The following is a 72,089-nucleotide window of genomic DNA, read 5'->3' as shown; positions in this document are numbered from 1 at the left end:
TTAAGGGCTGAATATTGCACTTAACCACATGAGTTTTAATGACCAACATACACCTGGATATTCAATGTCAGTGTCCAGACTCCGTCAGAAAACAGAAAGAGGGAGTTCAACAGTCCAACCAAAAGCAATGACACCAACAAAGGTGAAACTGTCTCCAGAACTGGAATCAAAATCATACTTTATTGCATGAAAATTGAACAAGATGAATGACCCGACACCGACATGATTCAAAAAGATCAGTATCAATGAAGGGATTTAATTCATAAAGACTTGTATTAATCATCAATACACATAAATCTAAAGTATAATTTGGGTTACTGTGATTTTAATAAAATTCATTTTTGATAGTTTACATTTTTTTAACATTTAAATCACATTTTTAATAGCTCCTATCGCATGTAATTATGATCATTTTTTGTAATTATATTTTGACAATTACATTTTGATAACCACAGTTACAATCACAATTCATGATTCATTGATGAAAATGTTGCATTGAAGATTTAAATAGATGTGCACAAAATAAATGATTTGATTTCATTGTTTTTATTTTAGATGTTTTATTACATTTGGATTCATTATTTTAAAGAAAGCAAAGGTATATATTTTTACTAATATTCTTAAATGAATTATATATACATGTGTTAAAATATTTTATAGAAGTTGATGTGTTTAAATCAAAGGACATAAAATTTGTGTGAAGATGTTTCTTAGGGCTCCTTTTACAAAGGTGCGTTAGGGCACGCTAAAATGCCGCATGCGCTAGCTGCTACCGCCTCCTCTTGAGCAGGCGGTAGTTTTTCGGCTAGCGCACGCTAATCCGGTGCATGAGCTAAAAACCCTAGCGCACCTTTGTTAAAGGAGCCCCAAATATATAATTTTTTTGCATTTTGGGGGGATTTGTATTTTGTTATATTAGCTTTTTTATGTAGTCATTTTAAAAACCTGATGAATTCATACAAAGATGCATATAGATTTATAGGATTGATGTCATATTTTGTTTTTTAATCATGTTTTTAAAATTAAGGGCTCCTTTTACTAAAATGTGCTAGCGTTTTTAGCGCACGCAGGAAATTACCGCGTGCTACGCTTCTAGAACTAACCGCCAGCTCAATGCTGGTGTTAAGGTCTAGCGCGTGGCAATGTAGCACGCGCTATTCTGCGCGTTAAAGCCCTAACGCGGCTCAGTAAAAGGAGCCCTAAGTTGTTTAATAGTATGTTTGTTTACATGATTTCATGATGTTCTGTTATATGATATATATTTATGTTCGTTAAAGACCCCTGAGGCAGACAAGAGCTGAAACACTGTCAGTGTCGGGTCATTCATCTTGTTCAATTTTCATGCAATAAAGTACAATTTTGATTCCAGTTCTGGAGGCCATTTCACCTTTCTTGGTGTCATTGCTTTGAGTGTCCAGACTCCACCACACACGTTTATTTATGTTTATTGGATTTGTGCATGGCATTAACCACTCTATGCCAATACTTCTCAACCTTCTGAAGGTACATCTAGCTATGTGAATAAGTGTGATATAGATGTGTTGCATACAAAGGGGAGGCAGCCTGGTTATCTCTTGCGGTCAGCGTAGAACCCGAAAATTAATTGCCGAACCATATCTGGTGACCAGGGAGGGGGGTAGCTACTAGAAACATATCAGGTTAAGCTGATATTATTGGCTTACCATCTAACTTATAGTGGTCAAAGATAGACTTGATATTTATACTGATCTATCTGGCTGCTAAACTTAGCAGGTCAGCCAATAAATATTGGTGCTAACTGGCTACCTCAGTGTATTGCAAACTCTGCGCCACAGCAAGATTCCAGGTGTGCCATGAGACACTGGCGAGGAGGAGAGGCATCGGCGCTGGCTGACTTACCTACAGAACCTGCCTCTAGTGACGAGAGGCACATCCTGTAGGCAGTCGCCAGCGCCTCTGCTCCTCTCTGCACCCCCCTTCACCCCCACACACTGGCATATCAATTTCAGGTTTAGCAAGTTCAGGGCATGGTCTGGAAGGCCTCTGCGCATGCACAGATGTTGACGCGATGAAATCACACATGCATATGGCATCATCATGTCGAATCCGTGCATGCCCGGAGGCCTTCCAGCCATGGCCCCAAGTTTAGTATGCCACAGCTTGAAAAAGTTTGCAGCACACTGGGTTGGCTGCTAATCATGAATATTCAGCTGAGATTGCCAGCTATCTCCCACTGAATACTACTGACCAGCTGACTTAGCACTATTTTACTAGCCAGGATCCGTTCCTGGTAGGTTAAATAAGGCTGAATATTGGGTGGTAGGTCCCTAGAAGAGGACTGAGAAGCAGTGCTCTATGCAGGTTTTAAGCTTTGCACACCCCTTGCTTGCCTCCATTATCTTTCAGACTATTATGCTTCTCCACCACCAGATTTTAATAATTAAACTTAAGTCATGATCACTTCAATATTATCATTAAAAACACATAACTGATTTCATGGGATACTGTTCTTATTGGATTGTAAGATTTGTTGCTATCATCATATTGTAGTTATTGTACACTTGCTGAACTGGAGCTTTTGTTTGTTGATTAATAAAAACACATAATTGGACATTTATCAGGTAAAAGCGTGGGCAAATGGTTTTCTGAATTCGTGTGGCCGTTAGGATCTCTGTTGCTCTGACTGCAGCTCCTCTTTTTCAGTCCCCCACCCAAACCAAAGAACGTGCCGACCTAGGTGAATGCCCAATCATCTAATGACCGAGTCTCTCCTACTAACCCGCCCCCAGGAATGCATAATTGAAAAATACAGGTAAACATATGGTACTAACCTAGGTGAGAAAGGACAGTGGAGCTGAGAGAGCAACTCTTCAGATGTGTTTTAGTGATACCTGGGCAGAAACCCCCCCCCCCCACTATATTCACTCCCTTTATACTTCTGGTTCATTAAAACGAAACATGTGGAGGGGGTAAAAAGCTGAACATACTGTATAATCAAAGGATCAGTGGACTGTGATTTTGGTATAGATGGGAAATTGCTGCCCTCTAATGGGCAGATGATTCGCTGCCTTCACTCTGCTGACAAAATCCTAAGCAGGCAGCAAGTCACAAGTGCTAGCAATAGAAAACCATAAGTTTTTCATGGGAATGTTTCATACTTTGCTAAACCATTTCAGTTTAGTTTCCCTTGCCATTAATGGGATTTCTGTTTTGCTTAACCCTCCATTTCCCAGGTACCATAGCTAGATTGTGAGTCCACCAGGATAGATAGGGATAGGGTTACATATGTCTGGGAAAACCCAGACATGTCCTCTTTTTAGAGGACTGTCTGGGTGCCCAGAGGTATTTCCAACACCCAGCAGTGTCTCTGTAGCTACTACTCCCACCTCCCCCTGCAGCTCATTAGTCAGACATTCCTTAGCTGTCCAATAAGCTGCAAAGGAAGCAGGACTAGTAGCTTAGGAGATACCATTGGTCAGACATACTTTAGCCAGCCAATAGGCTGTAAGGAAAAGCAGGATGGAAGGTTGATGTCTCCTAAGCTAGTGGCCCCGCCTTCCCCTTTAGTCTATTGGCTGGGTTAAGGAATATCTGACAAATGAGCTAATAGCAGGAAACAGAGAAGAGCTGCAGTTTAGGTCAGGCAGGCTTCCTGCCTTAGGTCTACTATAGAGAAGAGAAGTGCTGAGGGAGTTTCTGGTTAAGGACTAAGGAAGCAGTGTAACACAGGCGCTGAGACCTAGAAGAGATGGTTGTGAGGAGAAGAGATGCTGCGGATGGGCAGACTGGATGGGCAATTTGACCTTTCTCTGCCATCATGTTTCTATTTTTCAATGTAATAGCTTCATCAGCTGAAAAGACCTTTTTTCATTATTCAAAACAGTCTATCACTCATATTCTATCAATAGTCTTCACAAGGACTGTACATTTATATAAATTTATTTCATGTGAACCTACATTATGATGAAACTATATGTGAGAACGTATTGAAAAAACTGTTTTGATAACATAGGATCATTCGTGCCACATTAACACAAAACACTTATTAACATCAATGAAAGAAATTATAAAACGACGGAGAAAAATAAACCTCAAGTGTGAGAGGCCGGGACTACACAAGTACCCGAGTCTACTCACATCATCACTGGTTTATAAAAAAACTCCGTGTACATTTATATAAATACTTATTCATTCATACTCAATAACCTCTTAAGAGTTTTCAAAAACTTTTTCAAAAGTGTTTCAGAATAATATATAAAGAGACATATTCATGGCATGAACCAGATCCCAAACTAATAACAAACAGCACGAGAGCCACAGCTCAACTAAACAGGTGTATGCAATTGTTGAGGCATGGAAATTTGGAGCACAAGAATGAGAACAAGCAACAACTCATCTGAAAATACGGAGTGTCCCAAACGATTCTCAGTCCTTTATCCCGACAGAAAAGTTATTGACGATATCTTCGTGATATGGTCGGGCACTTTGCAACAACTTCAGGAGTTTGAAACATTAATAAATCAATGTCATCGATCTATTAAATTTACAATGTCATACAGTATGGAGAAGATCAGTTTTTTAGACGTTTTAGTTCAGAAGAATAATTGCGGTTTTGAAACGTCTATCTTTCGCAAAGTTACTGACAGAAATACTCTGTTGAAATTTGACAGTATGCATCCTGTTCACTTAAAAACGAGTATTCCGTTTGCTCAGTTCCTAAGATATCGACGAATATGTAATACTACAGATAGATTCATTCAAGAATCCAAAATTTTAGAACAAAGATTATTATCTAGGGATTATCCATATGCAGTAGTCAAAAAAGCAAAAAAACGTGCCTTACACAATCCGAGAGAAACCTTATTGGAATATAGAAGGACACAAGATGAAGAAGACTTGATTCCATGTGTAATAAAACAAACTCGAATATCACAGTTAATTATTAATAGATATAAAAGACATCTTCCATTACTCAAAACGCTTCCTTGTTTTGCAAATAAGAAATTTATTTTCTCCCAATCTAGGAATAGGAATTTGAGTGATTGGTTATGTCACACATCTAAGGAAAGCTTTGATCTAGATAATATGGATAATATAGATAATAGAATGGGACATGCCCCATGTGGCCATTGCTCCAACTGTAATATCATGATGACTGCCTTGAGCTTTAATAATCCGAGCGATGGTAAGAATTACAGTTTACGCCATACCTCCACTTGTCAATCAACGAACATTATATATGTTCTTTTATGTCCATGTGCCTTGCTTTATGTAGGCCAAACCTCACGTACCTTAACAGTGAGAATGACGGAACACAAGAGTTGTTTAAACACCCGTAAGATGACGGCCCCTATTGTAGCCCATTGTGTTCAACATGATCATAGGTTTGAGAATTTAAAATGTTGTGTGATTGAGAAGTTGGCTGTATCTTTAAGGAGAGGAGATATTAGGAGAGTGCTCTGGCAAAAAGAACAACAATGGATCAATCGTTTACAAACTTTAGAGCCTAAGGGTTTGAATACGTGCTATGAATGGCAACCTTTCTTCTGAATGTTATACTGTCTTAAGTATTTTAAGATCATTAATCTTTGCTTATAATACTGATAAACTTTTTTGGTGTGTGAGTAGCTGGGGCTTAGCCTATCACGCATCACGTTCGCGTGATGACGTCAAGTCGCCCGGTTCGTAGGTCTTTTTATTCGAACCGGGCGCGTCTCGCAGTCCCTGAACTATCTTGAGAGGAGCCAGCTTTACAATTGTGGCGTTGGAAGAAGCAGGAGATTTTTGGACATTGGATTTCTCCCCTGAAGTAGCCTTTTAGGCGAAACAGAAAGACTTTTCTGTCGGGATAAAGGACTGAGAATCGTTTGGGACACTCCGTATTTTCAGATGAGTTGTTGCTTGTTCTCATTCTTGTGCTCCAAATTTCCATGCCTCAACAATTGCATACACCTGTTTAGTTGAGCTGTGACTCTCGTGCTGTTTGTTATTAGTTTGGGATCTGGTTCATGCCATGAATATGTCTCTTTATATATTATTCTGAAACACTTTTGAAAAAGTTTTTGAAAACTCTTAAGAGGTTATTGAGTATGAATGAATAAGTATTTATATAAATGTACACGGAGTTTTTTTATAAACCAGTGATGATGTGAGTAGACTCGGGTACTTGTGTAGTCCCGGCCTCTCACACTTGAGGTTTATTTTTCTCCGTCGTTTTATAATTTCTTTCATTGATGTTAATAAGTGTTTTGTGTTAATGTGGCACGAATGATCCTATGTTATCAAAACAGTTTTTTCAATACGTTCTCACATATAGTTTGATATACACAATTGAATTCCCGTATATATTTGGTTATACCTACATTATGATGTACATAAACTTTGGAATGTTTTCAAATATTTAAAGGTGAATGGTTTTATTTATTTATTTAATTGATTATTGAATTTGATGAATTCCCAACCTGGTACTTTGTATTAGTTAAAATTGACATTTTCCTTGTTTTTTTTTTTCATACAGATGTACATCCCTTATATCAATGGCACAATTATTATCTAGCCCAATTCATGCCTAGCCTTTGATGATGTATTTACCTACCTTTTAGTCCCAGAATTAGGTTGGCATGCATGTTTTGGTCTTCATGACCCCCCCCAAAAAAAACAAAACCCAAAACAACCAACCCTAATTGTACCCTGGAAGGACCTGATCATTACCCAGATCATGACAAAACTTGGCTAAGAGACAAACTTGTTCTTTCAAAGTAATTCATATATGAGCGTTCTGTTTGCAAAACCTGAGGGGAATTTACCATAGGTACATAATGGGACAAATTATTTGATGAATTAGGTTACAGGATACTTTTACAATGGCTTTGCACATAGAGATCAGTCTATGCTACTATATTTATATAATTGACCAAACAGCACAATAGTTCAAGTTAAATTTTCTGTGAGAGTATAGCCCAAACTTCAGATTGGAAGGGTGTATATTCTCTTACCCCTCCTAACTCTCTTCAAAGTAAATAATAAAACGTTTATAGATCATCAGAAGTACCACCTAGCACTCATACAAATTCATTGTTTCAGGCTTTATGTACTACTTCCTCACTGGATCTTCCATACTTTACTATTAAATCTATAAATACCTTAATGTATAAATAGTTTAAATATGTGGAAGGGCATAATCAAAAAAAACGTCTAAGTCCCCTTTTGGCCTAAGGTCTTAAACGTTGAAAGTAGAAGCAGGGAAAATGTCCATTATCAAAAAAAACGTCCAAAAGGAGGTTTTTTTTTATAATAGCCTGCCTCTACGTTCAGCTGTTTAAACGCCCAGTCCACCACTACGTCTAAACGTATACCATATAATCAACCTAAAAAAAGCCTAAGCCCCAAACGTCCAAAACAAGGGCTTTTAGGCAAAGGAGGAGCCAGTCCTTCACCTAAAAGCTGGATTCTGTAACTGGTGTCTGTCAAAAACAATACCGGTTACAGAATCCACACACCCCCCACCACGACATCGGGGCAAGAGGGAGCCCAAGCCCTCCTGTCTCGGTCACCCCCGAACTCCCTGACAGGATCGGGCAGGAGGGAACCCAAGCCCTTCTGCCCCGGTCACCCCCGAACTCCCCGACAGGATCGGGCAGGAGGGAGCCCAAGCCCTTCTGCCCCGGGAACCCCCGAACTCCCCGACAGGATCGGGCAGGAGGGAGCCCAAGCCCTCCTGCCCTCGACGCAAGGCCCCCCTGAACCCTGATCGCCCCCCCGCCGACCCATGACCCCCCAATCCCTCCCACCGCCCCTCCCCGTACCTTCAATAACGTTGGTCGGACGGACAGGTGCCGTTGAATGGCTGGCCTTAGGACCTGATTGGCCCAGGTGGCTTAAATCCCGCCCACAGGTGGGGCCTGAGAAGCCTGGGCCAACTGGAATAGGCGGGGTCTTAGGCACATGGGCTCAAAACGTATAAGTGCCGACTAGACAACCTTCCTAAAGTTTTGGTTATACCTTGTGCACGCCTAGGTCAAGGTCGGCCCGCCTCCCGACTAAGCTGGTTTTAGATATGTCTAAATCCAGCTTTGATTATGGGTACTTGGACGATCAGGCTTTTTGATCATCCAAGTACCCATTTAGGCCACTTTTTAGACGTTTTTGGGGTTTTTTTTGCTTATGAGCCCCTTAGCTTAAAACTTGTGGTCATGCTTTTAGGGATTTGGGAGTTAGGAGGGGTAAGAGAATATACACATTCCAATCTGAACTATATTTACATATCCATATAAATGTATATGCCCAGAGCCAACCATACATATTTTTTTACACTTGTGTAAAGAAGGTATTTCTGGGGATGGGCTTGGATGGAGTTTGGTGTTTGCACATTTACTTTGCAAAATGCAATATATCCATGTTTAACCTAGCAAACATACACATGAATATATACTTTTGCCTGCCTTCACTACTTACAAGTCTATTTTCCTTTTCTAAAGTTACTTCTTCTTAGATGTGTAAATGCTAATTTTAGAACATGGCATCTAGATTAAACACATCTTTTATTAGGGATATGCATCTCATACAGATCCCAAAGCTGTTTGGGTTCCTCTTCTCAACTCCAGGTACATTTAGGGCTCCTTTTACTAATCTGCATTAGGGCCTTAATGCGCGGAATAGCTCACGCTGAATTGCCGCACGCGCTAGACCTTAACGCCAGCATTGATCTGGTGTTAGTTCTAGCTGCGTAGCGTGTGATGTGTCAGGTTTGTTAGTGGCCCCCACAATATATGGTTGGTGGGGTCACTTGAGAGGCGCCCTTACAAACGCCATGTCCCAGGTTCAGTTCCCTCACAGATGATTCACCAGGAAGTAGAATCAAAGAGGCACAGCCAGAGGTGATTGCATAAAGAATATATTATAGAAATAGGCTTACAGAAAAGTAGTATTCATAGGCATTACAACAATTAAGCATTACAATTAAGTAGAGAGCAAAGCAGTTTCCCTGCCTTACAGAGTCCAGAAGGAAGCGTGAAGTTCCAGGGAAAGGCAGAGAGAGAGAAAAAGGGGGATGGGGTGATGGTCCAAGCTTCGTATTCCATAAATAAAGAGAAGGATAGACAGAGAAAGAGAGAGAGCTAGAGCTGCAGATGTGTTGCAGAAAGGAGGCTTTTATAGCTTGGAATCTTATTCTGAATATAGAAACTATTGTATGTCCCAGTATCTTTCTGTTTAGAATTTGTAAACTGTTTGAAACAATGGTTAATTTAATTGATAAGGAGGGTGTGATACTTGCAGGCATGGTAGATGGGATTAGTCTCTGGCTTCTTTGTCCCATTCAAGCAGCCTATCTTCTTGATAAACAATCCAGTCTGGCTGAATGATTAATGTATGTGAATTCTGTGCAGAAGCACAGAATTCTGCATCCAGAGTCAGATTGATATAATTTCCCATAGGCCTTCGCTGACATTAGTAATGCCAACTAAGAATGCTAGCAATAGCTATGCTGACATGGTGTAATGCGCGGTAATATCCTGCATGCGCTAAAAACGCTAGCGCACCTTAGTAAAAGGAGCCCTTAGAGCAGGGGTGTCAAAGTCCCTCCTCGAGGGCCACAATCCAGTCGGGTTTTCAGGATTTCCCCAATGAATATGCATGAGATCTATTTGCATTCACTGCTTTCATTGTATGCTAATAGATCTCATGCATAGTCATTGGGGAAATCCTGAAAACCCGACTGGATTGCGGCCCTTGAGGAGGAACTTTGACACCCCTGTCTTAGAGTGAGGAAGAAAAAAGGTCAAAAGATTATTTCACAAGGATACGGTACTTTAGGACAGTCACACTCCCTTTTTCTTTGTGCAACTTAAACTTTTAAAGCCATATATCAACCAGCTTCTTATAAGTGTATGATACAGGTTAACTTTTCCCTTTCTCTGGTAGAATCAAGTGCACACATGAATCCAGTTCACCTTTCTTCCAGAGTTCTTCTCAGCAGTCCTTTTTCTTCTTAGGACTGCTGGATTTAATAATCCAAAATGTTCTGGCTGGCTTAAAATAGAACTCTGATCAGCCTGTAACAGCTTCCAACCCTAGTTAGTACCCCAAAACTGTAAAAAAAAACAACCCCTCCCCCCCCCCCGAAAAACAGAAAAACAAACTACCAGGAAAAATCCACCTGGTTTCTGTTGCTTAGAAAAGAAGCAACAGCCTGCCTTCTCAGTCAGTTCATGGCTACCTTGCCTTAGCTACTGTCTCTCCTCTGCTTATTCATTTAAATTAAACCAACATCAAGTATCTTTCTTTATAATCCCAGCTGTCCTTAATGTTATCAGTCAAAATTGTTGTTCCATTTCTTTGTTGCTTCCTGGTTTGAATGGGCAGGCTTTCTACTCTGATGCTAGGCACATCTGTCAATCCATCCCTCTCTCCTCTTGTCTTAACCCAAATGAGTTTACATGCCCACAGGAAAATTAGCATTTCTCCCCCCCCCCTCTTCTGTGGGATTAGACTATTTTCATTCATTATTCATGAGCTGAGAAGTTATTCTTAAGAACCTTTGGTGATCCACCTCCAAAAGTTCTCATCCTTTTCTCCTAACCCTCTTCCTTTAAAGACATACTATGGAGAATAGGGATCTCTTCTTTTAGATCCTAGTTCTATTCCCTAGTTATCTTGGACCCTTCAGCACACACAGATGGTAATCTAAATATCAGAACCACTTGTCCACCCTCTTCAGACATTCTAACCCCAGTGACAAGGCCCTCTACAGACTCAGGGGTCTGCTCCCCATCACACTGTTCATACAATATGCTATTTTGAAATCTGCCATGGTACCTCCATTACCCTTTCCAGGAGGACATTTCCAGCATCCACTAGTCTTTCCATGAAAAAAAAAATATATTTCCTGACATTCCTCTTGAGTTTATCAGCTTTTATGCTGATTTTATCATGGCCCTTTATTCTATAATTTCCTTTCTAGTGAAAAATGTTCATTACTTATGGATCAGATATTTGAATGTCTTTCAAATCTTCTCTCTCATCTAAGCCATTTCATAGGTTTCTGGTAATAGATCTGGTGTCATTTTGACAGCTCTTCTCTGGATAATCTCCACTCTTTTTTTTTTTCAAATCATGTCAGAGGTATGGACTCGGAATAGTATAAGGATGGACAGTCCGCTTTTGTGTTTTGCTTTTATTTAGGGGTCCCCCTACCCATTTGTGTTCTCTCACAGTTCAAGTACCCCCTGCATCACTTGCAATCCAAGCCCCCCTTATGTCCCCTATCATCTAAGCCCACCCTCAACACCAGGCCTATTGGGATAGGGGTAATGCTGATCTACTCCTGCCCATGGCCTCAGCAGTATCTAATTTAGCAGCTGTGACCTTCCTTCATAGTCTTACGGTGCCTTTAGGTAATTGTTGGTAAATCTGTCTTGGTAAACAAAACCTTATTTGTTTTCATTTGCCAAAAGACAGAAAATTCCAGAAAAATAATGTCATTTTGACATGTCTCCTATTGTCCTACTGTCCATCCCTAGTATACAGTGCTCAATTCAGTCCCGAGCAATGATTAATTGTTGCAATTGCTTTCTATTTCTATTATTCATACCTCTCCTATCTTTGTGGTTCTGGCCACAAGCTTCTTATACTGTTTCACTACCTTGAAATCATCAGATATAATCTCTCCACGGTTTCATTCATGTTCAGTAGACATCAGTAACTCGTCCTTAATGTATATCACATCCTAAGATATCAGATGCCCTCTGCTGCTATAGCCAGATTCAGTATGTGTGCAGAGATTGGACTGGACAACACTGTGAATCTGTAGATATCCATTGCACCCCTCTAGTGGATCTTTAGCTCATTCTCTCTGATTTTCCTTTCTGCTGCTGTTAGTGAATCTCTCCATAGTTAAGGGCACCTTGTACTCTGCTATTATTCAACCAAGACACCTATTTGCCATCTGTGAAAGAGCTGTTAAAGGTATGAATTAGTGCTTGTCAGCCAGTGCTACTTAGAGGTAATGGAGTTTACTTGAATCGGCAAATTATAAACACTCTTCAAATGGCCTTTTTTCCCCTCATTAATATGTAGATCTATGCTAATGCATGAGTCTCCAAACAGAACTTGATGACCTTCTAATTTTTATTTATTTATTTTGTTTATGAAGCAAGTTTTATTGAGGGAATTGAAAGTATAATTAGCATTATGAGTCTATAGTCCCTGATCTTTGTTGTTTCTGTATGTGTTTACATTCTGTGGGTAATGAGAAGCAAAGCACACATTGCTATTAAAAATAAAGGAAAGATGGGAAGCAAGAACAACTCAAATATTTCAGCTTTCTATTGAGCTAGCTAAGAAAACTAATCTGCAAAGGGTACTACTATCATGTTTCCCCGAAAATAAGATTAGCTCAAAAAAACACAGGGCTTATTTTCAGGGGATGTCTTTATTATTTTTTTTTCATGTACAACAATCATCTCTCCCTTTCTCTCCTCCACCCCAATTCTTTCTCTTCTCCCCCTCCCATGTGCAGCATCTTTCTTCCTCTCTCACCCATCCCCTTGTGAAGCATCTTTCTATCCCAACCTTCCATTCCCCTGTGCAACAGAACCTCCACCTATCCTCCCACTGTGAAACAGGCAGACCATACCTCCGAGGTCTCCATAAACAGCAATGGCGGCAGCGCTCTGACCAGGCTGCTTCATGGCCTACCCTGCGGGAGCCATTCAGGAAGCCGCTCAGCGCCGAGCAGCAGTGCCAAAGCGCGTTCCTGTTTGGTACTGCTCAGCGGCTGAAGCCAGAACTTGTGGCTAGCGACCGACCAGGTTAGCAGCGGGGCAAGAGCGCATAAAGCTCACTCCTGCTCACTACACCACTAAACCACCAGGGATTCCAGTGGCAGAGGAGGTACGATGGACAGGGCAGTCAACTATTTTTCTTCCTTTGGGGGGAGTGGAATGAGGGTCTCGAATTATATTCAGATCAACTTATATTTGAGTATATATGGTAATTTTCCAATGAGAATCTGCCAAAAAACACAACAAAAAACAGTGTGTTGATAGATTTCAAATGCATTAATTAAAATTGTGTTCAAAATATGTTGATATTCCATATTTAGTTAATATTTTTCACAGATTTATTTAATACCGAATCGTAATTGTATACTTCGTGGTATTTCTTCATACTTGTTCGGCCTCGATCGACAGTGTCAATTTGCGGCGTTGTAGGTAGCTCATATGCCATACTGTGCAGAATTGGATGAAAAGGGTGAAGTAGAATTTCCTTTCTCGTTGACAAATTTTGTTATTTCAGATCTTAAACAACAATTTCAGAAGCGGTTTGCTGATTTGGATGCCAATGCTAGGGAAACTAGATTGTTCAAAATCAGTTTGACTGTGATGTTGCTGCTTTCAATAAAACTCATATACAGTATCTAGAGTTATTTTTCTTTTTTGTTTTTGTTTTTTTTACTACGACCCGCTGAAAAGTGCTGAAGTACCCAATGTGGCTCTCGTGGTGAAAGGTTTGGAGACCCCTGCTTTAGAGAATCAGGCTCTTAGAGTTCAGCTTTTTTAAGGATTAAGGAGACCTCTAGTGGCTCTGCTAAGTCACTGGACTTTGACTTTTGCATACCCCCACAGATTTCTAAATAAGACAGTGCTCTCCTGACCAGTGGTTGACAATGGCAAGAGGAGAAACATTTTGGAGGGAAACTGAGCTGGTGCAAAAACCTAACCTAGTTTGAATTTTTTATCTTTGACTTCTTTCCAAGCTACTGCACCATTACAATGAGGGAAGTGGGTTTCTAGTATGGATGGGCTGCCACTTACATTGGCATTAGAAATGTCAGCTATATATCCCATGTTACTGCATGTCATTAAAACCTGAAAATGAGCAGAAAGAACTTGGAAATTTAGGGGGGGAAGGTTGTTTGTCAATAACAATACATACTCTTTTAAAAAGGGTGTGCAATCATTTCTTGATACTGCATCATTGTACATGTATACATCACGCATATGTGAGCCATTGCACATACATATGCTATCAGGAAAAAAGTATGCACTCTTTCTCCAACATTGGTCTCCCTATCTAAAGAAGGATATAATACTACTGGAGAAGGTGCAGAGGCGAGCGACGAAGCTAATAAAAGGTATGGAAAATTTGAGCTACAAAGATCGCCTCAGAAAACTGGGATTTTTTACCCTCGAGAAGAGGAGACTGCGAGGGGATCTGATCGAGACTTTTAAAATACTGAAAGGATTCGACAAAATAGAACAGGAAACACCTTTATTCACATTGTTGAAGGTGACTCGGACAAGAGGTCATGGACTGAAGCTGTGGGGAGACAGGGCCAGGACAAATGTCAGAAAGTTCTGCTTCACACAGCGAGTGGTGAATGCCTGGAACACTCTCCCGGAAGAGGTTGTGGAGGAAACCACCATTTCAGGATTTAAGGGCAAGTTGGATGCATATCTTCTTGAAAAACACATTGAGTAACTAAGGTATTCGCCAGGGCAGACCTGGCTGGGCCTCCGCGTGTGCGGATCGCCGGACTAGATGGACCCATGGTCTGATCTGGTGCTGGCATTTCTTATGTTCTTATGTGATATGAAAAAGTGTACACTATGGCCCAGATTCTCTATAGGTGCCGAAATCAGCAGCCACCTAAAAGTGCCAAAAAGGTATCCAAAGTGACCAGATAACCACTGCACAGACAAAGTAAAGACTCCCACACACTCCCCTAGTGTTCACTGACCCCACAAAGATTAGAATAAAAATGTACATAGCTGTCTCCAGAACATCGACATCTGTTATAGGAAAGCCTAGTAGAGCTGCACAGAGATGTCTTAAATAGTCTGGGGAGTGGGTTAATGAACCATAGAGAGGAGGACCCAGGCCCATAAGCCATTCTAACCACTACATTTATGGTGGAACATGTGCACCCCCCCAAACCCTACTCTACTGCCATATAGGTGCCACCTACAGCCATAAGGGCAATTGGGGTTGTAGACAGGTGGATATAGTGGGTTTAGGGGGGCTCACCATAACCTATAAGGGAGTTCTGGTGAGATGTTCATGTAGCACCTTTTTTGTTAAGTTCACAGCAGTGCCCTGTAAGGTGCCCCACAGCTCTGTTGCCATGTTTGGGTAGCTAATCCATTACAAGATTGGCTTCTCCCATACCCAAATAGTTTTGTTCTGGGCATTTGGGACTTGGCAAAAATTTTGGTCAAAAATGTGGCATAAAGATAAATGTACTGGTGGTCTGGACGAAAATAGCCTGGACGTCCAGAAAGGCGATTTTGGAGAAAAAAAAATTCTAGACATATTTTTTGAGAATGGGCATTTTCCCACTGCCAACTTTGGGTGTCTAGTGTCATATGACCAAATTCTACTGGAGCAAATGTTTGGAAGTGATTTAAAGTATATATATATATATATATATTTATTTTATTTTATTTTTTTTTTTTGACTACATGAAACACAGGACAATATGATTTATGAGGCAGTCTTTATTTAGACTTGTGTCTGGTGCTAGTCACCCAATAACCACTGCCTGAGCCACTAATTCCTTTGTGTGCAACTAGAAAGGCTCATACTGATGTCCATCATTTAAAAGTTTACTATTTAAAAGTCTTTTGAGCCTCCCTTTTCCAACACCTTCTCCAGGGAAAATACTAGTGTTGTCCAGTTCCTCTTTGGATTATAGTTTGGACTTTATTGGCAACAAGGTCTGCAGGGTTCTTATTGTTTAGCAAATTCGACTTAGACATTTGTTTTGATTATGCCCCTCCATTAGCAAATTTGGATCAGTCACAGAATATGCAAAGAAACACAAATGTCCTAGTGACAAAAGGCACCCAGCTAAGGTATAACAATGAAAAGGTTTATGGAACGTGGTAATTAATTCTTTTCAGGCAACTGCCATATCCCTGTCTAACCAGTTGAAGAATAGGAAATTCCTGCTCTCACCATTAGATTGTAGAAAGGTCCCCCCAAGGGTGTGAGGGAATTCTTTTCCCGGGCAGGTAGCCAGAGGCTTGCCCATGTTCTGCTAGTCTTAGATGAATCAAAGCACTGCTGATGTACCAGATCTTGTAGGAGGATAAATGCTAGCACCAAAGCTTTCTTGTGTCTTTCAGAGGAAAAGTTCACAGGTTTCTGAATTCAGTCAGCCTCATTACTCTCTTCCCAGCCAGCACAAGGAGACAGTTCTCTGTAATCTTGTTTCTGGGCAGCACACAAAGTCATACAGGTCTCTGAAAACTCCCCAAACCCCCTCCAGCACCTTTCTTTGTCCTTCTCTAACTCACAATATGCTCCTCCTACCTCCTCTATCGAGGGTCCTCCCCACAGACCAATCGGTACCCGAATTGAAGGGGCATTCTTCAGTCACATAGCAGAATCATGAAGCCTGAGTGCCAATGTCAGATGGACCCACAAATGATGCCATAAAGATAAGGGTACCAAGCACGAATTGTCCAAGTTCTGTAGATGTAGTTTCTCTTCTCCACACATTCCACTGGAAGCAAGAGGTCCAGCTCTGGTAAAGAGGACCTTGTCAGAGCACACACACAGCTTGTAAAATTCCTAGATGCTGCAAGCAGGAATAAAATGGTTTTGGCCTAAGTTAGCCACAGGGCAAAAGTGGCAACAGGAATAGCCCTTCAACTCTGAGCAAGTCACTTAACCCTTCATTGTCTCAGGTACAAAATAAGTACTTATATGTCATAAGTAAACCAATTTGATTTTAACCACTGAAAGGTAGCATATCAAATCCCATCCCCTTAAAGATTTTGGATGATAACTGCTATATTTTAAGGCTTCTTCTCCCTATTGGGAAACAGTTCTGGGTTCAAAGACCAGTAATGTTTGCATGTCTTGGGTTTACCAGTAAGGAGATTTGCAATTGTATGCGAGTTGTATCCTGCATTGCCCAGCCATCATGGCTCAATGTTACTTGACAGTATTGAAGAAGAAATATAGCAGCAGGAGAATAAGCCCATCCAAACGTATCAGAGCATGAAGTAAAATTAACTAAAGAAGCTAAAGCAGATTGTGGTTGTGAAACAGCTTGTTTTCTTTGGACTGGATAAAATAATATATTTAATAACCCTTTTGGGGAGCCAATTCAAATATAGCTTCAAATGCACTTCTTGAATGAGTCCAGTCTATACTCTATACACTTCTAGACCTGTGTCATTGGAAGTCAGCACCCAATGGCTAAACAGAAAGGGTGAGACAAAAGTCTTTGTGGTATTGTAAAAACCCAGAACAGAGAAAAAAAAAATTAACAGCCCTTTCTTGACCTTTGCAATATTAATCAGAAGACCCTAATGAAGCATCCACAAAGATGAATTTTGATTTTCTGGCTGTTGTTGAATCCTCTCTCCCCCAAATTATGCTTCTTGCCATTATCCAATTACATCATCTGGCTGCTGTCATTACAGATCATCAGATTCTAAACAGGTTTTCTTGCTGCAAGGAAGTCAAGCTGTCCAACCATGCTAGCCTCAAATGAAAGAGAAGGATGTGGCCTCACTGTCTTATGACACATGGGCCATGGGATGAGATGGAGGTGGGAACAAAAGTGTTGCATTCATCTCTACTTTTTCTAGGAAAAAGGGAGTGAGAGATGACAAGGTGACAGACCCAAAGTGTGTGGGGACTGGAAGGAACACTACACAAAGAAGCCTGCCTTAAGGGAGAAATGCATTCAGGTGTCCTGTTTTATAAGCAGTCTTCTTTATAAGAGAGATGTACAAAGACAATTTAAAAAAAATATTTTGATTTGTATTGATTTTATCTGTCTAAGCTCTAGGATGAAAATTGAGAGCAAGAGGGAGAGGAGGAAATGATAGGAGAACTTGAGAGAATGTACTGGGGGTGATGAGGGTTGAGAGAGTGTATGAAATATGAATTTGTTTAGTAAAAGTCATGTGAAAAATAGAATTAATCTAATGATCCCAAAATTTAATTGTGATGATAAAACACTGATATACATACAGTTTTGTAGTATCCTCCCAAAGCACATAATTAACTTGTAAATGAACATCTCAGTTTACATTTTGTAAACCCTTTAAATCAGAAGCCCTATTTATAATTAACAATTAAATAAAATTCAGAGGCAAAAATTAGCATATTTTTATTAACATGTGCTAAGCAGTTAGCATGTCTTTTAGTACTCTAATAACAGCCAATATGTTATAAATTCAATGCTAACAATGATTGGGCAGGGCATGGGCAAAGACTGGATATAGACTGCTCATACAAAGGTTAAAAAATAAAACCAAATATGGGACCATAGTTCCTGTTCATGATAACAAGTCTTGGACACAGGCAAAATATAAATTGTGACCTACAATGTGTGGTGGTTCCATGTTCTTGCTAAATGACAACATCAAAGATAATGAAACTGAAGCCACACCAAACTTGCAAATTTTAAAGGATGCCAAACTGACATCATGTTATGTAAATGAGGTATAGCAAATAAATAATAAACTTAAAATGTAAATACACTACGGGGCTCATTTTCAAAAAAGATAGATGCCCAAAAGATAGTATAAGCCGGCACTTGGACATTTACTAGCCAAAACATTCAAGTGGACATTTTTTAAACAGACTTTCTAGATGTCTTTTTGCTTGTTTTGTCTCCAGTGCATCTAAATCTTAAGGGGACATGTTTTGGGCGGGATTAGGGTAGGCTTTGCACTTAGATGTTTTATAGCGATAAACATTTTATAAAACGACCAGGGCACAATTTGAATGTTTTTTTGCTAGACCTGTTTTTAAAATGAATAAGGGCCAAAAAGGTACACAAACTGACCAGATGACTACTGGAGGGATAAAAATATGGCTCTCACACACTCCCCTAATGGTCACTGATCCAAAAGCCACCCCCCACCCCAATTATATACATGAAACAGTATATTATCCCAGGACAAGCAGGCAGCATATTCTTAACGAATGGGTGACGTCACCAACGGAGCCCCGGTACGGACCTTTTTAACTAGAAAGTTCTAGTTGGCTGCACCGCGCATGCGCGAGTGCCTTCCCGCCCGACGGAGGAGTGCGTGGTCCCCAGTTTCTTCGTTTCCGCGGAGCAAAGAAGACGCGTGTATTTTCAACGATCGTTGAATCCAACTTTTTGCCTTCCCGCTCGCGATTTTCTCTTATTTTTTCTTCCCTTGCCTTCGGGTTCTTTCTTGTTTTCATTTTTTCAAAAAAAAAAAAAAAAAAAATTTGCTTTTTTTTCTTTATTTTTCAATCCGGCCCCGGCGGGGCCTGTTGTCACCATACAGGCCTCCGGGTTTGATTTTGCGGAGGCCGTGTTTCCATTCATGCCCCCGCAGCCGGGTTTTAAGAAGTGCCAGCGGTGTGCACGCCCGATCTCCCTCACTGACCCACACAATTGGTGCCTACAGTGTTTGGGTCCTGAGCATTGGGCGGACTCCTGCACCCGCTGTACCACTCTTAAAAAACGTACTCTAAAGAATCGATAGATCCAGCAGAACATCCTCTTCGGCACCGGATCTGCTGTGGAGCCGACTGCGTCAACTACGGTACCGCCAAAATCGGCACCCACCACTTCGACGCCGCCCGATCCTTCATCGGCGTCGCTGGCGCCAGGTAAGCCGGCTAAGAAGCCTTCCACCTCCCTTGAGCGCCCTCCGGCCACAGTGGCGACACCGGCCCTACCGGCTTCACGCCGACCCCGGAAACGCTCCGCCCCGATTTCGGTGAGTGCCTCGTCATCGGCCTCCTCATCACCGGGGCGTGGAGCGGCACCTAAGGAACCGAAACAGAAAAAAGCGGTTCCGGTGCAACCCCTGGATGACCGCATTGCGGCCATCCTCCAAGACAAATTTCAGGAACAGCTGCAGCAACAACTCCAGCACCTGTTACCGACCCTCCTGGCACCACTCCTTTCGGTGCCAGACCGGCCCGAGCCTCACACCGTCCAACCGGTATCCACTCCATCGGTGCCACTTAACTCTTCCATGCCGATTCTCTCGGCTGAACACCTCCGTGCCCATCCCGTAGGTCAGACCCACGCTGCTGCCGATCCTCCTCGGAACCAGACAGGGCACCGGTCCCCCCGGGACCGAGACCGGCACCGTTCTTCCCGGGACCGGGACCAGCACCGATCTTCCTCTCCCGGTAATGTCTCAGTGCGCTCTGGCAAGTCTTTGTCTAAGACCCACCATACTGAGCCTTCCACCCCGATATCTCGACATGCGCACACTGATGTCAGGGACCCGGACTTATGGGAAGACTCCCCTCCCGGTACCGAGCAGGACGCATCGTCATCGGACGAGGAGCCCTCAGCGTCCGATACCACTTCTAAGCCTGAGCAATCCTCTTTCTCCAGGTTCCTCAGGGAGATGTCAGCGGCTCTCTCTATCCCTCTAGAGTCTGACTCCAAAAAATCCCAGGCCTTTCTAGAGGCCTTGGATTTTGAACAGCCTCCCAAGGAGTTTCTCAAGTTACCCGTACATGACATATTGCGGGAAACTTTTTATAAGAACTGGGAGAACCCACTCACCGTCCCCGGGGCCCCCCGTAAGCTGGATAGCTTTTACAGGGTCATCCCGATCCCGGGTTTTGACAAACCTCAGTTGCCCCATGAGTCTCTCCTAGTTGAGTCTACCTTGAAGAAAACTCAGGGATCCAGTGTTTATGCCTCCACCCCTCCTGGCAGAGAAGGCAAAACGATGGACAAGTTTGGCAAGCGCCTTTATCAAAACGCAATGCTGGCCAACAGGGCGAACAATTACACATTTCATTTCTCATTTTATATGAAACATCTGGTACAACAACTGTCCGCCCTTCAGAAATACATTCCGGAACGCAAGGTTCCGCTCTTCCAGCAGCAAATTTCCAGCCTCCTTCAACTGCGGAAATTTATGGTGCGCTCTATTTATGATTCCTTTGAGCTGACCTCCCGTGCATCTGCCATGGCCTTTGCCATGCGCCGCCTGGCCTGGTTGAGGGTATCTGATTTGGACATCAACCACCAAGACCGCCTAGCCAATGCTCCCTGTCTTGGGGATGAACTTTTTGGGGAGTCCCTAGACTCAACCACCCAGAAGCTCTCGGCCCATGAGACCAGATGGGACCCCTAGTTAAACCTAAGAAAAAGGCTCCACCTTCTCGCCCTTACAGACCACAGTCCTCGTATCAGCGCAGGTTCTCTGCCAGACCCCTCAATCCGCCTTCACAGCAACCTCGGCGGCCCCGTCAACAACATCAACACACTCAGGCTCATTCTCAGTCTAATCAAGCTGCCAAGCCTCTCCCTCCTTCGAAACCCTCTCAGCCCTTTTGACTCCTTTCTCCAGGGCATAGCCAGTCTTCCTCCATCATTGCCTCTTCCTCAACCAATCGGAGGACGTCTCCAACTCTTCCTCAGCCGTTGGGAGGTCATCACATCGGACCTGTGGGTCCTCAACATCATTCACCACAGCTACTCTCTCAACTTCCAGACTCTTCCTCCAGACAATCCTCCAATAGAGTCTGCTTCTCACTCCTCCCACACCCTCCTCCTCCTGAGGGAGGTCCAATCCCTCCTTCTTCTCAATGCCATCGAAGAGGTACCTTCGGACCAAAGGGGTCAGGGATTTTACTTCCGCTACTTCCTCGTCCCCAAGAAGACAGGAGACCTCCGTCCCATCCTCGATCTCAGGGACCTCAACAAGTGCTTGGTCAAAGAGAAGTTCAGAATGCACTCCCTGGCCACGCTTTACCCTCTTCTCTCTCAACATGACTGGCTATGTTCCCTAGACCTCAAAGAGGCCTACACTCACATCCCCATCAATCTGAATTCACGTCGATACCTCCGATTTCAGATACAGCACCGCCACTATCAGTACAAAGTGCTACCCTTTGGCCTCGCATCATCACCCAGGGTGTTCACCAAGTGCCTTATTGTGGTGGCGTCCTTCCTCAGGTCTCACAACCTCCAGGTGTTCCCCTACTTGGACGATTGGTTGGTGAAAGCACCTACGTCTCCGCTTGTGCTACAAGCCACTCAACACACCATCTCTTTCCTCCATCTCCTGGGGTTCGAGATCAACTACCCCAAGTCGCATCTGCTTCCCACACAGCGACTTCAGTTCATCGGAGCTGTTCTCGACACCACTCTGATGAGGGCGTTTCTCCCCTCCGACCGACACCGGACCCTGCTCCACCTCTGTCGTCAGGTGCTCCTTCATCGTACCATTCCAGCTCGACAGATGATGATCCTTTTGGGCCACATGGCCTCGATGGTCCATGTACTTCCTCTGGCTCGACTCCACCTCAGGACACCTCAGTGGACTCTAGCCAACCAATGGTCACAGACCACGGATCCTCTTTCTCATCCCATCTCTGTGACATCTTCTCTTCAGCAATCTCTTCGATGGTGGTTGAACTCCTCCAATCTTTCCAGGGGTCTACTCTTCCACCTACCCCCTCACTCCATGACCATCACCACGGATGCCTCCCCCTATGCGTGGGGAGCTCACCTGGGAGATCTTCGCACTCAGGGTCTCTGGACCCCTCAGGAGCGTCTACATCACATCAATTTCCTGGAACTCAGAGCCAAGTTCTATGCTCTCAAAGCCTTCCAGCACCTTCTCTACCCTCAGGTTCTTCTCCTGTGCACAGACAACCAAGTCGCCATGTACTACATAAACAAGCAAGGCGGCACGGGATCTCCCCTCCTCTGTCAGGAGGCCATCCGCATCTGGACCTCACTCCATGACCATCACTCCATGACCATCACTCCATGACCATCACCACGGATGCCTCCCCCTATGCGTGGGGAGCTCACCTGGGAGATCTTCGCACTCAGGGTCTCTGGACCCCTCAGGAGCGTCTACATCACATCAATTTCCTGGAACTCAGAGCCAAGTTCTATGCTCTCAAAGCCTTCCAGCACCTTCTCTACCCTCAGGTTCTTCTCCTGTGCACAGACAACCAAGTCGCCATGTACTACATAAACAAGCAAGGCGGCACGGGATCTCCCCTCCTCTGTCAGGAGGCCATCCGCATCTGGACCTGGGCCACGGCCCACAGTCTCTTCCTCAAGGCTGTCTATATCCAGGGCGAACAGAACTCCCTGGCCGACAATCTCAGCCGCATCCTTCAACCTCACGAGTGGACCTTGGATCCTCCCACACTCCACTCCATCTTTGCCCTCTGGGGCACTCCTCAGGTGGACCTCTTTGCAGCTCCTCACAACCATCAGCTGCCCCAGTTCTGCTCCAGACTCTACTCCCCTCATCGTCTGACCCCGGATGCATTCCTGCTCGACTGGACGGATCGGTTCCTCTATGCCTTTCCTCCGCTGCCTCTGATGTTGCAGACTTTATTCAAACTCCGCAGGGACAGGGCCACCATGATTCTCATCGCTCCTCGGTGGCCTCGACAACACTGGTTCTCCCTCCTACTTCAGCTCAGCTCCAGGGAGCCCATTCCTCTTCCTGTGTTTCCTACTCTACTTACACAGCAGCATCTGTCTCTACTACATCCCAATCTGTCCTCGCTACACCTGACAGCTTGGTTTCTCTCGGGCTGACCTCTCCAGAGAATCTGTCTCAGCCTGTCCGTCGCATTCTGGATGCCTCCAGGAAACCGGCCACCCTCCAATGTTACCATCAGAAGTGGACCAGGTTCTCCTCCTGGTGTCTCCTGCATCATCACGATCCCACCTCATTGGTGGTGGAAACTGTGCTGGACTATTTGCTCTCTCTGTCGGATGCTGGCCTCAAGTCTACCTCAATCAGAGTCCACCTTAGTGCCATCACTGCGTTTCATGAGCCTATCCTCGGAAAACCTCTTAAGGCTCATCCTCTGGTATCCCGGTTCATGAGAGGCCTCTTCAATGTCAAACCACCTCTGAAGCCTCCTCCTGTCGTCTGGGACCTGAATGTGGTTTTATCCGCTCTCATGAAGCCTCCCTTTGAGCCTCTTGCCACAACTTCACTCAAACTCCTCACTTGGAAGGTGCTTTTCCTCATTGCCATCACCTCTGCCAGGAGGGTTAGTGAGATGCATGCACTGGTGGCAGATCCACCATTCACTGTTTTTCACCATGACAAGGTGGTTCTGCGTACCCATCCTAAGTTCCTTCCCAAGGTGGTCTCGGCTTTTCACCTCAACCAGTCCATTGTGCTACCTGTCTTTTTCCCTAAACCCCATTCTCCTCCTGGGGAACAGGCGTTGCACACGCTGGATTGTAAGCGTGCCCTTGCATACTACCTTGACCGTACCAGGGCTCACCGCTCATCCCCTCAGCTCTTTCTGACCTTCGATCCTAACCGTCTAGGTCGTCCTGTCTCCAAACGGACGCTGTCCAACTGGCTTGCTGCCTGCATTGCGTTCTGTTACGCTCGGGCCGGTCTCTCACTGGAAGGTGCTGTCACGGCCCACCAGGTCAGAGCTATGGCTGCTTCTGTGGCTTTCCTCCGTTCCACGCCCATCGAGGAAATCTGCAAGGCTGCCACTTGGTCCTCAGTTCACACGTTCACCACTCACTACTGTCTGGATGCCTTCTCCAGAAGGGATGGACGCTTCGGCCAATCTGTGTTACAAAATTTATTTTCCTAATGGCCAACCATCCCTCCTCCCTCTCTGTTAGCTTGGAGGTCACCCATGCGTTAAGAATATGCTGCCTGCTTGTCCTGGGATAAAGCACAGTTACTTACCGTAACAGGTGTTATCCAGGGACAGCAGGCAGATATTCTTACGTCCCACCCACCTCCCCGGGTTGGCTTCTTAGCTGGCTTATCTTAACTGGGGACCACGCACTCCTCCGTTGGGTGGGAAGGCACTCGCGCATGCGCGGTGCGGCCATCTAGAACTTTCTAGTTAAAAAGGTCCATACCGGGGCTCCGTCGGTGTCGTCACCCATGCGTTAAGAATATCTGCCTGCTGTCCCTGGATAACACCTGTTACGGTAAGTAACTGTGCTTATCTGTCTCAATGACAGCTGCAGATACTGTAGCCAGTCCTAGCAGAGCTGCGAGCAGGTCTATGGAGTAGCTTGCTGGGCATTGCAATGGACTTCAGAGAAGAGGGCCCAAGCTTATATGCCACCTTAACTAGTACACTTGTGGTAGAAAGTGTGAGCCTACCAAAATCCACTGTATTGCCGTATAGGTGACACCTGCAAGCATAAAGGCTATTGGGGTGGTAGACAGGTGGGTACAGTAGGTTTTGGGGGAGTTTTGGAGGGCTCACCATATAATGTACAGCGATTATGGTGTGATTTGTACCTGGCACCCTTATTGTGAAAGTTCACAGCAGTGCCCATTAGGGTACCCCACGACTCTGTTGGCATGTCTGTGTGAGTGAATAGAACAGGGGAAACAAATCCACAAACTCAAATACATAAAGAGTGGAATTGTTCAAATCAGACTGATGACCAAAACTTGTTACTTATCCAATGTTCAATTCACTTTATTCATCCAATGACTCGATGACTCGACATGCACATGTTTCGGCCAAACAGGCCTGCTTCAGGAGTTTTTGTCTTCATTTCTTTAGCAGCGACACTGCACTTCAAAGAGGGATCACAAGGAGCACAAACCTGTTTCCCTAGTTTGAAACTTTAGTTTCTAGCTTATCTTTTTTAGATTAGGATGCTGTGACAGCTTTCAGTAGTTCAAGGTGAAACATGTACATGTTGAGTCATTGAGTTATTGGATGAATAAAGTTGTGGTCATCTATCTGAGTTGGACAATTCCACTCTTTATTTTAGGCATGTCTGTGTGGCCATTCCATTAAAATATTGAGCTATCCTATATGCAAATGACTTGTTTTGGACTTTTTTTTTCAATAATAGCAAAAAAAACCAAAACCCCAAAATTAGATGTCTTGCTGGACAAAACATCTAGCTGGACCATTTCAGGAAAAAAACCTCCAAACATCTTGCGGATTAAAAAATGGATATCTTCTCCACCCGATTTTTGGACATTTTTCTCAAAACGTCCAAAGTTGGACTTAGATGTCCTGTTGAAAATTCCCCTCTAAATGTTTAAACAGACAAGAAACTGTAATGAATGTGGTGTGCTGAGCAGCTGGGAGGGGTAGGGAGTCACCTAACATACAGGATTGGAATAGAAACTGGCTGAGTTAAACAGAACAAAGGGTGAAAGTAAGCAGAATTCAGAAACAGAGAAACAGGCAGGTTTATTGTTTGTTAGATTTGATATGCAACCTTTTGCCGAAAATATGTATTTATTTAAAAAAAAAAAATTATATTCCATACAATCTACAATCCTAAACAGATTACAATAAAAGATACATAATATCAATGACCATTATAGAAGCAACATCTGTGATTACTGATTTTTGCAATATTTGGAACCTGATGAGATAGATAACACTGGCCAACACTCATTTTGGTGCCTCAAATGTTAGACCTGTGTGGATTTTTGCTACTTATAGTTGATCTGGGTATATTTGACCTGCTGATTCAAAAAAATGGCACCAGTTTTCTCCTATCAGGCAATTTTGTCATTTGAGCTTTACGTTTTTATGCCAGTGTGCATTATAGGAAAGGAAGTAGATAAATAGTTGTGAAACAAAGGCCATTATACACACAAAAAGTGGATAATTTTAAATACTGTACATAAATTTCCCATTCAAAATAGAAAGCTTGTTATGACATCCCGATTCTGCAGAAGAGATCTTTAAAATAGTGGTAAAAATATTAATGAATTCAACCATATCTAAGAAATTAGAGCTGATGCGGTCTTTCCAATGCAATTTTCTGAATCAGTGCCCTAAATAACCCCAGGAAAAGGTCAAAAATCCAAGTCACCAAGAACAAATTTTTTTTGTTGGCCTGTGATAATGAAAAGGGAGAGTTGGTTCTTAATTTCTTACTAAAGTACCTTAAAAAGTCAGAAGTAGAAATGATCAGATTTCTCTGATCAAATGGAAGGGATGCTTTCTAGGATAAGGGAGAGTCTGCCTTGAGAAATTTGCAGATTGAGAATACAATGTCCATACATTGTCCATTGCCCATACAATATCCAAGTCTATTTATGGGATGCTTTTCATGATCTATGTTTTGTTTTTAAAAAATGTGTTGAAGTGATGTGCCATCAGAAACAAAAAGATGATTCCTGGTGCCCCCTTGCTTGTCTAGACATGTCAAGCCTAAATCAATAATGCATTAGTAGCTGTGTAGTAACTGGTGATCTAGTGCTTCGTTCTGTCCTTACACCAACTGCTAAGGTTGCCATGATTTATCTTTCCAGCCAGATAAGTGGCATCTAGTCATGGGTTAACTACGAGTGTATATGTATAGATAGATAGATAATATGCTGTTATCTTCCTTTCTGGCCAAACTTCTTTCAGAAAGTGAGAATCACAAGACTGATTAGCCTTGGCTTGTGTTTTAAACTGTGAACGATGTGGGTATTTGTGTGAGAAACAGATGGCTAATCCGTTCTGCGGCACAGCTTGAAAGAGGCATAGGGAATTATATGGATGGCATTGTAGGGAATGGACGTGGCTAAGACTAGGTTTTGAATGTAGCTTTCATTCTAGTAATATATTACTGCTTTGTAGATTTGCAAACCAACAAGCCAACACTAGTGCAACACTATACAGTACAGAGGCCAAACATCTTACAAGAAAGATGTAAAAGGGTACAAGAAAGCAAGGGGAGTTCATCATAAACCCACCAGAATTGCCACCATTGAATGTCCAGGTGAGAGGAAGGAGCAATGTATTGAAGAAACACATCCAATGACTGAATAAATCAGGTTACAGCAAGGCAAGTAGGACACATCATGGAATTCACACTTGAAGAAGCAAAAATAAAGTATATTAGGGGGCTGACTGCTTCTGTTACCCACCATTTTCAACAGTTATGAAACATCGTTCTTATTTCCTTTTTCTAAAAATATGCTCTGATTGCGTTTGCTATGGCTCCAGTAAAAGCTATTGTGAATTTCAGAACAGCCTAATTTCTTTCATCAAAGACACTCTTAATAATTAGATCTGACTTTTTCCAATTCATATGTCTGTTCTATTTCTACTATTGTATATTTTGACTCAGTAACATAGCAAAAGAGTACTTGATGGCAGATGAAGGCCTAAATAACCCATTAAGTCTGCCTAACAGCAATTTCCTTATGTTGGATAGAAGTACATAAACGTTTTCCTGTGGAAGCCAATACCAACATGCCCCACCTCAAGTCTTTCACCTAATCTGTGAAAAATTATATCATTACTTTTTGGGCATTAGCAGGATCAGAAGTCAGTTTTTGGGTGGGCGAATGAGTTGAGTGGGCAAGCATGTATTCCTCTCCCTGCTCTCTGTCTCCCAATTCCCCTCCTTTGTTTTCTTGCTCCTTCACTCCTACATCTCCCCCACTTCTTCTTCTACCAAATTTAAAAATTAAATACCTTAGCTAATGGGGATCTTTAAGCCCTGCCAGCTAAAAACGTAACCCCGTTGACTTCCTTTGGAAGTGCTCAACTGGTTTAGATGTTACTTGTTTGAGAGATCAATGTATGTGCACATTGGAGGGGTAGTTTCATCAACATTGTCAATTACAAGGGGGTGCCGAAGGGGTCATCCCTGTCAGCAATGTTGTCAAATATCTACTTGGCCCCATTGGGTAAATTCTTGGAAGATTTGGGGGGTACATTTTCACCTGTATGCCAATGATGTGCATTTTTTCCCCCCAATAAATGTTTGGGATAGAGAATTAGTTGTACAGTTGAACTGTTATATGGGTCAGATTGGAAGATGGATGAGCATGAATGGGCTCGTTTTAAATATAGTAAAGACAGAGCTTATGATTATGGGGATTGTGTTGTAACATTAGTGGCCAGACAATATAGCCCTGATTCTGCAAAACACGTATAAAGTTAGGCACAGTTTGGGTATCCAAGATAGGCGTCCTTTGTAGAATCATGCTCAACGATGCTCAGCACTGTTTAGATGTCCAATTTTTGAGACATCCTTTAGAGAATGGGGTTGTAGGCAAGAGTTAGACATCCAAACAATGTCCTTAATGTTATAATATTTTATTATTATGACGTTATTAGAAAGGCAATTTTATGGTGTTTTTCATTATAATTGTGATACTGGGAGCTGGAATTGTGGTACTAGGAGTTGGATCTGTTTAATGTTTTTATTTATTTCTCTTCCATCAGAGAGAGTGACTAGGATTCGAAACAGCAATATTAGAGTGGAAGGCTATAGGTTTAACCAGTGTGCTACACAGTATTGGCACATAAACTGAGCATACACATAAAAAAGGAGCATGCCTGTAGAAATGGTATCTACATTACAAAACTGTTGTTGACTGCCAAGGTTTTCTGAAGAGAGTCTTCAGACGGTTGAGTTTTCAGCTGGTGGGGTTTGAAGATCCCTGCTAGTTATATGAAAAACTTACTGCTACTGGGTAGACTTGAGGCAAAAGTGGATGGCCTAGACCAGGGGTGTCCAACCTGTGGCCTGAGGGTCGCATGCGGCCCCGTGAAGTATTTTGTGCAGCCCCGGTCAAGGGCGATACAGTGTTTTCCTCTGCTGCCCCCGGGTGTTTACCATCTTACCGGCTCCCTCCTCTGTCTTGCTGCAGCGTTTGCGCGGTTGTGTGGCTCCAGAAACATTTTTTTTGGCCAATGTGGCCCAGTGAAGCCAAAAGGTTGGACACCCCTGGCCTAGACCCTTCTAGGTCCACTCATGAGTTGTTTTAGTTTATTTTGTCTGTCATACTAATTGCCCTCTGTAACATCTGCTAGTCATATTATATATATTTTATGTTATACCTTTTAGCTAATGTACACTGCCTATAAGTCTGATTAGGCAGTACAACAAATTTTTTAATAAACTTGGAATGTCCCTCCTTTTAGGGTTGTAAGTGCCATCCATGCAGGCTGTGCCCAACACTTACTCGTAGATCAGCAAGCTTTTGGGTTTTAATGAGACGGAAATAGAGGAAACTTGGTAGTTAAGTGGCAGCTTTTTATATTTTATTAGTTATAATATAGTTCATATATTAAGAAGATTATATGTAGGTTGATTTAGTTTGATTGTTAATGTTGTGTTTTTAAACGATGGATATGTATTTTTATTCCTCACTCAGAATTTTGGATAGCAAGGTTATAATTGTTTTAATTTTAAAAAATGCATGGAAACAGTTCAACATATACGTTATGCCTGTAGAAAAAAGGTGTTCCCAGGGATAAGATTGGGTGGGCTTTGATGTTTGCCACTTTTTACATATATATAAAAAAATCCTAGTCATCAACAAATGGAATGAGAACATCAATGAAGTACTAGACAAAATATACCATAAAAGAGTGAAAAAAAAAAATCATAGCTAGAAGAAACTCCCCCTTCTTCACAAAAGAACTATTACTGAAATGGGAATGCAGGGTCCTAGAAAGGAAATGGAATAAGCAGCAAAGTGAAGAAGACAAGGGCATTTTCAAAACACAAAAAAAGTCCAAAATACAGCACTTGGTCATTGTTTTCTGCTAAACATCCAAGTGCTGATAATCGATACAAAGAACTTAGATGTTCTTGCAGAACATTCGCCATCCAAAACATCCAACTCAGAATGGGGCATGTTAGAGGCGTGTTTTGGGTGGGATGTGGGCCGGGTTAGACTTGGATGTTTTGCGGAAATATAATCTAACCTTTTACAGGGTATTCTAAACAAAACTTAGACATTCCGAGTTAGACCTGTTTTAGAAGTGTCTAAGTGCCCAAAAAAATACCCAAACTGACCAGATGACCAGTGGAGGGATTAAATAATGACCCCTCCACACACTCCCAGTGGTCACTAACCCTCTCCCCCCACCCCCAAAATATGAATAAAACAGTACATACCTGTCTGTAGAACAGCAGCATCTGGAGCAGGTCATTAGAGACTTTCGTAACAGCCCTCTTCATTTTACAGAAACTGCCCAAAAGTCTCCAATGACCTGCTCCTGTCCAAATCCAAAGGCATCTATTCCATCCTCATACTTCTTGATCTATCCACAGCTTTTGACATGGTAAATCAACACCTACTTATCGATACTGTACTCGCTTGGATTTCAGGGCTCTGATATTGCATGTTGTTTTTTTTTCTTCCTATCTTTCCCATCGCACCTTTACCATATTCTGTGGTGGATCCTCCTCTACTGCCATCCCGCTGTCGGTCAGTGTACCTCAGGGCTCTGTCCTGGGACCACTTCTACACATCTTCCGTTGAGTTTTTAATCTCATCCCATGGCTCAGTATCTCCTCTATGCCAAAGACTCACAGATCTATCTCTCTACACCCCCCAGCGAGGGGGGTCGCGGGTCAGCGGGGGGGGGGGGAGCTGATCAGGGGTTCGGGGGGGCGGTCGTGGGGGGGAGGTTGCATCGAGGGCAGGAGGGCCTGGGATCCCTCCTGCCTGTATTTTAGTGGGGGGTGGGGGTTAGAGGGTGTCACGGGCCAGGAGGGCTTGAACTCCCTCCTGGCCCCAATGGACTCGGCCCGTGGGGGGGTGTTGGGATCACGGGGCAAGAGGGCTTGGGCTCCCTCTTGCCCTGAATGTAGTCGGGGAGTCGGGGTGCCACTGGGGCAAGAGGGCTTGGGTTCCCTCTTGCCCCGAACATAGTCGAGGTGCCGCGGGCAAGGAGGGCTTGGGCTCCTTCCTGCCCTGATCGTTGTGGGGGGGAAAGGGTGGATCGCGGCAAGGGAGATGAGCCGTCTCTCCTGCCGCGATCATTGCTGTAGGTGGCTAGGCAGGTTGCTGGGACCGCTGAGCTGATCGCTGCAGCCACGATCAGCTCAGTGGCCCCTTTTCGGCACTTATACCTGTTTTGACTTGGTCTAAGTCAAAACGTATAAGTGCTGACTAGGCAACCTGCCTAAAGTTTTGGTTATACCTGCTGCACGCCAAAGTCTAAGTTGGCCCAACGCCCGCCCTTTCCCCTTCTCTAAAAACACCTCTTTTCTCTCTGTGCGTCTAGAGGCAGGAGAAAGGCCTAAGCTGGTTTTAGATACGTCTAAACCAGCTTTGATTATGGATACTTGTACGATCAGGCTTTTTGATCGTCCAAGTACCCGTTTAGGCCACTTTTTAGACTTTTTTTTTTTTTTTTTTTTAAATAATGAGCCCCATAGCCTTTTTAAAATAGCCCCTTGCAGTTTAGCCCACAGTTTTTCCACTTCCCTTATTTCATGTCACTCTGCCAGCTTTGCCTTCAACTATGTCCTCATTTTACTGATGTCAATATTTCTGAAATCCAGAACTTTGAGTTTGCTGTGTCTAAACTCCATATTGTTTAATGATCACTGTTGCCCAGGTGGGCTCCCACCTAGATATTAGACTTATTTTCTCCATCTGTGAGTACTAAATCCAGTGTTGATCTTCTCATGTAAGGTGCCTTACTCAAATATATGGTGGGCTTTATCACTTTTTGACTAAGCAAAACATCTTTTTCTTCTTCTTTTCAGATTTACAGATGTGATACTCCAATCCATGTCCAGTAGATTAAAATTACCCAGTTTCATCACCTCTCCTTTCATTCTCACCTTTGCAATATCATTGATTAGAATTCTTTCCAGTTCTTCCATTTGAATCAGGTCACCACTATGGATGAATGTCCCATCTCTTCTTTCCGGCGTGATCCACAGAGCTTACTCTTTTCCCCAAGGCCCTTGCATTTCTACTACTTTAATGTTTCTGGCACAGAGAGCTACTGCTCTTCTTTGCTATCTGTTTCCTTCCCAAATAGGCTATAGCCAGGTATGGTGATATTCCATTCACGAAAATGCATTTTGAAAACTGACCCACCCTCATTCTATTTCTCAGTGGGAATAAAAAGGAGGAGTTAAGTGAGTGGAAGAAGATAATAAAATTAGCACTAGGGGACAAAGAATAATGGTATTACTAGACTAGAGAGAGTCTTAAAAAATATGGATCAAATAATTAAACTAAACTAAAGCTTAACTTTGTATACAGAGTCATCATTCTGAGAAGGCTCGACTCGGTTTACAGCAATTAAATAAACAGGGAATGATTAACAAATGATAAATAGAAGATAATTAACCTTCGGGGGGGAGGGTGGAAGCAGTTATTTATTACTAAGAAAATATTTAGTACAATATTACACTTTATCATGAGATTATGGGCTCCTTTTACAATGGTGCGCTAGCGTTTTTAGCGCACGCACAAGATTAACGTGCGCTAGCCGAAAAATTACTGCCTGCTTAAAAGGAGGCGGTAGAGGCTAGCGCGCATGGCATTTTAGCACGCACTTAACCGCTAGCGCACCTTTGTAAAAAGAGCCCAAGGTATCACCAGGGTGTATTTCGGCCTATTTGACTTTTTGTTGGCAATGGTGAAATCCTGCTCTCAAAAAAACAAACCAACCAAACAAAAAATATGTAAAAGAAAATTGCTGCTATATATAAACTTGAGAGCCCTGTAATAATTCAGGGTGACCACTGGAGGCCTCCCTTCTTTAACAGATGTGTACTGGCACACAAAGCAAGCTGTAATAAATTTATTTATTTAATTTGTTTTCTATCCTGTTTTCCCCAAAGCTCAGAGCGGGTTACAGGTTAACATACTGTACATAGTATTCAGACAAATGAGTTACAATTTACAATTTATACTATTTATAAACAATGTACTGTTTATAGTACAGGTTTTTTTTTAATCTTAATTTGACATATACAGAGGATCTAGTTCAACATACATTTGGTGTACATTTCTTATTAAACTTTAGGTGAAGAGGTAAGTTGTTATTACTTTCCTAAAGTTCAGAAGCCCTTTAAGGGATCTGATCTGTGGAGCAATTGATTCCAGTAGTAGATGAAGCCGTCATTTACTATATGGAGGAAGCTTAGCTGACATGTAGCCGGGTATCATGTTGTGCAAGCCCTTATAGACACACAGTATTTGGATATGGGTAGCCAGTGGGCCTGGGAGATGGGGTCCTGGGCATGCAAGTTCTTTAGGGGTCTGATTGCTGCATTTTGTACACGTTGAAGGCACTGTATATTCTTTGCTGTCAGTCCGATGAGAAAATAAAGGCTCTGAGAACCTAGATGTAAAGGAAATAGCTTCTGCCTCATGATCTGCAGTATTTTTGAGTAACTGTACGTAATGATTTAGTGTAATGCTATAAGTCAGACCTGCACAACTCAAAAATGATCTGGGGCCGAAACGAAGTTAGAAAATGTAGCAAGGGCTTCAGGTAGTGGCCAAGACTCGAGGCACCCAGAAGTGTGTGGATGTTGCTGTGATGACATCAAGCGCATGTGTGACATCATCATGTTGACATCCGCGCATGCACAGAGGCCTTCCAGACAGGCCCTGAGACCCCAGTAGGGGGTGCCAGCAGGGAAGAGGGCAGGAAAGCAGGAGAGGCACTGGTGGCGGCTGTTTACCTACAGCAGTGTTTCTCAACTACTTCAAGCTAAGTACTCCCAACCACAGACCTTCCAAGCTCTACCCGCCTTTACTAATTGTAATGCAATTTTTTTTCCTTTCATTTTTCATATACACACAATACACACAGCAGATATAAATTCTCAAAACTGACACATTTTGCACTAAATTGAAAATAAAATAATTTTTCCTACCTTTGTTGTCTGGTGATTTAATTAGTTTCTGGTTGGACTTCCTTTTGACTGTGCATCCAACATTTATTTCACAATCCAGCCCCATCCCCTTTGGGTCCAGTTTTCTCATCTCTTTTCCCTCTTCGTACCCTCCCCGGATCCAGTGTCAGTTCTCCTTTGTTCCAGGTCTCCCTCTCTCTTCCTCCTCTGTTATGATATTCCATCTCTCTGTTCTTCCTCAGGGTTTCTCCCCCTTTGTCTCTTCTATATGCACCTCTCATAGTCCAGCATCTGCCTCCTGTCTTTCTCCTTTGGTCCAGGCCTCTCTCTCTCTCTGTCTTTCTTCTGCTTACAACCTCCCCCCCACCCCCCCACCATGTCCAGCATTTTTTTCTCTTATCTTTAAGGTCTTTCTCTGCCTTTCCCTCTCTTTCCACCTCTATGCAGTCTCTTTCTCTCTCTTCCCTCTATACACCCCTAAGTCCAACATCTGCCCCTCTCTCTTTTGCCTCCCCTTTGTTTCAGGTTTCTCCCTCTCTGTCTTCCTTCTGCTAACATTTTGAGTCCCCCCCCCCCCCCGTCTCTAACCCCTCTAGTCCAGCATCTGCCCTGTCTTCAAATCTGTTTTCCCGCCCCTTCTCAAAGTCCTTTTCTGTCTCTCTCTCTTTCCTCCCCCCCTTCCAGGTCCTTTTCTGTCTCTCTCTCTCTCTCTCCCCCCCCCCAGGTCCTTTTATGTCTCTATCCCCCTCCCCTCCATGTCCAGATTCAGTGTCCCGCCGGGGCCCTCACAATGGGCAGGGCCTTACCTCCGCTGCTTCCTGCACACAATGAGAGGTCGTTTTCCACCACTAAGCTAATTACGGCATCTTGCACTGCTGACCCCAACGAGAACCAGTTTGCCAAGCTGCTACGGATCAAGAAGGAGCGTTTGGCCAAGAACAAGCTGCAATGTCTGCCCAACATCGTGCATTCACAGGGGTGTGAGCCACCCATGCCTCTTCCGCCACCCAGCGCTCCCTATTTCCGGGCCCAGCTGGGCAAAGAGCTGCAAGTGGCCCGGCATTCTACTGCCTCCGTTGGCCGCTTCCAAGCGCTGCCCCGCGAGATGGAGCCCCAAGGCTTGGTCAAGAAGAGGTGTTTCCAGCTGCTGCTTGGTGATATGGCCGCCAAGAAACTGGCAACTGGAGCTGCTGGGTACGCTGAGCCGCAAGGAGCCGCGGTTGGATGTGACCCGTGCCGCCAGCAAGTAACTGCGAGAGGATGAGCAAGAGGCTGCATGGAGTAAGAAATGGCGGGAAGCTGGCACTGGCGAAAAGGGCCTGGCGGAGCAAGGGCCGGCAAGAAAGGAAAGGGCCAAATGGGGAAACGGAACAAACAAGGACACTGACTGGACAGGAGACCTGATGCCTGAAGTGTGTCTCCAGTAACAGATGCTGCATCTGTTTCTGTTGGATGCACCTGTATGGACTGAAACTGGAGGAGACTTGTACTTGATTTGAACCTAGCAGGCTGCCGTTGGCCTCCGCAGCACATTTCCTCTGCTGTAGTTCCGTCCCTCCTCTGACATCAGGGGTGGGACCACAGCAGAGGGAATGTGCTGCGGAGACTTATGGCAACCTGCTAGGTTCTTTCTGCAGGCTTCCGTAATTAGCTTTAAAGGAAGGAATCCAGAGGCCGCTGAGGAAGACAGCTGGTAGGGAGAGCTGTATCGGGTGTGGGCCACAGTGAGAGCTGTTTTGGGTCTCATGCGGCCCGTGGGCCGTATGTTTTGCAGGGCTGGTATAAGTTAATAAAAAGGAATCAAGTCATAGGCACCAGCTCTGTGGGTGCTGCATTATCTGTCTCCAATGTCACCTCTTCACTCTCTTCTTGCAGTTGCCGTGGGTCTGGGAGATTGAAGAGATGACAAGGAGGGTAGATCTGATATCAGAAAACTGGTGCCTGTGGATGAAGCTGAATGCTGCAGTTAACTTTAGGCAGATCACTTTTATTTCCCTGTGCCTCATTTTCCCCATATGTAATTGGATTAACAGTAAACCAGTGACTATCAGGGGCATTTTCAAAGCACTAAGGCATTTTAAAAAATGGCATAAACCAGCACTTGGACATTTTTTCTTGCCAAAATATTCAAGTGCTAATTTTTAAAACTGACTTTCTGGACATCTTGCTAGGCTTCCTAGCCACTGTGCTCCCAAAATTCAAGAGGGTGTGTTAGAGGAATGTTATGGGTAGGCTTTGGACAGGCCTAACTTGGATGTCTTGTGGTGATAAACCTTTCTCAAGACGTTCAAGACAGAATTTAGATGTTCGGCGCTACATCTGTTTTGAAAGCATCTAAGTGCTGAAAAGATACCCAAAGTGACCAGAGAATCACTGGAGGGATTAAGTACCGTATTTTCACGCATATAACGCGCGCATTATACACGGTTTTACAAACCGAGTATAACCATGCGCGTTATATGCGTGAGCGCGTTGTACAAATTTTTTTTTACATAGTTGCCCCCCCGACGTCCGATTCATCACCCCGAAGGACCGCTCGCACCCCCACAGCCTCCCCCCCTCCCGCATGGAGAAGCTGCCTACCGTTGTTTCTGGATGCCAGTGAGCCCAGCTGCTTCCTCTGCCGGTGGTCCCGCCCCTTCTCTGAGCCCTGCGCTGCTTTCTCTTCCGGCGGTCCCGCCCTTTCTCTGACGTTAGAGAAAGGGCTGGACCGCCGGAAGAGGAAGCAGTGCAGCGCAGGGCTCAGAGAAGGGGCGGGACCGCCGGCAGAGGAAGCAGATAGGCTCATTGGCATCCGGAAACAACGGTAGGCAGCTTCTCCATGCGGGAGGGGGGGAGGCTGTGGGGGTGCGAGCGGTCCTTCGGGGTGATGAATCGGACGTCGGGGGGGGGGGAATCAGGCATTCAGGGTGGGGACAGGACTTCAAGGGGGGACAGGCAGACCTTCAGGAGAGTCGGGGCGGCGAGAGGAGAGTTGGGGCGGCGAACGGAGAGTTGGGGCGGCGAGAGGAGAGTCGGGGCGGCATTCGCGATATACGCGTGTGCGCGCTATAGTAAAATTTTTTAACATAAATTTCTGTTCCCCGCGGGCTATACCTGTGTGCGCGTTTTACACGGGTGCGCAGTATATGAGTGAAAATACGGTAATGATGCCTATACTCCCCCAGTGGTCAATGATCCCCCCTCACCCCCCCAAAAAAAAATCTGACTGAAACAATACATACTTATCTCTAGAACAGCAGCACGTGGTATGGGAAATCCTAGTACAACATCACACAGGTGTTTTAAGTAGCCTGGTGGGTGGGCTAATGAGCCATAGAGAGGAAGACCCATGCCCATAAACCAGGATGCACCGGGAAGGGGTAGGCCCACCCATTCTGAAGAAGGAATTGTCATCCCTCTGGCCGATCTTGTTGAAAAAATACAGGTCCGTGTCAGCTTTGGGGGAAGGTGGTGTCTGATTTGGGGGGTCGTGTTCAGATGGGGTGCTGGCAGGAGGGAGTGTTTTGGGAGTGGCGGCAGGAGGGATTGGGTATACCTCCTGCTGGGTATTGTTTTGAGGGTGTTGGCATGAGGGACTAGGCATTCCTCCTGCCGGGAATGTTCACGGGGATGGGGTTTCTCTACAGCAGCTGCTTAGCTAATCACAGCAGGGGGATTCCCTTGCCACAATCAGCTCAGTTGCAACGTGATTCTCTAACCAGCGCCTGTGACATGGGCGCCAGTTGCAAAATCAGGCAAGGTAGGAAGGGTTAGGTGTCTGTCTGTCAGAACAGACAGGATTCTGTATAGGATGCCAGTGTGCGATTCTCAGCCCCTGCTTAGGCATCTGCTGAGACCAGCGTCCTATACTGAATCAGGCTCTTACTGTCACGTCATTTGAGTACAGGAAATTCTTCCCCAAAAAAGTTTAGGAAGGGTAGTAAATGTTAGTTGTTGTTGGTACAGTTCTTCCCTGATGTGTGACCCTGGTATGTTTTTGCTGTGGCCTATTAAGGGGGTCTTACCCTACTGTGTCTTACCCTCTTTTGTTTTTTGATAGGAAACTAATGTAACTAGTATCTCCTCCTTCCCTATGGATGTAAATATAATAAATTTCAGGAACGATTATCTTTTCAGGCAGCCTCATGGTCCAGGGATTTAACTCATATATTTATATTCCCAAACTCGTATCAACAATTTCGAAGCACCTTAAAAACATATCTTTTTAGGGAATCTTTTGGAAGCTAGATATTGGTTGTTTGTTCATTTGTATTACTAGTCTTGTGAACCGCATAGAACTTAATGGTAATTGCGGAATACAAGTGAGTTTTATGTTTATGTTAACTCCCATTTATGAAAGAACTCCTCAAAACCAGTATAGATTTAATGTATATGTGACTAGCTTTGGAGAGTTATGCATCGGCTTCCCTTCCTCAGGTCCATGCAAAATGAGCTAAAGATGACAATACTTGAGTTTGCAAATAAGTTGAACTGTGAAGCCATTCTTTCCCTTGAAAGCTATAGAGTTGTAAAGTTAAGTGTGTTGATGTCTTTCCATTGCATAGGTTAATGTTTGTTGAGGAGCAGGAAAAATTCAATATGTAGACTGATGAACAAGCAAAGTCTACTGCTACAGGTAGATAACATTCAATAGCAGACGAGGTAACCCCTGTGTTTTTGTTTTAAAGAGTGTTTTCAAATGGAAGGTGTTTTTATAACAGGTCGCCTAGGCTGTGAGGTCAAGTGGGAACCTATTTGAGACTGTTTTATAAGACACCAAAATGTCTATCCTCTATGATAAAACCCTAAGCGTGCATGTGCACTTACGACGCCGTGATTCCTGACAGCATGATTTCTAACTCCGTGGCTGTGTTTGATTTGCAGCGCGCAGAGACTTGCGGCACATGCGGCGGTGAGAGCAACGGCAGGAGGGTGTCCTTTGAGGTGCTGCGAGGCATCCGGCTGCTACTGCTGCACAGGGAAATGGAGGGGAAGAGGGAAAAGGGGCTGCTTAGAGGGGAGGGGTGTGCTGGGGAGCAGGCAGCAATCTTGGGGGGGGGGGGGGGCAGAGAGATAGGCAGGGGGCCAGGGAGAGAGACAGACAGAAAGAATGACAAACAGACAGGGGGACAGAGAGACAGACAGACAGACAGTGGCCAAGGAGAGAGAGAGAGAGAGACAGACAGAAAGAAAGACAGACAGACAGGGGGCCAGAGAGACAGACAGTGGCCAAGGAGAGAGACAGAAAGAAATAAAGACAGACAGACAGCGGCTAAGGAAACAGAGAGACAGAAAGAAAGACAGACAGACACATCTATTCTAGCACCCGTTAATGTAACGGGCTTAAAGACTAGTGCATCTATATAAATGAATCCCCCCCACACACACCTTAAAACCCCACACAAAAAAACCTGCACAGTTGGGACTAAAATGCATTTGCATACATTTACACCAACTTAAAGTGGGTGCATATACTGTATATATACACACGGATAGGTATTTTATGATTCATCTTTATTGCCTAAGAGTTTTGGCGTTTTTTGAATGATCAGCATCTTCATATTCCTCCTGTTAGTTCTGTTCATTATGAGCTTACTAGAGTGAGAACATTTTTTTGTCTTTCACCTTCTTTCTGGAATTCCCTTCCAAAGAGAAGGTGAATGTGTATATTTAAGGTTTAGAACTTTGTTAGACTTATCTTTTTGAACAGGCTTTTTCTATTCAGTTGCATGGCTCTGATATGGTTCAGATTTACTAGCAATACAGCCAACAATTATTAATGTTTTTTGTTTAATTTAATTTTTGTGATGTAGTTAGAAGCGATCCAGAAGAAGGTGACAACAATGATAAGGGGTTTAAACCAAAAGAAGTATGAGAAGAGACTGGAAGACCTAAATATGTATACTCTGGAGGAGAGGAGAGACAGAGGAGATATAATGCAGATGTTTAAAGACTTGAAAGGTATTAATATAGAACCAAATCTTTTCCATAGAAGAAAAAATGGTAAAACTGAGGGCATAATTTGATGTTACAGGGTGGAAGACTTAGGAGCAATGTTAGGAAATTCTTCTTCATGGAGAAGATGGTAGATACCTGGAATGCCCTCCCGAGGGAAGTGGTGGAGAGGAAAATGGCATGGGATAATAAGAGAGGATCTCTAATTAGAAAACAAAGGATGTAAATTAAAGAACTAAGGCCGGTACTGGACAGACTTGCATGGTGATTCAGTGTAGGATGGGCAGGGGTGGGCATCAATGAGAACTCCACTAACTTGGAACATGTTACTGGCTAGACTTTATGGTAGATATCCTGCAAACAACAGGATGGTTGGATAGGTTGGAATGAACTTAGACAGCAACTTCAGCATTTGGAACCTAGGACAATACCAAACTTTATAGTCTATGGCCCAGAAATATCAAAGAAGAGACAAGTTAATTTAATCATGCTTTTTTTAATGGGTGTAACTTATGGACAGACTGGATAGACCGTTCAGGTCTTTATCTGTCATCAATTACAATGTTACTATGTATATTTTCTTGATTATGTGAACCGCTTTGTTGTTTTATTGTAGGTTTTAATGATTATGTGATTCACTCTGATATTGTATTTAGGAAGGATGGTATATTAAATAAAATAAACCTTAAACATGCTCCAACCAGACTACATCCCTAAACATACCACATGTGCGTAATAGCCCATGTCTTCCTGTCCATAGTGTTACATGTGTAATGCAAATGGTAATTTTATAAGAAGCCTTTTGCATATGTAAAACAGAGTTTATGCATGGAAAATTCTTTACAGAATTATCTCTTTAAGTTTCTGATGATTACAAGGGGGTGCTGAAAAGTTCTATGCCCAACCAAGAAGAGAATGACGTGGATATTGTTCAATCAATGATCTGAAAAATGTCAAAACATAGAATTTTGTGGTGACGGGACTAAATCGCGCGAGACAACGGCGCGCCGACAACTGAGCGCAAACAACTGAGTGCAAGGTTGACGGCGTGCTGAAGAAAAGCACTATTTTAAAGGGCTCTGACGGGGGGTGTGTGTGTGGGGAACCCCCCACTTTACTTAATAGACATCGCGCTGCCGTTGTGGGGGGTTTGGGGGGTTGTAACCCCCCACATTATACTTAAAACTGAACTTTTTCCCTAAAAAACAGGCAAAAAATTTGGTTTCAAGTATAATGAGGGGGGTTACAGCCCACCAAACCCCCCACAACGGCAGCGCGATGTCTATTAAGTAAAGTAGAGGGGTTCCCCACCAACACCCCCCGTTGGAACCCTTTAAAATAGTGCTTTTCTTCGGCGCGCCGTCAACCTTGCGCTCAGTTGTCTGCGCGCCGTTGTCTCGCGCAATTTTGTCTATGAACCGAATTTTGTTTCTGCAAATTGACACTTAATGAAATAAGATAACACTTTTCAGCTGCAGTGGCAAAATAACACTCAGAATTTAGGAAATTGGTTGGTTGGGCTAAGAACTTTTCAGCACCCTCTCATACATTCACAGAATTACAGATATTGGATTTTTACACATGCTGGAGTTTTTCTTCCATGCTTGTGGGAGTTAGCTGCCCTTGATCATTTTTTTTCCAATTAGACTGCATTCAAAACACAAATTGATCCATTTTCTGTTCCTGCATCTCTTTACAAGCTAGATTAGGTAGTGGATCCTTTAGTACTTCATATTTTCTGTTTGCTTTTTATTGCTTTTGTACTCATTCTATCTCAGACATGTTGTGCGCAGCTGTGGCTCTGTGTATTGCATCTTTATAAGAGATTAAGAGACAGCTCAAAGATGATCTGATATATCCACTGACATGCGTTTGCTTATCCAGATGTTCCTGCCACTCTATAATGTTGCTTGCATTGCTTTGTTTGTTGTTCTCAGCACTTAAGGACAAGCAAGATCATTAATATTCTCTTTTATGATTTTGATTAATTCTGTTCACATTTCAGTAAACTGCAGCAGCATCTGACAGAAGTGCTACACCCCTGGTTTCCATCTTGAGCCTTAGACATGCATTGTTGTAATACTGGGGCAAACCACTAGACCTGTGGATATTAATTTGGGCTATGCATTGATTTCACATAATGTATGACCCAAAATGACAGAGAAAAACAGATATGGGAGGGGGGGGGGCTCTGTGTCAGTGAAAAAAATGCGCTCTTTCCAGAGTTTGCACTCTTTTGGATATTGCCCTGGAAATGAAGACAAAAAAAAGAAAGCAAAACAATCAAACAAAACCCTAAAAGAAAATGAAAATGACAGAGATGGGATCCAAGGAGCTAACAGCCTCTTAGTTAAACTGGTTCCAATCTTAGATCCACGATCCCAGTAAGATAAACCTGAAATAAGACAATATTCTCTCCTTGAAAGTGCTCCATGGTCCCCTTATCAGTAGGGACTGCAGCCCCCAAAATTGCAGGATCATGCAACACAAACAAACAAACATCATAGGTAAGTTTCTTCTCAAAATAAAAGAAGGATCTAGGCATAGTCACATCTGATGGTCAAGCAAACATATAAGTAAATATGACAGCAAAACCCAGAAGAATGACTGGGTATATAGAAAGAGGAATGTAAAATACAAATAATCAAAATAGCAGGGAATGGAGGGAAAATACCGTATTTTTCATTCTATAAGACGCACCTGACCATAAGACGCACTCCCCCTGTAGAAGAGGGAAAAACCAAGGAAAAAAAATTCTGCTTTGTAACCTGTCACCCCTCTGTGGTCTAGTGGTAGGCCGGGACAGGGTACAGGGCAGGTCTAGTGGCAGGCAGGCAGGCAGGGCCCCAGGCAAGCAGGCAGGCAGGTCCTGCCCCATACCTTTTTTTTCCAGTGGTCTAGCACTGTAAAGCAGAAGAGGATGCCAGAACTTACCCCCCTCGAGACCAGGTCTGGAAACCGTCAGGACATACAGGTGCTCGAGCCCCTCAGCTTACTGCTGCGGCAACGTCCTTTACTGGACGGCTGCCTCCTCTTGTGGAAGACCGGTGCACAAGGCAAGCGTGAGATTTTTGCGCTGCTGCTTCATCCCGCGCAGCTCCATGAATGGCTGCCATCAGTTCTTGCGAGTCCCAAGAACTGATGGCAGCCATTCAGGGAGTGGCACAGGACTAAGCAGCAACGCGAAAAGCTCGCTCCTGCCTTGTGCACCGCTCTGCCACAAGAGGAGGCAGTTATCCAGTGAGGGACATCGCCGCAGCAGTAAGCCGAGGGGTTTGAGAACCTATGTGTCCTGGCGGTTTTCCAGACCTGGTCTTGAGGGGGGTAAGTTCTTGCGTCCTCTTCTGCTTTACAGCGCTGAACCACCAGAATTTTTTAAAAAAAGGTACCGGGGGGGGGGTATTTTAAAAATTGCTATTCGCTCCATAAGACACACTTACATTTCTACCCACTTTTGGGTAGAAAAATACGGTAATTCAAAACAAAATCAAGCACACTCCATAGTACGTTTTAGTACGTCAAAGCGAAAATTAACCAGCGAAAGAAAAAGCCGCAGAGTGTTGGAGATGTGAACCCACACTTATCCTCCCTTACATCATCGGCAGAAAAAACTTTCCCATAAAGATTAAATAAGCCTTGAGGTAAGCAAAAAAAATTATCAGTTAGACACACAGGGGCTCATAATCGAAAGAGAAAAACGTCCAAAAACCGGCCTAAGACGGCACTTAGACGATCATAAACAAAAGACATCCAAGTGCTGATAATAAAACCGGGTTTTGGACGTATTTCTAAACAACTTAGGCCTTCACTAAATGGGGCAGTTCAGGAGGACTGTCGAGGGCAGGAGTTGGGCGGGACATGGGCCGGCTTAGACTTAGTCGTACAGCATGTATAACTGAAAGTTATACAGCCCAGGATCGACGGAACTTGGACGCTGTGACTTAGACCACTTAAAACATGGTCTAAGTCACAAAATCCCACCTAAAGTCACCAGATAAGCACTGCAAACACATAATACAGACTCCCACACACTACCCCAGTGATCACTGACCCCCCCAACCCCATAAAAATTGTAATCACACCTTAAAATTCAGCCTCCAGACCATCATCACCTGGCAGCCTGGCATAGGAAAGACTAGTCGTCCAGCACAGAGGCGACTTAAGCTGTCTTGGGGGTGGGTTATGGACTCATGGAGAGGAGGACCCATGCCCATAAGCCCCTGTAATCCCTGCATTGATACTTAAACATGTGCACTCCCCTATACATCCCCAAAACCCATTTTTACTAGCATATAAGTGGCTCCTGCAGCCATAAGGGCTATTAGGGTGGTAGATAAGTGGGTCTAGGGGATTCTGGAGGAGGTTTGTGGGGGCTCACCATGACCTATAAGGGAGCTATAATGAGGAGAAGACATGGCACCCTTTTTATGAAGTTCACAGCAGTGCCATGTAAGGTACTCCACTATTTAGGTGCCATGTCTGGGTGTTCAGTCCATCACTTTGCAGACCTCCCACGTCCAACAGGGCTAGTTCTAGGCATTTTTGACTTGGATGAAAAGTTGGACAAAAATGTGGTATAAAGATGGATGATTTAGGGACTTGGACAATCAGATTGGCAGGACGTATATTTAGACGATTTTCAAAACAAAAAAAATTTGGGACATATATTTTGAAAATGTGTCCTAGGCTGTTTTTTACTTTGGACGACTTGCGACTTAGACAAAAACGGACTTAGATGTTCCTTTCGATTATGCCCCTCACACTGTTTTGACATAGATAGCAGTGATAAGGGCCGATGATTGTTTCGTGACAAAATCGCCACTGTTTCAGGGCCACCCAAGGGAATTAGCTATCCTAAAAAGCAAGTAAATACAATATGACTAAAAGAAAATCATAAATAAGCTTACCTGATAAAGGGCTATAAAATAGTACTCACTGTTCAGCTGTCCCTCTCTCAACTGTTTGCTGCAAATGAGGAGAGCCTGAGCAAGTCACTGAGAAAAGTGCAGGAGCCAATTGGGATTGACTCTCCACTGAAAGGGACTGCCCGTGGAGGCTGGCCAATCAGGGCAAGGGAAACGAGCCTTCATTCAGAAAAAATATATGTAACACAGATGGAAAGAATGTAAATGCAGACCAGGGCATACTCGAAAAACACAAGGAAAGCAAAACGAGAGAAACCCTAGTTAAAATAAAGCCAATCAATGCAAATATTAAGTTCTGGACAGCATACCTAGCAACATGAGGAGAGGAGGGGGGGGGGGGGGTGACAGGCATCTTCATTTACAACAGAAGGAGCAATACTGGATTTTTACTCTGCACTCTTTACAGCCTGGTTTGAATTTGATATATAACATAGATTTCCCAGTGACCTACTAGAAAACATTGTCAGGTTTTTGAAGAAATCTAAAAATAAACTGTTGCTATATGGTCAGTTTGGTGCATTTTCTCCAACCACCTTTGACTTTTTTTTCTGCAGCTTTTTGAACAAGTGTGGGTTTTCTTTTAAAAGAATTTTTGAGCTAGCAGATTTTTCATGAGCATGTCACATCAATAACAGAATTTCATCATTTATAGTACACATTCATATGCACTAAGGCAGACAGAGAAGTCAACAATGTTTTTGATAAATAAGTAAAATGAAACATCTTTTTGTGGAACAGCTTCATTCCTCCAGGTAAAGGCGGCTATTCACTGCAAAAGGAAGGGGTCAACTGATAGAAAAAGGATACTAAATTCATCTTCTGGTATGTAGGGCCTGATTCTCAAAACGGTGTCCCAATTGTAGGCGGCGGTAGGCGTCCTACTGCCATCTAACAGACCAATCGGAACGCACATTAAAAAAAAATAATAAATGCGGCAAATGACGCCTACAATGTAGATGTCTAACTTGTGCCTATGGAAGCACCTTGGCATGCCTACGGAAGTGCCTAGACGTACCTATGGATACCTATTTATTTAAATAATTTCCATACCGTTTAAAACTAAATGGTTTACATAATTTACATACATAATTTTATAAAAACATGATAAAACAGACATGCAAGCAATCATCAGGAATCATATCTGCGAATTAATACCATAGCTTATATAATGAGAATCATGAATAATTCATCAACTGTGGAGAGCGGAAAATTATTGGCTAAAAAAGGCATCTATAAATAATTGCGTCGAGTAATTTTCTAAACATGCCCTTTTCACTACAGTTTCGTATTTGGCCTACAAGATGAAGCTTATGCTGGAAATGGCCTTAGGTGTCTATAGGCGTGCCCAGGCATTTCCATAGGTGCTAGCCAGATACCTTAAATGTAGGCCTGTAAAATGCTGACTTACATTTAGCCACATAAAATGAGCACTAACTAATTCCAGAAATCTTATTGTATCAATTTTTAGTGTAAAGCCATACGATGCCTGCTCATTCTCAGCGGCAGCACATAGATAGATAAGAGACTAATTAATTATATATATATATATATATATATATATATATATATTTTTTTTTTTTTTTAATGGAACTTAGAATGTAGCTAGAACTTATGTTATAACCAGCTACAATACGTCTTTGTCAGTCCACTTTATCATTTATTGCTAACATTTTCTTTAAAACCAGCTCATAGCTTCAGTAATTCATTATTAACTTCAATTAAACTTCATTTGTATTTCCTTTCAATTCATTTCAAAAAATTTCATTATAATTCATTTCACTTCATTGTCATAATATTGACTATAGCTACTTAGCTTTGAGGTAAGGTCTCAACTTCATCAATGCCACCTGTATTCAGGTACTCAAGCATTTTTCCCTGTCTGTTCCGGCGGACTTACAATCTATCTAATGTACCTGGGGCAATGGGGGGATTAAGTGACTTGCCCAGGGTCACAAGGAGCAGCGTGGGTTTGAACCCATAACCCCAGGATTCTGTGGCTGTAGCTTTAACCACTGCGCCACACTCTCCCCCACTGTTCCACACTCTCCTTTCGTCCAGAAGATGCCTAGTTCTATGGCAGCTCCCATTCTCATCCCTGAGACTGGAGAAGGAAGATGTTTTCTGGATCCCCACAGGTAAACAGCGTATAAAGGGCAGTGCAATGGGGGGCAGTCCGCCCTGAGTGCAGGCAGTTGGGGGGCACTGGAGTGGTTGCAGGGATGCAGACCACCTATGCACGACTGTCATCTCTGCCAGCCCCCGCACCCTCTGACATCCACTTCCTGTTCTGGAGAGGGGGAATGACAGTTATGACAGACATACACAGACACGTCGCTGCCCTCTGACCACTCTGTGCACCCTTCCACTGCCTGGAGAAAGGAGGGGGGTGCTGTGGACTGAATTCCCGTCCCAATCATATGTCACTCTTGGTAAGTTTCCCACCAAAGAAGGCAAAGCTTGGAACCATTGTCTCGGTGGATGGTAGGGAACAAGGAGACAGTAGCAATGGATATGGTGAAAACCTGTGTCTTCCCTGTCAATGAAAAGGACAGCGTTATAGAGGAGAGGAGATTTTGCTTCCACCCCTTTAGCTGAAATCTAAACCTGCTCTGGGTAAAATGCTTAATATTAGTCTTGAGGGTCTACTGATAGCTAAGGGGTAGGGTTACCAGATTTTTAGAAACAAAAATCTAGACCCGTGGCCCCCCCAGCCCCACCCCTTTCTGCCCAAGTCACGCCCAGCTCCGCCCCCTCAACCTGGTCACTTGTCAGGAGGGCATCTGTGCATGCGCTGGTGTGACTTGATATCACACGTATGTGCTTGGCGTTGCCACGTTGCATCCACGCATGTGCAGATGCCATCCCTACATCACTGCTAGCTGGAAGCTTTTCAAAACCCAAAGTGCCAGGTTTTGAAAAGCCGTCTGGACCCCCGGACATGTCCTCGGCAAGGAAGACATGTCCGGGGAATTTAAGTTTCAAGTTTATTAGGATTTTATATACCGCCTATCAAGGTTATCTAAGCGGTTTTTCCAATCAGGTACTCAAGCATTTTTCCCTATCTGTCCCGGTGGGCTCACAATCTATCTAACGTACCTGGGGCTACGGAGGACTGAGTGAGTTGCCCAGTGACACAAGGAGCAGCGCAGGGTTTGAACCCACAATCCCAGGGTGCTGAGGCTGTAGATCCAACCACTGCGCCACACACTCCTCCACACATTCCAGACGTCTGGTAACCCTAGCTCCTGATTGGTAAGGCCCGACTTTAGTGCAGGAAGAGGCGGTCGGAGCATACAGTGAGTGATTTCCTTCACTCGCCGGCGCTCCGGCTGCTCTCTCCTGCCTCTCCCTCTGCCCTCTCCAGTCTCCCTCACGAAAAACAGTATTCGTGGTTTTTCAAGATTCATGGGGGTTCCTGGAATGGGACCCCCGTGAATATCGGGGGAGTACTGCACCACCGAATAACCCTTCTTGAACCACTCAGCACAATTCAACCAGGCAGAATTCTCCTCTTCCTAATTATTATTTTGAATATCGGGCCTGTTATACTTGGCAGAGTTAATTTTGAAAATGGGGCTGGACTTTTAACTTTACCATATTTTTGCTTTTCATAAGGTTCTGTTATTAGAGTAATTCTATCCCTTGCCTCTCCCATGGCCACACCCCATTTTTGGATTTGTGCATAAAGATTTACAGAATACCATCTATAAGGACACATACTCAGAAATTCAGAATAGAATAGAATAGTACCAATAATTGATAGCATCCAATTATTGGAGCTAATTGGCTCATTATTCAGTTAAATTGCACATGCAATTTTGAGTGATGTACAGTATATAGAATTTACTAATAAGTTTGGATATTTCCAGATCTGGGCAATTTTAATGGGATCATAGATGGAAATTTATGGATATATGAGTAATTGAGTTGACTTTGTTGGTTTAAGTTATCATGCTTTAATGTATACAAATTTTCAAATATTCATGCTATTTATATTTTCAGATATTTTATAAATCAGAGTAGGTGCATACTTTACAGAATAGACTTAAAATAGGTACCTGCTTATACTAGGTGCTCTATTGCAGAATTGCACCCCCTCCCCAACACCTTAAGGTTCATAAGAGAGAATGACATGGGGACAAATTTTTCCCTGTCCCCACAAGAACTCAATTTCCCCTTCCCGTCCCTGCGAGTTTTGTCGCTGTCCCATTCGTGTAAACTCAGCCTTAACTGCACAGACTTTGAACACTTATGATTTTAAAATGTTTGAGGCTTGTGCAGATGAGGACATAGCTTAGGCATTGGTGGAATGAGGCATTATGACATCACAGTCTGAGCTCTAGAATGCTGCTACTTATGATTTTAAAGTGTTTGAGGCTTGTGCAGATGAGGACGGAGCTTAGGCATTGGTGGAATGAGGCATTATGACATCACAGTCTGAGCTCTAGAATGCTGCTACTTATGATTTTAAAGTGTTTGAGGCTTGTGCAGATGAGGACGGAGCTTAGGCATTGGTGGAATGAGGCATTATGACATCACAGTCTGAGCTCTAGAATGTTGCTACTTATGATTTTAAAGTATTTGAGACTTGTGCAGATGAAGACAGAGCTTTCAGTAATGGGGCAGGGACAGGAAAATAACTCTCCGGGGCAAGACGGGAAAATGAGTTCCTGCGGGGCGGGGAAAAATTTGTCCCTATGTCATTTTTTGTTCATAACTCTAACAAATTGTGCAGCGGCAGAAAACATATTTAGCATACTCTAATAAAAAATAGGTTTGCTATAGAGGACACAACTGCAATGTGTCTTTTTTGACTTCAAAACTTCCATTAAACACGCTATCTTATGGTATAGGTTCATAAATTATATAATTTGCATCTGGAAAGGATTTGTTTAATGGTTCTTTGATTAGGCTGAATGATAATAGTCTTAAGTTGAAATTAACCTCTGAATGAAATAAAGGAGTTTGAGCAATAGAAATTAATTTCATTACAAGTGTTGTAAATAGATTTGAGAGGCCATTTCTGTTTATTGTCTGGTATTTAGTTGGTTTCCCATTCCCATAGACTCAGGGCTCCTTTTACTAAGGTGTGCTAGCGGTTTTAGTGCACGCTTAGCATGCGCTAGACGCTAACGCTTCCATAGAGCTTGCGTTAGTATTTTTCATTTAGTGCGTGGTTTGCGCATTCTTCAGCGCATACTAAAAACGCTAGCGCACCTTAGTAAAAGGAGCCCTCAGTGAAGAAAATTAATAGCTTCATACATCATAGATACAACATAATTATATATTAAAAAGATAAAAAGAAATTTAATTCAAGCAGTTACTATTTTTTTTCTTGTTTTGTATTCCAAAACTTCATAATAGGAGCAAATTGATCAATGCTAGTAGAAAAATTTGCCCCAAATGATAGAAGAGTAGAAGAAAACTGAATGTTTTTTTAAATAAACAGGCTTTCAAGAGCTTTATAGATTTCAAATAGTCCTCTTCTGGATGGAGTTCTTTTGAAAATTAATTTCAGAGAGCTGTAGCTAGAAACGGGAGCACTTGAGTTCACATTCTAACTAGCCTGTAGTCTTTAATCAAGGCAACACTGAACAGAGAATCATTCTCGTATCGTAAATGACATCCAGGAGTATATCTTTATGATTTTTCAGCAAGCACAAAGGATATACTCCATGCAAGGTTCTGAAGGTTAAACAAGCAATCTTAAACCGGAATCTGAAAGACAATGAAAATTATAGAGGACAGATGATTTCTAATATCAATGTCAGTCAGTATCCTTGAGGAAATTTTCTTGATCATTTGCAAATTGCACAAAGACTTCGACATAAATGATTTGAAAACAAAGGTAGATAAATATCTACCCAATGAATTGGAACTTAGGGTTGATCTTCCATCATTTACTACAAGGCCCTCTTGCTAACCTTTCAGGCCCACTCCACTAGAAGTGTTGCTGCTTCATGGGTGGAGTTTTGCACGTTTTTTCCAGATGAAATTTGCAGGGCACCTCCTTGGTCCTCTTTTCCTACTTTTACCCATTTTTTTCCGAGAGGATGTGGTGACTCGCTCTGATGCCGCTTTTGGAAACTCGATGTTGCAGGCAGGCTCTTCTGTCCCTCCCTAGATGCTGCCATTGCTTTGATACTTCACCTAGCATACTGAATCTGGAAGGGACATAGGATGGAAGATTAGTTTTTACCTTCGATAATCTTCTTTCTGTTAGTCCCTGGAGGATTCAGTACGGCCTACCCTCTCACTTGTTCTAAACTGCCTGCTTTCTGCCTCACTTATTCTCCTTCCAGGCTTCAGGATCTTCCATCCTGTTGTAACAGATACTGTGGGAAGTTTTTCACTTCTGTGAATATGCATTACTGAAAGCTGTCTCATGTAGGTACTTGTTGCACACAGCAGGTTAGTTCTACATTGTTCATCAATGTTTTTCTGTGTTGCTTTTGTGCCTGTTTTTTTGCTTGTTTTCTTGTTTTGCAGAGCAGACCATTTCACAAATTGTTTATGTTGCTGGGAAGCTTCCCCAGTACCCCCTTCCTTGTCATGGATTTGTTTAGGTATGTTGCTTGGCTTTGGGACTGAACTACAGGGGTCTCTAACTTTCTCTCTAAGGTGGGAGTTGCATGTGCTCAGAAACCTGAAATCTGGTCTTCCCTTTCTCTCCCCTCTCCCATCCCAACCATCCTTGTGTCCTGCCAGGGGGGTCTTAAGAGTTATTAGATTATTCAGGGTAGCAGCAGTCCCTTTCCAATGTCACCCAGGTTGGTTCTTCCTCCAGAATGGTTCCTGTTCTCTAGCAATTGTTTTGCAGTATTACCGTATTTTCACGCAAATAACACGCACCCGTATAAAACGCGCACACGGATATAGCGCGCAGAAATCACGATGATTTGCACAAAAACTTTGATATACCGCGCTCACGGGTATACCGCGCATGCTGCCCGACGCTCCTTTCGCCCGCCCTGACTTTCCGTGCGCTGTCCCGACTCTCCGTTCACCCCCCCTGACTTCCGTGCACTGTCCCCCCTTGAAGGTCTGTCCCCATCCTGAAAGCCTGATGCCCCCCCCCCGACGTCCGATACATCCCTCCCCCCCCCCCCGAAGGACCGCCGACTCCCCAACAATATCGGGCCAGGAGGGAGCCCAAATCCTCCTGGCCACGGCGACCCCCTAACCCCACCCCGCACTACATTACGGGCAGGAGGGATCCCAGGCCCTCCTGCCCTCGACGCAAACCCCCCTCCCCCCCAAGAACCTCCGACCGCCCCCCAGCTGACCCGCGATCCCCCTGGCGACCCCCACGACCCCCCACCCCCCTTCCCCGTACCTTTGGTAGTTGGGCCAGAAGGGAGCCCAAACCCTCCTGGCCACGGCGACCCCCTAACCCCACCCCGCACTACATTACGGGCAGGAGGGATCCCAGGCCCTCCTGCCCTCGATGCAAACCCCCCTCCCCCCCAAGAACCTCCGACCGCCCCCCAGCCGACCCGCGATCCCCCTGGCGACCCCCACGACCCCCCCACCCCCCTTCCCCGTACCTTTAGTAGTTGGCCGGACAGACGGGAGCCAAACCCGCCTGTCCGGCAGGCAGCCAACGAAGGAATGAGGCCGGATTGGCCCATCCATCCTAAAGCTCCGCCTACTGGTGGGGCCTAAGGCGCGTGGGCCAATCAGAATAGGCCCTGGAGCCTTAGGTCCCACCTGGGGGCGCGGCCTGAGGCACATGGGCCCAACCGGACCATGTGCCTCAGGCCGCGCCCCCAGGTGGGACCTAAGGCTCCAGGGCCTATTCTGATTGGCCCACGCGCCTTAGGCCCCACCAGTAGGCGGAGCTTTAGGATGGATGGGCCAATCCAGCCTCATTCCTTCGTTGGCTGCCTGCCGGACAGGCGGGTTTGGCTCCCGTCTGTCCGGCCAACTACTAAAGGTACGGGGAAGGGGGGTGGGGGGGTCGTGGGGGTCGCCAGGGGGATCGCGGGTCGGCTGGGGGGCGGTCGGAGGTTCTTGGGGGGGGGGGGGGTTTGCGTCGAGGGCAGGAGGGCCTGGGATCCCTCCTGCCCGTAATGTAGTGCGGGGTGGGGTTAGGGGGTCGCCGTGGCCAGGAGGGTTTGGGCTCCCTTCTGGCCCAACTACCAAAGGTACGGGGAAGGGGGGTGGGGGGTCGTGGGGGTCGCCAGGGGATCGCGGGTCGGCTGGGAGGCGGTCGGAGGTTCTTGGGGGGAGGGGGGTTTGCGTCGAGGGCAGGAGGGCCTGGGATCCCTCCTGCCCGTAATGTAGTGCGGTGTGGGGTTAGGGGGTCGCCGTGGCCAGGAGGGTTTGGGCTCCCTTCTGGCCCGATATTGTCGGGAAGTCGGCGGTCGTTCGGGGTGGGGGTGCGAGTGGTCCTGCCGGGGGGGGGGGGATGTATCGGACGTCGGGGAGTCGGCCGGGCAAGAGGGCTTGGGCTCCCTCTTGCTCCGATCGTGGATGCGGGTGCGGATGGGAGCGCGTGCGAGCGGTCGTTCGGGGTGGGGGTGCGAGCGGTCCTGCTGGGGGGGTGAATCGGGCGTCGGGCGGGGTGGGAACTATGTTTTAAAACTTTGGTATACCGCGCTCACGCATATAACGCGCGAGGGGTATGCGCGGTAGGTAAAAACGCGTATAACGCGCGCGTTATATGCGTGAAAATACGGTACCATCTTTCTTTACAGGAGAAAGGAGGGTACTCTCTTTTTCAATAGTACACATATGTATGTATTATTTATTATTCATGCATGAGCAATGGTGTATGCATCATGAAAGAGGGTGTGATGTTTGCAAATAGTGCATATTCTTTGGAAAGAGTGCACACTGCTATCAATGCACAGGGAGAAAAAAAAAACCCCTTTCCTGTCATGTTAGATAGAAAATGACACAAAACAATCTGGAAGATGTTGTTGACACTTCCCATTCCATTTCAAACAAATGTATAGCCCTATTTGCTTTACGGCCAAATTGTGGCTGTGATCTTTTGAAACTTACACTTCTCCCTGTTCTTTTGTCCAGTTCCAAGTAGCTGCATACCCATTTGGAAGAACTAGTATCGTAAAACCAGTATTCCCACCAAATATCTAGTAACTTTATTGGCAAAAGATTATATAGCCACAGTAAAGGTGAAATGTTCACATACCTTGAAAAATATATAGCAAAACACACCTGGGTGGGCAATGACTTATTTTTTTTGATAACTATGTGACATTTTATAAAAATAAATTATTAAAATCTGGGCTTAACACATTTTGACACAATAGTTTCTCATGCGTTAAAGCTAGACTTATACATGGTAGTATTTAGAGTACCGTGATAGGGGCCAATGAGGTAAATGCTCCGATTTCATTCAATTCCTAACTCAGTAGGCGCAATGTATGTATCTACACCAAAATGTGGTTAGGGGTTGAGTTGGGGTGTGGATTAAGTTAGGTACCAGTAGGCGCATACCGTAGGCACCGGTATTTTAGACCAAGAAACACTGGCCTAATATACTGGTACTTAAATTGTTGATACCTACTAGCACCTAAGTTGAGTTAGACACCACTAGGCACAATTCTAGAAACCTCATCTAATTTTGAACGGCACGCAATAGATGCTGTTTCCCTAGGCACCTACTAATTTAGTTGCTGTTTGTAGAATCAGGACCTAAATGCTCCTGTATTAAGTCTGAATTATCCATTTAGCATGTGCTAATCAAAATGCACTAGCTAGATAATGTCTCCATACCCATCCCTTGCCCATGGAATGTTTATATTAAAATATTTAATATCCCACAAATGCTAACAGGTCTAAGCAGTTTACAGTAAAACAAAGCATAAAAAGAAAAGAATGCCAATTAAAATAGGAAAGAAAAGAACCAATCATTCAAGGTAGTATAGACACTGAAACAAGAAGAAGTATGTACTACACCGCACGTGCTGTGCCTTTGCAGCCTTTGCAGCATCTGGATTTACATGACAGGGTGAATAAGGCCATAGTGGAAAGACTGAATGAATTCTTTACAGAAGAAGATGTAAGAGACCTACCTGAACCGGAAATGGTTTTCAAATGTGATGAGGCGGAGGAACTGAAAGAAATCTCGGTGAATATGGAAGATGTACTAAGTCAAATTGACAAGTTAAAATTTGATAAATCGCCAGGACCGGATGGTATACATCCCAGGGTACTAAAAAAACTCAAACATGAAATTGCTGACCTGCTGTTAGTGATCTATAACCTGCCACTAAAATTGTCTGTAGTTCCTGAAGATTGAAGGGTGACCAATATTACGCCAATTTTTTAAAGGGCCTCCAGGGAAATTATAGGAAATTACAGACCGGTAAGCCTCGCTTCAGTGCTGGGCAAAATGGTAGAAACAATTATAAAAAATAAAATTGGGGAACACGTAGACAAACATGATTTAATGAGATGGAGTCAGCATGGGTTCAGCTGAGGGAGATCTTCCCTCACAAATTTGCTTGATTTCTTTGAAGGTGTGAATAAACATGTGGATAAAAGTGATCTGGTTGCTATAGTGTATCTAGATTTTTAGAAAGCTTTTGATAAAATTCCCCACGAGAGGCTCCTGAGAAAATTAAAGTGTCATGGGATATGTGGCAAAGTTCAGTTGTGGATTAGGAATTGGTTATTGGATAGAAAATTGAGGGTAGGGTTAAATGATCATTTTTCTCAATGGAGGAGAGTAAACAGTGGAGTGCCACAGGAGTCTGTACTAGGACCGGTGCTATTTAACTTATTTATAAGTGATCTGGAAATTGGAACGACGAGTGAGGTGATGAAATTTGCAAATGACACTAAACTGTTCAACATTGTTAAAGCGCATGCAGATTGTGAAAAATTGCAGGCAGACCATAGGAAATTGGAAGACTGGGCATCCAAATGGCAGATGAAATTTAATGTGGACAAATGCAAAGTGATGCACATTGGGAAGAATAATCTGAATCATAGTTACTGGATGCTAGGGTTCACCATGGGGATTAGCGCCCAAGAAAAGGATCTGGGTATCATAGTAGACAATACATTGAAATCTTCCACCCAATGTGTGGCGGCAGCCAAAAAAACAAACAGGATGCTAGGAATTATTAAAAAAGGGATGGTTAACAAGACTAAGAATGTTATAATGCCCCTGTATCGCTCCATGGTGCGACCTCATTACATTACATTACATTAGAGATTTCTATTCCGCCATTGCCTTGCATTTCAAGGCGGATTACAAAAGAATTGCAAAAAACGTATTACATGAAGAAAATATCTGGTAATTTCTAGTGGAGATAAGTAGATGAGGTTGCTTTGGAAAATCGGGAAGGTATTGGGAAGTGGTATTGGGAAGTGGGAAGGAGCTGGTGGTATTAAGTCATTTGTAGGAATTTCTTGAAGAGTAGAGTTTTTATTTCTTTTCTGAATGTTTTGTAGTCTGGGGTCGTAATTAGTAGATTGGAGATTTGGTTGTCGAGTTTTGCTGCTTGTGTGACTAGGAGGCCATTATATAATTTTTTCCATTTGACTTCTTTGATTGGAGGGTACATGAATGGAGTGTGGGTTTGTTTCTCATAACTGCAAATTATTTCTGTATTGTTTTATTGATTTGTGGTTGCATGGTGCAGCATCTATCTGTCATCATTCCTAGTAGTTTTAGAGTGGGTTGAATGGGGTAATTGATTGAGTATTGCATTCATTTATGATCTCCTTATCTCAAGAAAGATATAGTGCCGCTAGAAATGGTTCAAAGAAGAGCGACCAATATGATAAAGGGGATGGAACTCCTCTTGAATGAGGAAAGACTAAAACAGATTGAAGTCTACAGAATCCTGAGTGGAATAGAATGGGCACAAGTGGATCAATTTTTCACTCTGTGAAAAATTACAAAGACTAGGGGGATGAAGTTGCAGGGAAATACTTTTAAAACCAATAGGAGGAAAAATTTATTCACTCGGAGAATAGTTAAACTCTGGAATGCATTGCCAGAGGCTGTGGTTAGAGTGGATAGCGTAGCTGGTTTTAAGAAAGGTTTGGACAAGTTCCTGGAGGAAAAGTCCATAGTTTGTTATTGAGAAAGACATGGGAGAAGTGGGAAAAGCCACTGCTTGCACTGTATTGGTATCATAGAATATTGCTACTCATTGGGTTTTGGCCAGGTACTAGTGACCTGGATTGGCTACCGTGAGAACGGGCTACTGGGCTTGATGGACCATTGGTCTGACCCCGTAAGGCTAATTTTATATTCTTTATCTGTTGACCAAAGAAGCCAGGTGGCAGAAGTGAGGCTCAAACACGTGCCCCAGCCCATGATTTCTGCATCATCTCCCTTTGAAACATTCTGCAGTACATTATTGACCATATTCCTATGCTTGTCCCATCCCCCCTATAGTCAGCCACTATAAAAATCCCAATGGCCTAGTGGAGATATTTGAAATAATACATTTCTTTCTTGAAATAAATATTTTATGGTGTTAGTTTTATTACTGCCATTGAGATAAGATTGATTTCACAGCCCTACCAAATACAGAAAGTAGGTAAATTCACTCAGAGACCAAAGAATGGTTCTTCATTTCCCTCTGGCTATGTTAAGGCTCTAAATAAGCTTTGTCTGCATTCAGTGCTAGTGCATAGCCACAAGATGGTGACAGAGAGCTATCGGTAAGACACCTCGACCTATAGTGTAACATTTCAATGCTTCATTGAGAACAGCAAAGGCTATAATCAGAGTGATAAGTTTGGGAGACAACATTTATATATAGATGTTTTTCCAATGTGGGAGATGCAGTCAGCCATTCTTTCACCTTCTGTGTCCTTATTCCAAGAGATAGCTCATACACTATAGCGAATTATGGGTCACTTTTGATCTGCATCCTTCCTCAAGATTCTAAAATCAAGGTTGAAATATGAAATAAAGCCAGATATTATAGCTCTACACTTGGTCATCAAAACCTTGGCAGCTTAATTCCTAGCAAAAATATTCTATAATTTAAACATATAAAAATAATAATAAAAAACAAGAGATGCAATGTTATCACAATATTTAAAAAATCATTTTCCTTGTCATCCTCTGGAGGGATCTTCTAGAGCAGTGTTTTTCAATTGATGTCTATGGACTGATGCCAGTCCACAGGACCGGCACGTGCATCGGGCCTGAGATAGTGTTCTTCAACCGTCAGTTTGCGGTGCGATCAATGCAGTGTTATCTTCTGGCTGGCTCCCTCAGTGGCTTCTGGCTGACACCACAGTGCACAAAGCCACGGGCAGTGGCTCTTACACGTGTCCTGCGCCTGAACCGGAAGCCTTCACTCTGATGTCACAATGTCAGAGGGAAGGCTTCCAGATGAGGTGTGGGATGCACGAGGAGCCGCTGCCCGCGGCTTTGTGCACTGAGGAAGAGGGAGCTGGCCAGAAGATAACACTGGGGGCAGCACAAAACAGCCAGGTGGGAGCAGGCTAGAAGGTAAGGCACCTAACTGAGGCACAGCATGGATGGAGGGAGACAACATAGGTAGGGGGGAATGATTTTATTTTTGAATTTAGTGATTCAATTGTGTTAATTTTGAGAATTTAAATCTGCTGTTTGTATTTTGCACTGTTCAGAAAGAAATGCATTTGTTTCTTTTTCTCTAGGGTTGTACTGCATGCAGAATCTTGCATCTTAGGGTTTGTTTGTATATATTAGTACTTTAGGGCTCCTTTTACTAAGCTGCGTTAGCGTTTTTATTGAATGCAGCATTTTAGCGCGTGCTAAACCCGCACTACGCAGCTAGAACTAACGCCAACTATATGCTGGCATTAGCGTCTAGCGTACACGGTAATTTAGCATGCGCTATTCCGTGTGTTAATGCTCTAATGTAGCTTAGTGAAAGGAGTCCTTAGTTCTTGGTCCCGTATTTGCTTAGAGGTTATCTGTGTTCTGGTAGGAATGAATGTTGAGAAGCATAAAGTGTGCTTTGTGTAGTTTAATTTTGTTGTTAACCATTATGTGTTAGGATTACTATACAGGTCCTGGACCTGATGGGCCGCCGCGTAAGCGGACTGCTGGGCATGATGGACCTCTGGTCTGACCCACAGAGGCACTGCTTATGTGTTGTTAATAAAATTATATTGTGTGTATATTTGAAAAATGAATGGAAAAAATGGTGTTACAATTAGTACTATTATGGGGGTGGGGTCAGGGGCGGAGATTGGGTGGGGTCTGGCCCACAAATTTTGCTTATGTTTTGGATTTTGGCCCCTTAATGTGATTGAGTTTGACACCCCTGCAATAGACCTTACCAAAGTGGAGAAACTATGTCTGTGGAATATAGAAGCAAACACGCCGGTAAGCAGAACAGTGTCTGAGGGGGAAGATTAAAGGAGATTTAAAGTGAATTTGTAGAATAGGAGATTTGGTTGGTTTTGTTGTAATAAACTCCATAATTACTTTCAAATTTAAGTCTACAAAGCAGAACTATGACAAGAGTTATGCTATATACCAGTGTTCTTCAACCGTTGGTCTGCGGACTGGTGTCGGTCCACAAAATAATTATTTTATTTCCACCGGTCCATAGATGTAAAGAGGTGAAGAACACTGTTCTAAAGCATCTTTTCTTCTGAGGAGAAATGAAGGAGATTTTGTGCAGACTGGGGATAAAAGCAAATCAATAGGAAAGATCCATTTCATCTTGGAAAGGGTCTATCCGCTGCTTGGACATCTCAGTTTTCAATTTTATGGTATACAGTTTGAGGGTTATACCAAGGAATCACTTTCCCGAAGATTTAGTTGTATAATTTCTGAGTTATTGCTTAAACTTCATTTCAAATATTATCCCAGTGACCTGCTAAACGGTCACATTTTTAAGCAGGCCAGAACAAAAAAAAAAAAGGCTGCTTTTGTAGCATTCCCAAGGTAGGCTTAAGACTGGGAATGCTTATCAGGCAACCCCAGCCATATAAAGAGCAGTACTAAATCTAGCTAGTAAAATTTTGGCAGTCTAGATTTAGTTTTGCTGAAAATTTGCCTTAAATTAACTAGATGAAATTTTTAGGGGGTTTCTTTTTTTAAGCTTTTTCTCACATTTGATTGCTGTAAGTTCAAGTTCCAAATTACCATGCCAGCTGACCCCAACATCACTACCACAAGCACTAGCATCCATTCCTGTCCACTTGCTCCAAACTGCCTGGAATGCATTGAAAGGGTTTTTCCCATGTCTTTTTCCACAGTTCCTCCTTTTTAAAGGTAAAGCTGAAATATTCATGGTGGTAGATGTCAGGACTGGCTTAGTTCATTTTCATCTGTTCAATTACGTTTAAAAGACTTCAAGATCCTAGGAGATCAGTAAGGCAATTTCACCTCACTTACTGGACTTAATAGCATCACTAGTGAAATGTAATTTACAAAGTGACAGCTTAAACACTACCTTCCAGTCTTTCTGTCTCTCATTTGCTGTTCCTGAGTTAAATTTTGAGAATCACCTTTACAAAATTAAACTTTCTGGAATCTTAGGGACGGCACTTTCAAAGCTAGTTCTTCTGGAAATTGGCGATTATTTGAAAATTGTCCAGTCTGTGAGTAAAAGTATGCATGTGTTTCCACAGTCTGTGCACATTTATTCACCATTAATGGAGGTGTTCTGGCTGAGGGAGAGGGGTAATTCTATAGGGGCTTTTAAATAGGCACCTGGTAGAATCCCAGCCTATAAAGCAGGGGTGTCAAATGTCAGTCCTCGAGGGCTGCAATCCAGTTGGTTTTTCAGGATTTCTCCAATGAATATGCATGAGATCTATTTGCACTGCTTTTATTGTATGCTAATAGATCTCATGCATATTCATTGGAGAAATCCTGAAAACCTGACTGGATTGCGACCATCGAGGACTGACATTTGACACCCCTGCTATAAAGGAACACCTAATATCCATGATAAAATACTAACAAATACATACCTATAAGTTAGGTGCAAGTTCCAAGGGCCAGATTCTATAAACAATGCCTAACGACACCGTGAGGTGTGTCTGTCAATCATCCACAAGGCACCATTTATAGAACTGTGCCATGTGGTGTCTAAACATTCTTAGGCAGTGGTAGCATTGAATCCTTAGACGCACTGCCATTTAGGCTGGGTTTTTTTTAGCCTAAATGAGTTCACCTAAGGTAGGCGCCTACTGGCACCTAAGTAAGTCCATGCCCAAACTCTACCCCAAATATGTCCCTAACCATGCCTACTTGCTGGTAGGTGCCTCGGTGGCCTTGAAATGGTAGTTGCCTACCGAATTAGGCACCTAATGGCTAATTAATTTTTTTAAATTGTTTTTTAATGGCACTTTCAATTATTAATATCGATTAATCCAATTTTTGAAAAAAAATTTTAACCATCCCTCCCCTTTTACTAAACCATGGTAGAGGTTTCAACTGTGGCCTGCGGCACTAAGAGGCTGATTCTATAAACAGGTATCCTGATTGTGGGCAGCAGTAGACATCCTACTGCTGTCTGGAAGCCAATCGGGATACACGTTTAAAAAAAGAAAAAGAAAAAAAGAGAGACTGAATGCCTACACTGTAGGTCATTGTATCTCAAACTGTGTGTCTTGGCACACTAGTGTGCCTCCTGAGATTTCAGGTGTGCCATGGCACACTGGGAAGGAGGAAAAGCGCCGGCGCCATTTTACTCTCTACTGGATGTGCCTCTCATTACATTACATTATACTTGTTAACCGCGTAACCACAAGTTCAACGCGGTTTACAGAAGACTATTAACAGTAAACACAATGCGGAAAATAGAATAAGTTAGTTAATCAGATACTTGGAGAAAAGAGAGGTCTTCAGCTGTATTCTAAAATGTTTATAGAAACAGGCTGTGAGCAATAATGCTCGGAATTCTTTGTCATGGGAGGCAGCTTGGAACGCTAGAGTGTGATTAAGACATTTCTTGCTTCTGCAACCCTTAACAGAAGGAAAATTAAACAAGGGGTGGGTTTTCCTACTATATTTATATGAAGCTAAAGAAAATCTGTTGACCAAATAAAGAGGAGCTGTTCCATATAGCAGTGTTTTTCAACCTTTTTTGGGCAAAGGCACACTTGTTTCATGAAAAAAATCACGAGGCACACCACCATTAGAAAATGTTAAAAAATTTAACTCTGTGCCTATATTGACTATATATAAAGTAATTCTCTTGAATAGGAATCAAATAAACACAAAGAAAGTATTTTATAATGCTGCCACCGCCAACAACACCGTTGGCGGCGGTGGCACCCAAGTGGCTAAAGAGCCGCAGTTTGCCGGCCTAGGGACAACACTGGAGGGTGGCCAGCTGTGCACCCCCTTGGGATGTAAACCCGGGGTGGGGCAGACCGCCCCCCCCCACCCTGGTATGCCACTATCTGTACCTCACTCCCTCCCTATGACCAAAAATTCTCCTTTCTTCTATTCCCCGTGTACACAACCATCTCTTTCCCTCCCTTCCTCTCTCCAAAGTCCATGCCTTCTGTGTCCAAACACTCATTCCCTCCCCCACCTCAGCATCTCTTTCCCTCCCTTCCTCTCTCCCAAGTCCATGCCTTCTGTGTCCAAAAACCCATTCCCTCCCCCACCTCAGCATCTCTTTCCCTCCCTTCCTCTCTCCCAAGTCCATGCCTTCTGTGTCCAAAAACCCATTCCCTCCCCCACCTCAGCATCTCTTTCCCTCCCTTCCTCTCTCCCAAGTCCATTTCTTCTGTGTCCAAAAACCCATTCCCTCCCCCACCTCAGCATCTCTTTCCCTCCCTTCCTCTCTCCCAAGTTCATGCCTTGTGTCCAAAACGCACTCCCTCCCCCTTTTTGTGTTCCGTGTTTGCCTACCAGCCCATCTTTGCAACTTTCTCAGCAAAACGAAGCTCAAGCCGCGAGGCTTGTCTTCTGCTTCCTGCCTGCCCTGCCGCACACAAATAGCCGAACGGAAGTATTCTCCGACGTCAGCGCTGACGTCGGAGGGCAGGCTTTGCTTAAGCCCTCCCTCAGACGTCAGCGCTGACATCGGGGAACGCTTGCGATCGGCTATATGTTAGCTGCAGGGCAGGCAGGAACAGAAGACGAGCCTCGCGGCTCGAGATGTATTGAACTCAGTAGGTCCCCCGTTCAGCTCTCTCCTGTCCACGTGGAGCGGATCGCCCCTCTCCCTAGACTGGTGGTATTGCCCTGATGGCGGCCCTGACCGTACGGCACACCAGGCAACATCTCGCGGCACACTAGTGTGCCGCGGAACAGCGGTTGAAAAACACTGCCATATAGGACCTTATAACAAAAGCAACCCAGCTTAAACAGTACCCAAGCCTCCATGAGCAGCCAATGCAACTCACAGTAATAAGGCGTGACGTGGTCATATTTCTTCAGGCCGTAAATCAGCCTGACCGCTGTATTTTGTATTAGTATCAGTCTCGCTAGTTTGTTCTTAGTGATTGTCAAATAGATAATGTTGCAATAATCAAGAAGACTTAATAGTAGTGATTGTACTAATAGTCAGAAAGCAGCAAATTCAAAATAAGATTTAATAATTCGTAGCCTCCATAAGGTAAAATAACTTTTGTGTACTACTGCATCTATCTGAGTCTTCATAGTAAGGTGCTGATCTAAAACAACTCCTAATATTTTAATTGTTGGATGGATTGTATATGAAGTTGAACTTATACTAATGGAGGGTTCAGAAAGAATTTTATTAGGAGACACCACAAAAAAACTTTGTTTTGTCAGAATTTAGGGGTCCTTTTACAAAGGCGCGGTAGCGGTTTAATGCGTGGAATACCGCACATTAAACTGCCTGCCGCGCTAGTACCTAACGCCTCCATTGACGAGGCGTTAGGATTTTAGGCTGCTGTGATGAAATGTTCGACGTGCTAACCCCTGTAGCGCGCCTTGATAAAAGGAGCCCTTAGTTTGAGTTTGAATTGCTGCATCCAAATAGTCATCTGTTTCATTATAATCTTAATTTTGGTTGTAATCTGAGACAGAGCTGAGGTAAAAGGTATGACGATACTTGAATCCTGGTTTTATCCTATGATATGCATGTACTTCGCTGATTGTTCAGTTTCTTATGGTGTAAACTGCCTAGAACTCTTGGGTAATGGCAGTATAAAATAATAAATTTATTATATATTATTATTATTATTACAATATCCAAGTTACTTAGGCACAATCCTAACGATGAGAGGTAAACATTAAATAATGTGGGTGAAAGAGGAGATCCCTGGGGGACACCACATGGATTTTTCCAAATCAAAGAGAGCTGAGTCTTAAACCTAACTTGATAAAGTCTGGTTTCCAGGAATCCTTTAAACCACAAATAGACATTTCCTTGAATACCTAGTGCATTCAAACAGATCAACAAATTGGTATGATCTACCAGGTCGAAGGCACTACTGAGATCGAATTGGAGCACCAATGCACTACTGCCCTTGCTTAATAAGCTTTTTAGGTGGGAGCTACATCCTGTAGGCAATCAATGGGCGCAAGCGCCTCTCCTCTCACCCCTCCAATCAGGGCCTTAGGTGCCTCCCTGATGCATCCCAGAATGCACCAGCAAGAGGAAGGCCCCCCATTTTGGAGTGGTGGCCAGACTTTCTTCTAAGAGGTATGGGGGTGGGGAGTGTCGAGTTGATTTAGGGTGCGGGTTGGGAGCCTGAAGGTTTTGGGAGGGTGTTGGGGGATTAAGATTTGTGGAGTTTCGGGAGTGCCGGGAGGGGGGTGACAGCAGGATGGAGTGGGCATCCCTCCTGCCGGGCTGTTTCAGGTTGAACTTTTTTTTTTGGGGGGGGGGTGGCAGGAGAGAGTGGCCAACCATCCTGCCTATTATACATTACATGTCAGGGGGTCCCCGCCACAGCTGTTTAGCTGATTGTGGCAGGGGTATTTTCTCCCTTCTCAGCTAGCCGGCGCGGCTTTGGGGAGGCCTGCTGGTTCAGCTGATTGGGGATTCCCTTGCCGCAATCAGCTGATGGCAAGGAATCCATTGATCAGGCAGGCGTGATTCTTCTTCTACTACTACTACTACTACTACTAATTATTATTATTGTTATTTCTATAGCGCTACCAGATGCATGCAGCACTGCACAGTCACAAAGCAGAAGAAAACAGTCCCTGCTCAAAAGAGCTTACAATCTAAACAGCCAAGACAGACAAACAGGATGTCATGGTACAGTTAAGGGGAATAGTTAATCTGCTGGATGGGTTGGTGGGCAGAGTGGAGTACAGGAAAATCAAGCCATTGGGGCATCACTGATGAGGTTGGCTCTTTTTTTGGAATGAGGTATTGTGACACCACAATCTCAGCTCTGCTTCCCAAAGATTGAAATTCTTCACGCTACTACTATGAATTATTTCTATAGCACTACCAGATGCATGCAGTGCTGTACAGAGTCACAAAGAAGACAGTCCCTGCTCCAAAGAGCTTACAATCTAAACAGCCAAGACAGACAAACAGGATGTCATGGTACAGTTAAGAGGAATGATTAATCAGCCAACTGTGTTGGTGGGCAGAAGAGTAGGGTTAAGGATTGAAGGCTATAGCAGGACCAGTGATATGGGCACTGGTTAGAGAATCAGGGGGTTAGGCAGGGTCAAGCATCTGTCCGTTAGGGCAGATGCGATTCTGTATAGGATGCCAGTGTGCAATTCTCAGCTGCTTCTTAGGTATCTGCTGAGACTAGCGTTCTATGCAGAATCAGCCCCTAAATGCTCTGATGCTCCTAAGAATTGTACGAGCATCAGAGCAGCATTGGAGCATTTAACGCTCCAGGCTGTGGTAGAAACCTCTACTGTGGTTTAGTTAAAATGAGGGGGAGTAAGTTAGGCAGCTAGGTCAGCTAGTTGAGCTGATCTAGGCATCTAAGTTTAGGTGTCATTTATAGAGTCAGGGCCTGACCCCAAGTTCTGAACATACATATGTAACTATAGTTCCCAACCACACTCTGTCTATCAGTTTGCCCATCTGTAAAAATGGCATAGGCAGACTTTCAGCATTTGTATATGTATGTGCACATATAAGCATTTATATGCTATTAATCAAATGAATCGCACACATGATTGGCATGTAACATTTAATGCACACTTTAGGGAATTGCCCCTATAATTTGGTATTTCCCAGCACTATGCATGTTTTTGCTAAAGTATCTGTATAATAAAAGCATGACTGCCTGCAAGTATGTTTTTCTTTAAGCAATTTTCATATGAGTGTACATTTTGATGGCTAACGCAATAGAGATAGGCTGTCATTTGCATTAATGGGGAAATGTTTAGCAAGGTATCACATGTCATTGCATATTAAAATTCCCAAATAAGCAGTTAAAAAATAAAAATTAATGTTTTTTAAATTTACACATAATAATGTACACTCTTTTGAAATGAGAACTGTTTGAAAAAATGGTGCACTATTTCTGAAACAGTGCACCATTGTGCATGCATGAGCCATGTGTAAATACGCTCGTGTTTCCACTGGAATTGTGTTCTGGAGAAGATTTTTCTGCAGTTTTGTTTCATATCCACATTTTTTTAATATCATTGAACCGCCAAATTTAGGTACCCTGAGGAAGACGGTTTGTCGAAACACAGACCGTGTTGGGTCCTCAACTTTCAATGCATAAGTGGATTCTATTGTGGTGACATATTTTGATTGACTGAATAAAAATCCAGCATCACGGACATTGCTTCCACAGTCTTCTTTTAGCTTTTAATTCAAAAGACTTACTTTGGAATAACACACACATATGTGTGTGGACTTCCGCCTTCAACAAATTATTGTCCCTTGGACCCTCAAGTGGATAACCCCTACCCTGCTCCACTGGAGAATCCATACCAGATTTTCTTTGTGTCTCCTTAGTGTGGAGACCTCTTACTTTGTGAAATTCACATGCTGTATGACTTTGTGGAAAAGGAGCTTAGAATGATCACTATCTCTGTCTTCCGATGAGAAGGCCAACTGAAATGTTAGTAATTGTTGCAGAACTGGGAATAAAAAAGTCTGTACAGCAAGTCAAGGATCTTAGACACAAGGGAAAAAAAAAGGGAGAGAAAGACGCTTACTTACACAATGAAATGAGATATTGCTGCTAAAGCTACCTAGAGCTGCATTATTTTAATGCAGTCGAGAGAAAATGTTCTGCTGCATTACACACTAGCTGAAGCCAGCATTATTTTTCTTCTGTGGCAACAGCACAAAGCATCTTCATTTTGAAGATTTCCTGCTCATGTAGTGAAGCATTATGAAAAATCAGGAAGGCAAAGGCCATGCGTGTTAAGATCCCAGTAGGGCTAGATAAGTGCTGTTAGAAAGGCATCTTTTTATAAAGCAATGCAATGTGCAGCTGTTATCCTACTCTTCACCTGAAGTTGCCTGACTTTGTCTTTCAATGTGTTTCTTTTTTTATCCCCCTCCCTTTTCTTTCTCTCTATCTACCTAAGATTAAGTGTATCCCTGATGTACTCAGCTTTCTTCTTTTGGCCATCACTGAAAAATTCACAGCATGAGTCCTCAGAACGACTGGGTTGATTTCTAGGTCATAATCACATAGCAAATGGTGACAGAAAAAGGCTAACAAGGCCTATCCAGTCTACTCAGTGGAGCTCTGTTTCTTTGGTAGATGCATATGTCAATTTTTATATGCAACTTGACACCAGCTTCTCAAGTCTTTTATTAGCAGTGCTCCCCTTTCCTGCCCTAAGTGTATTCAAAATCTGTCACAACGATGGTGTCATGGATCACTTCATCTGAAACTTGCATCTCACTTAAGCCAAACACCCAAGCACCTTTCTACATTTGTTACCAAAACTTTGCGATCATCCCCTTGGGCAACAAGGTTAGCAGCTATAAAGCAGAAAATACAATCTGGGCAATTTTTATCCTGTGCCAGGCGGTATGCTGTCTGCTAAATGCCAGCGCTCAACCCAGATATTTACCGTATTTTCACGCATATAACGTGTGCGTTATACACGATTTGTGCATAACCGTGCGCGTTATACGTGTGAGCGCGTTTTACAACTTTTTTTTTTCAATCCAATCCGGCATCCCCCCTGCGAACCGGCATCCTCCCCCCCGCTCGCGTCACCTCCCTCCCCCGCGATCCTACATCCCCCCCAGCACCACAAAACATCTCTTACCTGATTGGGCACCGGCACCAGCACCAATGCACAGGATGTGCCAGTGCCAGTGCCCGAAGATCCTCCCTCGTTGGGTTGAGCTGGGCTGGGCTGGGCTTGGCGGTGTGGTGCGAGAGAGATCTTCCTGCGCCGGGCTGGACTAGGCTTTGAGCATTTGCATATGCTCAAAGCCTTCTGGTCTCGCTCTCTCCGAATGCTCAAAGCCTAGTCCAGCCCGGTGCAGGAAGAAGGAGGATCTCTCTCGCACCGCACTGCCCAGCCCAGCCCAACCCAACGAGGGAGGATCTTCGGGCACTGGCACTGGCACATCCTGTGCATTGGTGCTGGTGCCGGTGCACAATTGGGTAATAGATGTTTTGCGGTGCTGGGGGGGATGTAGGATCGCGGGGGAGGGGGGGTGACGCGAGCGGGGGGGGGGAGGATGCCGGTTCGCAGGGGGAATGCCGGATTCGAATGAAAAAAAAATGCTCTCTCGGGTAAGCGAGCGGGGGGGAGGATGCCGGTTCGGAGTAGGCGGGAGGAGGTTTTAGCATGCGCGGTATACGCGTGTGCGCGCTATATTAAATTTTTTAACATAAATTTGTGTTCCCCACGCGCTATACCCATGTGCGCGTTTTACACGGGTGTGCGGTATATGGGTGAAAATACGGTAATGCTAGGCTCTGGCGACCGGTATTGAATATCAAGGTTGTTTTGTTTTTTTTGCCAGCTCCAACTTAACTGGCTAAGCAAATATTCAGCACTGGCTGGTTAAGTTAATAGTGGGCAAAGGGAGGAATGCAGTCAATTTGTCCTCTAAACATAGCCAGATAGCACTGAATATTTGCAGCTAGCTAAGTCACGTGACATACCCAATTAGCAGCTAACCACTACCCGTGAATATTCATGGAGATAACCAGATATCTCTTGCTGAATATTAACAATTAGCGGGCTAACCACTATTTAACTGGCCACAAGCTGTTCTTGGCTAGTTAAATAGCAGTGAATTTCAGGAGGATTCTGTCCTCTATGCCGGTCTCTTCAACTTTCCTCAAAGCCCAATAAGTTGATACTGCCCTGCTGTTCTTTAATACCTTAAACATCATTCCACGCTTCGTTATCTTCTTTTTGCAACTAAGGAACTTTTAAACATGTTATATTCTCCTCCATCTTATCCAGGAGGGTTGGCATTAAGGTCTAGCGTGGGCGGCAATTTAGCGCACGCTGTTCTGCGCGTTAAAGCCCTAACGCGGCTTAGTAAAAGGAGCTCTTAGTGTTTTCCTGACTGCCACTGGCATTATGCTCACAAATTGAATTTCTGGGTATAAGGAGCCAGTGAAAACTTTCACCTGTGGGGTCCCACAAGTGGCTATTTTGGCACCTGCGCTATTCATTATATTCTTGTTTCCACTATCAACAATACACAAATCAGTTTAGATGTCTCTGATCCCCAGCAATTCAAGCCCTTAATAAAAAAGATTGAATTCATCTCAGATTGAATGGCTGCCAACAAAATGAAACTGAACCAACAACCAGGATAAATTTAGTGCATAACTGTTCCATAGACTAAGCTACATGATCATCTCTCTTCCATTACACATAACAGGGTCTCCTTCCACTTGTGTAATCGGCAAAGATCCTAGGAGTAATCATAAATCCGCCATTGACTTTCATTATGCATATTTCTTCAGTTTCATTATGTACTGTTTGAATTGCATTCAATTTATTCAGTTTTATCTCTGTTGAAGTGAAGTGCTCTTTAAACTCTAATCCATACCTTGGTCATTAGCTCTCTAGATTACTGTAATGTCCTACTTTATGATCATTGTGTTAAGGATATCAGATGCATGCAAATTATTCAAAATATTGCTATTAATCTACTCATGAGCTCCACAATATATGACTGTGACCTCTCTGCTCATAGAGGCACACTGACTCCCAATTGTCCACAGAATCATCTTCAAACTTCTGTTGCTTATAAAGTTTATCATAATGGCCCTCCTTTATATCTCTCTTGGTTACTAATACCCTATATACCATCTCAAACTCTGAATATTCTTCTCAAAATCAACTTGTAGTACATGCTTTTAGGCAAATTAATGTCAACTTGATCACATGAACTATCTTTAGCATCACTGAACCAACACTATAGAGCACCCTTTCCATCTCCTTGCATATAGCGCCCTAAAGCCTACTTATTCTGTGATGCTTTTTCTCTGCCACACTAATAAGGTTTCCAGTAGATATCTCCCACTATGCACAGCTGGTTTATGTAGGGGGTTAGAATCTAGATGATATGGATGCTCTCACTCCTGTTCCGTTCTTCTAGTATGATTGTTAATTTTCTTTCTTTCTTTCTCTATCTAAATATGACTATCTTGTTTTACTATGAAAGTAATACAGTAACATAGTAAATGACGGCAGATAAAGACCTGATTGGTCCATCCAGCCTGCCCATTAGTTATACCCATTAAAAATACATGATTAAATTAACTTGCTCTTCTTTGATATTTCTGGGTCTTAGACTGTAAAGTCCACCTGGTATTGTCCTAGGTTCCAAATGCTGAAGTTGCCGTCCAAGCTCACTCCAGCCTATCCAACCATCCTGTCTGCAGGATATCTACCATAAAGTCTGGCCAGCAACATCGTCATGTACCAAGTTAGTGGAGTTCCCATTGATGCCCTCCTCATCTCATCCTACACCAAATCATCACATATGGGACACAGACCGTGCAAGACTGTCCAGTACCGGCCTTAGCTCTTTAATTTTCTCATAATATACTTTTGTGAAAATTATGATTTATATTCAGAAACGACTATAAGCAAACAAATGTACTTTTCTGAAACTTTGAAACGTAGAGGAATTTTCTTTGTCTAACTTTTAAGACCACCCATGTTACTTGTTATTGGTTGAGATACTGATGATGTCACAATAAGCCAAAAGTATATAATAGAATGACTTGAGATATTAAGGTGAGCTCGTTATTAGAAAGCCAGTTTTTGGCAACTATAACTATCTCCCATTAGCGCAACTGTTAATGTAAATTCTTTTGAATTTCATAATGGAAAAATAGAAACAATAATTCAATAAATCTTAATTATAATTTTTAAAACCTTGCGCTGGTGTCATTTTGCATGTTTTATTATTTTTCAAACCGTGAGCTTTCAAGAGGCGTCGTGTCCCTTGCTCACCAGTTAGGTGCCTCTAAAAATGTGTGGTTAGCCCTGAACAAGCGATCCAGCCAGGATCCATTTCTGACCTGTTAAATCACTTGAATATAGACCCCCTACTTACAGATTAGGCTTAAGTTTGATAATGTAGTAGGTTGCCACAATTTGCCTTCCTATGCAATGGGTCTTTCTTCCAGAAGATTGCCAGTTAGGCCAATGAAGCGGTGGTTTATTCTGGGGGTGTTGCTCAATATGTTTTTAAGATTTGTAGGAAAGTAGAAAAACAGGAGTCTAGGATGAAGCCTTTGCTTTTTGTCTCTTAGTGGTCTAGAAAGAAGGAAAAATATAGTATTTTACCCAAGAGGATAAGGAGGAGCAGTCAGGAGAAGGGAAAGGCCAGTAAAGGGACCTGTAAAGAGTTGAGAAGGATTGCAAGTCTGGGAACTAA

This window comes from Geotrypetes seraphini, chromosome 13, assembly GCF_902459505.1.
Source record: "Geotrypetes seraphini chromosome 13, aGeoSer1.1, whole genome shotgun sequence".
Classification (NCBI taxonomy): Eukaryota; Metazoa; Chordata; class Amphibia; order Gymnophiona; family Dermophiidae; genus Geotrypetes; species Geotrypetes seraphini.
Note: the sequence above shows the minus strand (reverse complement) of the source record.